The following is a 72,089-nucleotide window of genomic DNA, read 5'->3' as shown; positions in this document are numbered from 1 at the left end:
GAGAGTGGTGGTAGATGGTAAATATTCAGCCTGGAGCCCAGTTACAAGTGGAGTTCCGCAGGGATCAGTTCTGGGTCCTCTGCTGTTTGTAATTTTTATTAATGACTTGGATGAGGGAGTCAAAGGGTGGGTCAGTAAATTTGCAGATGATACGAAGATTGGTGGAGTTGTGGACAGTGAGGAGGGCTGTTGTCGGCTGCAAAGGGACTTAGATATGATGCAGAGCTGGGCTGAGGAGTGGCAGATGGAGTTCAACCTTGCCAAGTGTGAGGTTGACCATTTTGGAAGAACAAATAAGAATGCGGAATACAGGGTTAACGGTAGGGTTCTTAGTCAGGTGGAGGAACAGAGGGATCTTGGGGTCTATGTACATAGATCTTTGAAAGTTGCCACTCAGGTGGATAGAGCTTGTAAGAAGGCCTATGGTGTATTAGCGTTCATTAGCAGAGGGATTGAATTCAAGAGTCGTGAAGTGATGTTGCAGCTGTACAGGACTTTGGTTAGGCCACATTTGGAGTACTGTGTGCAGTTCTGGTCGCCTCACTTTAGGAAAGATGTGGAAGCTTTGGAGAGGGTGCAGAGAAGATTTACCAGGATGTTGCCTGGAATGGAGAATAGGTCGTACGAGGACAGGTTGAGAGTTCTCGGCCTTTTCTCATTGGAACGGCGAAGGATGAGGGGTGACTTGATAGAGGTTTATAAGATGATCAGAGGAATAGATAGAGTAGACAGTCAGAAACTTTTTCCCCGGGTACAACAGAGTATTACAAGGGGACATAAATTTAAGGTGAAGGGTGGAAGGTATAGGGGAGATGTCAGGGGTGGGTTCTTTACCCAGAGAGTGGTGGGGGCATGGAATGCGCTGCCCGTGGGAGTGGTAGAGTCAGAATCATTGACGACCTTTAAGCGGCAATTGGATAGGTACATGGATGGGTGCTTAATCTAGGATAGATGTTCGGCACAACATCATGGGCCGAAGGGCCTGTTCTGTGCTGTATTGTTCTATGTTCTATGAGAAAGACTCACAATTGATGTATTGCCTCCCAGGTACCAGTGTTCATGATGTCTCTGATCGTGTTTTTGGGATCCTTAATGGGGAGGGGGAGCAGCCCCAAGTTGTGTTCCACATAGGCACCAGCGACCTAGGTAGAAAACGGGATGGGGATTTAAGGCAGAAATTCAGGGAGTTAGGGTGGAAGCCAAGTGCTACAACAAACAGAGATGTTATCTCAGGTTTGTTACCCATGGCACATGCTCGCAAAGCGAGGAATAGAAAGACAGAGCAGTGGCTACAGGGATGTTATAAGGCAGAGGGTTTCAGATAACTGGATCATTGGGGTAGGTGGGACATCTACAAATAGCATGGTCTACACCTGAACCAGAGGGGTTCCAATATCCTTGGGGTGCAATTTGCTTTTGTGCTTCGTGAATGTTTAAGCGAATTCAGTAAGGGATGAGAACCTGAAAGCCCAGAGTGTTAGGTGAAGGGGTAAATGTAGGGGAATGGATCTGAGTGGGTTGCGCATCGGCGGGTCGGTGTGGACTTGTTGGGCCGAAGGACCTGTTTCCACACTGTAAGTAATCTAATCTAATCCCGAAGGGGCCTCATCACTGTCCTGTACACGTTCAACATAATGGTAGAAGTCCTATACTCTAAGGTCTGAGCAATGAAGGCAAGCATGCTAAATACATTCTTAACGACCCTGTCTAACTGGGATGCAAATTTCAAAGAAGTATGTCCCTGAACCCTGAGGTCTCTCTCTGCTCTCCCACACTACCCAGGGCCCTACCGTTAACTCCTGTCCTTGTTTGTATTATCACAATGCAATACCTCGCCTGTATCCAAATGAAAATCCATCTGCCACTTCTCAGCCCTTTAACCCAATTGATCAAGATCTCTTTGTAATTAGATTAGATTAGATTACTTACAGTGTGGAAACAGGCCCTTCGGCCTAACAAGTCCACACCGACCCGCCGAAGCGCAATCCACCCATACCCCTACATATACCCCTTACCTAACACTACGGGCAATTTAGCATGGCCAATTCACCTGACCCGCACATCTTTGGACTGTGGGAGGAAACCGGAGCACCCGGAGGAAACCCACGCAGACACGGGGAGAACATAATCTTGAGTCACATTCTTCACTGTCCGATTTACCAATTTGGTGTCATCCACAAACTTACTAAACATGCCTCCTATATCCTCATCCAAATCCTTTCTATGAAAGACAAACAGAAGTGGAGCCAGTGCCGTTTCCTGTGGGACACCGCTGGTCACAGGCCTCCTTCTGAAAAACAATGATCCACCATCACCTGCTGTCTTCTACCACCAAGCCAATTACATATCCAACTGGCAAGCCCATCCTGAATCCCATGTGATCTAACTTTACTAATCTGTCTCCCATGCAGAATTTTGTCAAAGGCTTTACTAAAGCCCAAGCGAACATCATCTAACATTATGTCCTCATCAATCATTTTGGTGACTTCTAAAAACAAACCCAATCAAGTATGTGAGACATGACTTTCCTCACACTAAACTATACTGACTATCTCTAAACAATCCTTTCCTCTCCACCCGGTGTAAATCCTATCTTTCAGAATCACCTCCAAAAACGTACCCACCACCGACGTCAGACCCTCAGGTCGATAGTTCCCAGGCTTCCCCTCACATCCCTTCTTAAGCAATGACATATTAGCCACACCCCAGTCCTCCAGTGCTTTACCCATGTTTATAGATGATACAAATTTTTCTGTTCAGTGCTGTACAATTTCCTGGGACACATTTGATCAGGTCTTCAAGGTTTATCTATCTTTTGTTTTTTAACATCTCCATCACTTCCTCTTATGGACTGTGAACTGTTTCTAAAATATCAATATTTATTTTCCTGATTTCTCTCACTTCCATTTCTTTCCCAACAATAAAAACTGATTCAAAGTATTCATTCATATCTCTCCCATCTCTTGAGGTTCAATACAAAGGCAATTTAAGGGGTCATACTCTCTCTAGTTGCTCCCTCACGGTTAATGTATTTATAGAATATCTTTGGATTATCTTTACCTTACCTGCCAAGGCTATTTCCTATCCCCTCTTTGCTTTCCTCTTTTCCTTCTCAAGAATGTCCCTACACACTTTATACTCTTCAAAACATTCTGTTGATCCCAATTGTCTCTCTCGTCGATGATTATTTTCGATTCTCGACTTGAACTTCAACATTTTCATTCATCCATTGTTCTGTAATCTTACCAGCCTTGCCTTTCACTCTAACAGGAAACAGAATACTTCTGAGCTCTTGTTATCGCACTTTTGAAGGTCTCTCACTTATCAGTCATCCTTTACCCTGTGATCAGTCTACTCCAATCAACTTTTGAAAGGTTTTGTTTCATACCCTTTCATAACCATTTGCCTTACTCCAATTTAGAACTTTAACTTTTAGAGGAGACGTATCCATTTACATAACTATTTTAAAATTACTGGCATTATGATAATTGGTCCCAAATGTGTTCACAGACTAACACTTCAGTCCCTTGCCCTGCCTTATTTCCCAAGAGAAGGTCAAGTTTTGATCCGTCTCTCATAGGAACATTTATATACTGATAAAGAAAGTTTTCTTGCAATTGAACAAATTCTTCACATCAAAACATTTAACACCATGACAGTCTGAGTCAATGTTTGGAAAATTAAAATCCCCTCCTATTACAACCTTATTATTCGAACACAGCTCTCTACATATTTGTTTCTCAATTGCCCTCTGACTATTGGGGAGCTGATAGTACAATCCCATCAAGGTGATTATCACTTTCTTATTTCTAATTTCAACCCATATATTTTCACAAAATGATCCCTCAGAAATATCTTCTCTAGATACAGGAGTAATGTTTTCCTTAATTAAAAATGCCAGTCCGTCCCCTGCTTTGCCTCTTTCTATCCTTCCTGTACCATCTAAAACCCAGAACACTGAGCTGCCAGTCTTTTCCATTCCTCAGCCATGTTTCTGTAATAGCAATGACATCCCAGGCCCATGTTCCCTTACATGCCCTGAGGTCATCGGCCTTATCCATGAGACCTCTTGCATTGAAATAAATGCAGTTTAAGTGTTCAGTGTTCCTTTGTTCTCTGACTTGTTCTTGACAGTCCTTTCTAAAGAACGTGCTGTTTTCTAATTCAGAATCATTGTCATCTTTCTTTCTACTTTCAATGTTGTTTAGAAAGCCCCTGCCCTACCTCTCTCAAATCTTACAATTTCCTGAAATAGAACGAGCAATTCTCCCCAGCAGGATATTGGTCTAGTTCAGGTGAAACCCATCATTTTAAACATGTCTTTTCTGTCCCAGAAGAGATCCCAATGCTCCAAGAAAGTGAATCCCTGCACATTGCAGCACCTCGTCAACCATTGATTTATCTGGCCTGTCCTTTTATTCCTTCCCTCATTAGAACTTGGCACCAGACGTAAACCAGAGATTATTACTTTTCATATTCTGTTTTTTTAACCTTCTACCTAACCAGTTATTCTCACTCTGTAAAGCTTTAACTCTTTCCCTGACTATGTCATTCCTATCGATGTGTACAACAACTTCCAGCTTCCCACTCTCTGATTCAAACGTTTTCAGAATCTTTTACCCTAGTACCAAAAAAGCAACGTACTCTCCTACATTCACACTCACTACCGCAGAATCTCCTGTCTGTGCCCCTCGCAGGAGGATTCCCGCAAACAATTATTCATTTAAATCTTGACAAACCCATTTCACATAAAATTCATTGTTAGTGCGCAAGATCTGATGACTATTTCTATTTTTCTCATTCAACAATACCCAAAATGGAATATCTGTCTGAGAGAGGAATAGCCACAGGAGATTTCTAAACCACCTTCGTACCCTTCCTGACGGACAGCTATCGATCTGAATGATCACGCTGTGTAATCACTTCACTAAATCTATTTGTCATCACACTCAATATCTCTTACAGGCCATCAGTAACATTAATCCGAAAAAGAAGAAGCTCTCAGTAGCACCTTCAAAATTAAATTAAACTATCTTTCCTTCCCCACAGATTTAATATGACGCATGCAAAGAAAAATTTAAAATGTAAATATTAAAAAGAAATCAAACACTTAACTGAACAAATGAAAAAGTGAATTCCTCGTCAAATAATCCAACATTCAGCTTTCACTGTCCGGATACAAAAACCTCTCCCGAGTCGTCCCGATGTAAGCCTCTCCACAAGCTCTGTGTATAAACAAGCTGTCCTTCATCAAGTACATTTTTAACTTGATTTCTTTCTCAAAACTCACCCACCACTGACAACAGGTTCACCAGTCTCTAGTTCCCTGGCTTTTCCTAATCCCCTTTCTTAAATAATGGCATCATACTAGGAAGGGACCTTTATCCTTTCTCCGTCCTGGACCTTTCCATCTCCATTTCCAGCGACAGACTCAACATGGACATCTATTTTAAACCCACAGACTCCCACCCTACATGGACTACATCTCCTCCCACCCGTACTCCTGAAAAAATGCCATCCCTTATTCCCAACTCCTCCGCCTCGGCCGCATCTGCTCCCAGGAGGACCAATTCTACCATCGAACATCCCAGATGGCCTCCTTCTTCAAGGACCGCAGTTTCCCCTCCCACATGGCTGATGATACCCTCCAGTGCATCTCCTCCACGTCCCACACCTCTGCCCTTGAACTCCACCTCTCCAAACGCACAAAGGACAAACTCCTCCCCCCCATTCCTCACCTTCTACTCCACTAACCTCCGGATACAACACATCAGGGAGGCACAGTGGTTAGCACTGCTGCCTCACAGCGCCTGAGACCCGGGTTCAATTCCTGACTCAGGCGGCTGACTGTGTGGAGTTTGCACGTTCTCCCCGTGTCTGCATGGGTTTCCTCCGTGTGCTCCCGTTTCCTCCCACAGTCCAAAGATGTGTGGGTCAGGTGAATTGGCCATGCTAAATTGTCCGTAATGTTAGGTAAAGGGTAAATGTAGGGGTATGGGTGGGTTGCGCTTTGGCGGGTCGGTGTGGACTTGTTGGGCCGAAGGGCCTGTTTCCACACTGTAAGTAGTCTAATTAGCCTCTGCCCTTTCTGCCACCTACAAACAGACCCCACTACTAGGGATATATTTCCCTTCCCACACCTATTCAAAGTTCTGCAAATATCATTTCATCTGCGACTCCCTGGTTAGGTCCACACCCCCTTGCAACCCATCCTCCACTTCCTGGCACCTTCCCTTGCCACTGCAAGAAGTGCAAAACCGGTGCCCACACCTTCCCCGCTCACCTCCATCCAAGGCCCCAAAGGATCCCTCTACATTGGGCAGAGATTTACCTGTATTTCCACACATATCATCCACTGTGTCCGTTGCTCTCGGTGTGGTCTCCTCTACACTGTCGATTTCACCAGTTTCTTCATTTCCCCTCCCCCACCTTATCCCAGATAATTTCCAACAAAAGAGAATCAAACCATCATCCTTTGATATTCAATGGGGTTACTGTTGCTGAATCCTCTCCTGTCAACATGTTGGGGTTACCATTGACCAGAAACTGAATTGTACTAGCGATATAAATACAGTGACAACGGAGCAGGTCAGAGGCTCGGAATACTGCAGTGAATGATTCACCTCCTGATTCCCCACAGACCGTCCACCATCTACAATACACCAGTCAGGATTGTGATGGAATACTCCCCACAGGCCTGGATGGGGGCAGCTCCAACAGTATTTCAGAAGCTTGGCACCAGCCGGGATAAAAGACCCCACTTGATTGCCACGACATCCACAAGCATCCATGTTATTTTCACCACTGACCTGCAGGAGCAGCAATGTGCACCATTGACAAGGTGCCCTGCAGAAATTCACAGAAGCTCCTTAGACAGTACTTTCCAAACCCACAGCACATTCTCAACAACCACTAGGGATGGGCAATAATTGCTGGCCCAACCAGCGATGCCAGGAATGGATTAGAACTCATTTAAAATGTTACCCAATCACAACCAATGGGGGGCACTGGGTTTTAGGTTTTGTGAGTGTAAGCTGGTTGGGTCCAGGCAGTAACCTGTTTGTTGTGAAGACCTGAAGAAAAATGCTGTCTGGAACCATCTGTCAGTCTTTCAGAGGCATGGCCTACATACATAGCATCACACAGACCCTGACCTTCATATACCAGATTACTCACACGGGAGAGAGGTGGAAGCAATTTAAAATGTATTTGTATCTGGACTGAAGAATATTTGAAAACACATTAAAATATTGTCATGAAAATAATTTGGTAAGGAAGTTAGTATCCACATGAGATATTTTCAAAGTGCTTGAACTTTATAATAATTTGATCTGGGTGTGATAACCAGGCACATTTGTGCACTTTGTGTTCAACAGATTTCAGTCTGAAAATTAAACCAAACAAATGGGTGGACCTGTGTGTATTGGACAATTAAAGTGGACACGGTCAGTATTGAAGAACAGTCACTGGACACGAAAGGTTATCTCTGGTTTCTCTTCACAGATGCTGCTGAGCTTTTCCAGCAAGTTTTGCTTTTGTTTCTGATTTAAAACATCTGCTGACATACACTGGATGTGGTTGATGGGGGAATTCAGTGTGAGACCCCATGTGCTGCAGTATTCCATCACCTTTGTAACACCTTCATTAAGGATCTGGTCCAGGGGGCAGAATTACAGGGTGCCTTTCTTGGTCAGTGTATTGAGTGTAGGAGTGTGGCATTGGTTAGGCCACTTCTGAAATGTTACATTCAGTTCTGGTCTTCCTGCTATAGGAAAGATGTTGTTAAAGTTGAAATGTTGCAGAAAAGATTTATAAGGATGTTACTGGGGTCAAGGGTTTGAGGTATTGGAGGCTGAGGGGTGACCTCATTGAGGTTTGTAAAATCATCAAGGGCATCAAGGGGGTGATTGGCAAGGTCTTTTCTCCAGGGAAGAGGAGTTCAAAACGAGAGTGCACAGGTTTCAGTTGAAATGGGAAAATTTAAGAGGACATAAATGGCAACTTTTCTTGTACAGAAGTTGGTGCGTGCATGGAATGAGCTGCCAGAGGAAGTGGTGGAGGCTGGTACAATGACAGCATTTGCAAAGGATCTGGATGGGAATAGGAATAGGAAGGGTTTGGAGGGATATGGGCCAAATGCTGGCAAATAGGGGTAAATCTGTTCCTAGTGAATGGGTTGAATGAACGGGTCAGTTTCTGTGCTGTACAAGTCTATGACAATTTACCCCTATGTCTTCAGCACAGAGAAAACCGGGAGACATGGTTTTGGCAGATCATTGGTCTAAATGTTGAACAGTGTTTCGATCAGTCCTGGGCCAATGCTCCGTTCACCTGCTCCATGTACTTCCTAGCTTTAATAAAGACACAGTGTCAGAGAGACATAATGTCACAAAAGCACAGAAACAGACCCTTCGGATCAACCCATCCATACTGACCAGATATCCGCAATTAATCTAGTCCCGTTCACCAGCATTTAGCCCACATCCCTCTCAACCCTTCCTTTAAATATACCCATCCAGATGCCATTTAAATGTTAGAATTGTACCTGCTTTTACCACTTCCTCTGGCAGCTCATTCCATACACACATCACTCTCTGCAAGAAGAAAACTGCCCCTGAGGTTCCTTTTAAATCTTTCCCCTCCAAACTTAACCTCTGACCTCTAGTCTTGGACTCCTCTCGCCTGGGAAATAGATATTGGCTATTTACCATATCCCTGCCCCTCATAATTTTATAAATCTCTGTCAGGTCACCCTCAGCCTCCGACGCTCCAGGGAAAATACCCTCAGCCTATTCAGCCCCTCCCAATAGCTCAATCCCTTCAACCCTGGCAACATTTTTGAAAACCTTTTCTGAACCCTATCAAGTTTCACAGCATCCTTCCTGTAGGAGGGGGACCAGAATTGAATGCAGTCTTCCAATAGTGGGCTAACCAACGTCCTTCACAGAAACAACATGATCTCCCAACTCCTATACTCAATGCACTGACCAAGAAAAGCAAGCATTCCCCAGCACTGCAGAGAAGAGAGAGTGGGACCCGATAAGCCAGAGGAGAGAGAGAAACTGAGCAGGAGTGTCAGGGAGAGAGAGAGTGGGACCCAGCAGTGTAAGGGAGAGAGAGACAGTGGGAGCCAGCAGGTGAGGATGAATTGGAAAGTGGGAGCCATTAGTGTGAGGGAGAGAGAGAGTGGGAGCGGGCAGTGTGAGGGAGAGAGAGAGTGGGAGCCGGCAGTTTAGGGGAGAGAGAGAGTGGAAGCGGGCAGTGTGGGGGAGAGAGAGAGTGGGAGCCGGCAGTGTGAGAACGAGAGAGAGAGTGGGAGCCATTAGGGTGAGGGAGAGAGAGAGTGGGAGGCCGTAGTGTGAGGGAGAGAGAGAGTGGGAGCGGGCAGTGTGAGGGAGAGAGATAGTGGGAGCGGGCAGTGTGAGGGAGAGAGATAGTGGGAGCAGACAGTGTGAGGGAGAGAGAGAGAGTGGGAGCGGGCAGTGTGAGGGAGAGAGAGAGTGGAAGCGGGCAGTGTGGGGGAGAGAGAGAGTGGGAGCCAGCAGTGTGAGGGAGAGAGAGTGGGATCGGTCAGTGTGAGGGAGAGAGAGTGGGAGCGGGCAGTGTGAGGGAGAGAGAGTGGGAGTGGGCAGTGTGAGGGAGAGAGAGTGGGAGCGGGCAGTGTGAGAGTGAGAGTGGGAGTGGGCAGTGTGAGGGAGAGAGAGAGTGAGAGCTGGCAATGTGAGGGAGAGTTTGAGCAAGTTATCCAAGATTGTGGAACAGGCACCTTCGGCCCCTCTGGCCATTCGGTGCAGCCATTTTGGCGCGAGCGATTTGGTGCGGCCTGTTTGGTGCAGCCCATTTTGCCGCAGACCCATTCAGGCGCAGAACCGTTTTGGCGCAGAGATGCGGTTTCCAGCAGTTTGTAGTTATTATTAAAATAAAATATAACCCATTAAAGTAGATGGAAAGACATACTGTCATTTCAAAGATAAAAGTATGAGCCGCTGAAATGTAGAGGGAAGTTTACAAGTGATTACCGAGTGCCTAGAATATATGTCGGAAGCTTGCCAAGGAACGATGCCTAACAACAGAGCACTGAAGACAAGGATTAGTTGGACAAGGAAAGAAATTGCTGCTTACCCAGTAATTCCAAGAAATTTAGAAGAACTTGTAATTCCTGAGAGCTTTAAAACATATTCTGTTCATGAATATAATGAAGAACAATTTTTACTATCTTTACAGCAGTAGCACCACCTGCAGAATTCTTATATTTGGAAGAAAAAGGAACGTCGCGTTTCTGAAGCAATCAAAAATGTTCCATGTTGATGGAACATTCAAAATTTCCCCACCTCTGTTTTCACAAGTTTATGTTATTTTAGGGGAAATACATCAAGGTGTGTTCCCATTGTTCTGTGTTTTACTCCCAAATAAGTTACAAACAACAGATGATAAATTATTTGAAATGGTTCTGGAAATACAGCCTGAATGCTACCCTAACATTATCAACTGGGACTTTGAACTTGCAAGTTTCAGATGTTTACAGCAGCATTTTCCTCCTGCAGAAATCCGGGAATGTTTTTTTCACCTGGCTCAAAATATGAGAAAACATCTTGCCAGTTTGGGACCCTTGAATAAGTATAACATTGACTTGGAGTTTTCTTTGAGAGCTAAAATGATAATTGGTCTTGCATTTATTCCGATTGAAAACATTGAACATTTGGCTGATGTGCTTCCAGATGAACTGCAGCTGCTGCTGGGCTGGTTCGAGGATAACTATGGAAGTAGAAGATTACCCAGAGGAAATGGTAGGCGCCCACCACTTTTTCCAGTTGGAATGTGGAATTTATATGAAAGAACTTTAAACAATGTGGACAGAACAAACAATCATGCAGAAGCTGCCCACAGGAGATGACAATGTGAACTTGGAGTGGAACATCCAGTTATTAGGAAATTTATTGACAGTTTGCGAAAAGTTCAGAGTGGAAGCGACATTTACTATGAGCATCACATAACAGGGCACGATATTCTGTTGAAATTAAAGAAATTCAGGGAAGCAGATGCTAGAATACAAACACTCGTAAGAAAATTTAGTGAGAGAAATGATGTCGAGTATTTACGAGGGATTGCCCATAATTTTGTAATAAGTAATTAACTTATTTCTTTTATTTCCTTTTCTTTTTAACATTTTTACTAAAGAGAATAAAGTTATTTTTATTTTTATTGCTTTCATTAATGCTTTAACTAAGCCTGAAGAGGAATAAATATGAGCTGCGCCAAAATAGTTCTGCGCCTAAATGGGTCTGCGGCAAATGTGCAGCGCCAAACAGGCCGCGCCAAATCGCTCGGCGCCAAAATGGCTGCCCCGAATGGTCCTAAACCTGAGCAAGCCTGAAGTGTCGATGAGGGAGATACCCCCCCCCACCCCTACCCCCAGCATCTGCAGCATCGAGAGCAGGGAGATGGGGGTTGCCTAAACAGTGTGCCCAAGCAAAGGGGATCGAGCCTTCACAGGGAGTGCACTTCAGAAACACTGGGCAACTTTTACTGTTATACCTTCATTGTTCCACTTAACACGACGAAGGACTGTAATGTTAACATTTAACTTTATTTCTTGATTTTTCTACTTATACTAAAAAACAGAGTAATGCTTTCCCTCTTAGTTTTTGTATTACTACACGTACCGTGTTTGATGACATTGTACACATTTCACTGTATTCCTGTACCCCTGTACTTGAGAACATATAACAATAAAGTTTACATCTGAATCTGAATACCAAACACCTTCTTCACTCCCCTGTCCACCCATGACTCCACTTTCAAACATCTATGAACCAGCACTCCAAGGTCTCTTTGTTTAGTAACACTCCCCAGGACCTTACCATAAGGTGCATATGTCCCACCCTGAGTTGCCTTCCCAAAATGCAGCACCTCACGTTTATCTAAATCATACTCCATCGGCCACTCCTCAGCCCAGTAACCCATCTGATCAAGGTCCCATGGTATTCTGTGGGAATTTTGCTGTCCACTACATATCCAATTTTGGTGTCATCTGCAAAATTACTGACTCTACCTCCAATGTTCACATTCAAATCGTGTATATAAATGACAAAACGTGATGACCCACACTGCCTTCATCAATCCTGATCTGGAGGTGCCGGTGTTGGACTGGGGTGAACAAAGTTAAAAATCACACAGCACCAGGTGATAGTCCAACAGGTTTATTTGGAAGCACTAGCTTTTGGAGCACTGCCCCTTCAACAGGTGGTTGTGGAATATAAGATCATCAGACACAGAATTTATTGCAAAAATTTACAGTGTGATGCAACTGAAATTATATATTAAAAAAGAGCTGGATTGTTTGTTATGTTTCTCATCTTTTAGAATGACCATGTTGTTTTCAGTTGTTTCATATGTAAATCCCAGAACATTTTTTTCAAGTTACATTCTCAAGTGAACTTTACCAGTAGATGCCATGTCAGCTCAGGTAATGTATCGAAAGTGTGAGGTACCCTGTGTGAGGCTGTCTGTGCCCAGATGTTCAGACTGATTCTTTTTCTGAAAAAAACGGATTTTCAGAATCTCACATAGTTTTTGAGCAAAATCAAATGTAATTCTGCAAGTACAAATTGCCCCCACAAACGTGTGTGTGTGTGTGTGTGTGTGTGTACGCGCGCGCACGGTTGGGGGGGAGGGGGTGTTTGAGCGTTTGTGAGAGAGTGTGCGCATGTGTCTGAGTGTGAGTGTTAAAGCTGTATAAGTCAATGGGAGGGTGTGTGTATGTGAGTATGGGTGTGTATGTATGAGCATATGAGAGAGAGCCTGTGTGTGAGAGAGCGTCTGCATAAGTGTATGGGTCTGTAGGAGTGTGTGTTTGTGAGAGAGTGTGTGTAGTGCAGTGGGGTCACCTGGAATATGAAATGACCCCAAAGTCTCAGGTGAGGCCATCCCCATGAGTACCAAACTTGGCTACCAGCCTCTGCTCGCCCACTTTGTGTTGTAGCCTGTCCCAAAGTCCAACTTGGAGGATGGTCAGCCAAAGGTCTGAGGGTCGAATGTCCTGGACCGCTGAAGTGTTCTCCGACTGGGAGGGAACACTCCTATCTGTTGATTGTTGTGTGGTGTCTATTCATCCATTGCCATAACCTCTGCTCAGTCTTGCCAATGTACCATGCCTCAGGGCATCTTTGCCTGCAGCGGAGGAGATAGACCACATTGGCCGAGTCACATGATAACCTGCCATGTACCTGGTGGGTGGTGTCCCACAGGTAATGGTGGTATCCGTTTCAACACTCTGATACATCTTACAGCGTTCACTGTGACAAGATTGTATGGTGTTGTCCTGAAAGGTGGGCAGTTTGCTGCGAACATTGATTTGTTTGAGGTTTGGTGGTTGTTTAAAGGTGAGAAGTGGAGGTGAAGGGAAGGTCTTGATGAGGTGCTCATCCTCATTGATAATGTGTTGCAGGCTGTGAAGAACATGGTGTAGTCTTTCAGCTCCCGGGAAGTACTGAGGAGGTCATTACGGTTTCTCACTGTGGCACATCAGAACTGACGGGCGATGAGTTGAGCATCATATCCTTTTATGAGGGCATCCTTGAGTACTTCCAAGTGTCCCGTCACGTTCCGCCTCATCTGAACAGATCCTGTGTATGCATAGGGCTTGTCTGAAGGGGATGGCTGTTTTAATATGTTTCAGATGGAAGCTAGAGAACTGTAGCATTTTGAGGTTATCCATGGTTTTGCAGTACAGTGAAGTGTCCAAGAATGAGACAGTTACTAAAGAGTAGTCCGTGGTGAGTTTGATGATGGGATGAAATCATTGATATCACTGTGTAGTTGTTTCAGTGACTCCTCGCCATGGGGGCAGTGGAAGGAAATGTCGGCAATATACTTGCTGTATAGTGTTGGTTGGAGGTCCTGTGTAGAGAAGTCTTGTTCAAACCTGAGCCCAAGGATGCCCTCATAAGAATGGGATATGATGCTCAACTCATCGACCATCAGTTCCAATGTGACGCAGTGAGAAACCATAATGGCCTCCTCAGGAGACAGACACAGGCTCAACCGACAGGGTACCCTCCATTGTCCAGTACTTCCCAGGAGCCAAAAGACTACACCATGTTCTTCACAGCCTGCAACACATTATCAATGAGGATGAGCACCTCGCCAAGACCTTCCCCATATCTCCACTTCACGCCTTTAAACAACCACCAAATCTCCAAAGAGATTCTTTAAGTAAAAAGGAGAAAGAATAACTAGAGACACGTATGTGTAGAACCACAGGAGATGGGTGAGGTTCTCAATGAATATTTCTCCTCTGTGTTTACCGTGGAGGAAAACATGAAGATTGGGGAAGTTAGTGGTGATATCTTGGGGATGGTCTGTTTCACAGTAGAGGAGGTGTTGGTTGTATTAGAATGTACGAAGGTGGATAAATCTCCTGGTCCTGACCAATATTTCCAAGAGCACTGCAAGATGTTAGAGAAGACATTATGGGGGGGCCAGTGAATATAATCCCAGTCTACTCAGTCTCTCCTCAGAAGCCAAACCCTTCAACTCTGAAATCAACCAAGTGAACCTCCTCTGTACCCCCTCCAGTGCCAGTCCATCCTTTCACAAGGAGACCAAAACTGCATGCAGTACGCCAACTGTGCCCTCACCAGCATCCTATACAGCTGCAACATAACCTCTCTGCTTTTAAACTCAATCCCTTTAGCAATGAAGGACAAAGTTCCATTTGCCTTTTTAATAGCCTATCCCACCTGCAGACCAATCTTCTGTGATTCATGTACAAGGACCCCCAGATCCCTCTGCACAGCAACATGCTGAATATTTTAACTATTTAAGTGTGGCGATCTCTCAGCCCGACATGGTGATCTCTCAGCCCGATGTGATGATCTCTCAGTCCAGCATAGTGATCACTTAGCCCAGCATGGTGTTATCTCAGCCCGGCATACCTATCTCTCTGCCCGGTGTGGTGATCTCTCAGCCTGGCCTACTGATCTCTCGACCCAGTGTGACCATCTCTCAGCCAGGTGTGGTTGACCCACAATGCTGGTAGGGAGGGAATTCCAGGATTCTGACCCAATGACTGCAAAGGAACAACAGTATATTTCCAAGTCAGGGTGGTGAATGGCTTGGAGGGGAACTTGCCGGTGATGGTCCCAGGTACTTGCTGCTCATTGTCCTTCTAGATAGAAGCTGTCGCGGGTTTGGGAGGTGCTGCCTAAAGATCTTTGGTGAATTCCTGCAGTGCATCTTGTAGATAGACACACTGCTGCTCCTGAGCACTGGTGGTGGAGGGATTGAATGTTTGTAGATGTGGTGCCAATCAAGCAGGTTGCTTGGCCCTGGATGGAGTCAAGCTTCTTGAGTGTTGTTGGAGCTGCAGCCATCCAGGCAAGTGGGAAGGATTCGATCACACTCCTGACATCATATATTTTATGCAGCACTATTATTATTGTAAAAACAAAAAAAGTTTTATTTTTAAGTTTATTCTTTCTTTCTACCTTCTTCTTAAGATTCTATGACCAAGTATTTGTCCTTAAGATGGTGCATTGTGTGGTGTCATTATACACTTCTCACTGTATTCCTGTACCTTTGTACTGAGTACACGTGACAATAAAATCAAAATCAAATTACAGACAAAAGAAAGAAGAGTTGGAATAACTATTGGAAAACTTAGCAGGATAATGTGATATTTATCTCATAAACAGCAACTGCTGCAATAGAGTAACATCCCATAAACACATCCTTGGCACAGGCAAATTCAGTAAAATTGATTGTCTCACATGCAATTCTGGACAAGGATTGTAATAGAGTTGTTCAAGATTACATTCACTTTCAGTGTTCTGGAAACAGTACAATATTTATTTATCCCTTCAAATTTTTCCTATTCATGTCCCTGTCCAAATGTCTCCGAAATGTTGTAATTGTACCTGCCTGGACCACTTTCTCTGGCAGCCCATTCCATACACATACCCCCTCTGCATGAAAATGTTACCCCTCAGGTCCCTTTTAAATCTTTCCCCTCTTACCTTAAACCTGTACCATCTGGTTTTGGACTCCCCTGCTCTGGGGAAAAGGCCTTGGCTATTCAGCTTGACTCTGGCCCCTCATGATCTTATAAAGCTCTGTACAAGAAGCTGTAAAAGATGCTGCACAAGATATTGTTGCATTTTGCCAGTGATGAAATATAAGCAAGGCAGGAGATGAAAGCCTGATAACCAGGAAACAGAGAATCAGAATAAAGGCTTCAGTTTCAGACTGGTAACTAATGGAGTGTCACAGGGATCAATGCTGAGACCTCAACTATTATAATCACATTAAACTACTGGGTTGAGCAAATGGGAAGGAAAAGGGACTTGGAGTATAATGTGGCTGTGGCATGAAGTTGTTTGATTGACAGGAATAACAGAGAGCAGAACATTATTTAAAAGGAGAGAGATGACAGAATTCTGTAGGAGGGAGATCTGCCTTTTCTTGTACAGAAATCTAAAAGAGTAGCATACAGGTACATCAAAGAATTCGGTAGTCAGAAGGAATATTGACCTTTACTGTAAGGGAGTAATGTATAAAAGGAGGGAGGTCTTACAACCGCACAGTCACTGTTCAGACCACACATTGAGGATTACGTTCAGTTTTGGTTTCCTTTATTAAAAGGATATACTTGTATTGGAAACAGTTCAGAGAAGTCTCAGTTCCTGGGAGGAAGGGATCCTTGTTTCAAATACCCAGTGACACTGGATTAGCAACGTTAACTCTCTTATCCCTCCACAGATGCTGCCTGACCTGCTGCGGTTCTCCAGTGATTTCTTTCTTGTGTTTTCCAACACGTTTCTATATCGAATAGTAAATACCCTGGAGTGAGTTACAGACTGAAATCTAATCAAGAGGTTTGGTATAGTGATCTGACTAGAAAGACACTGGAGTTCTGAAAATATGATTGCACAGATATTTTTATCTCTATAGTATCCAGCGGAGGTGTCTTTTTAAAAGTAAAACTCAATATTCAAGCTTCCATGTGCACTCGTCTGGGAAAGCCACATCTGGGACTGTATCCTCCAAGGTGGGTCTGTATCTCAGTGACCTGGAGTTGTTTCATAGCATCCCTGTTGCAGTGTTTTAAATGCAGGAAGAGCTCACTGAACAGAGAAGAACAAAGAACAATGCAGCACAGGAACAGCCCCTTCGGCCCTCCAAGCCTGTGCTGACACATTTTACCCTTCCATACTAAAACCATCTTCATTTCCAGGATCCGTGTCCCTCTATTCCCTTCCGATTTGTGTATTTGTCCAGGTATTCCCTTGAATGCTGCTGATGTGTCTGCTTCTGTCACCTCCTCTGGCAGTACATTCCAGGCACTCACCACTCTTTATGGGAAAAACGGGCCTTGCACATCTCTTTTAAACTTCCCTCCTTGTGGTTTGAACCTGTGTCCCTCGTAATTGACCTCTCCAACCTGTGAAAAAGCCTCATATTTTCACTTCATCCAATGCCATTCACAAACTCATAAACTTCTACTGGGTCAGCCCTCAATGTCCTGCATTCCAGTGAAAACACATCCAGTCTATCTAACCTTTCTTCAAAACACCCCATACCAAGGTAACACCCTGGGAAACCTATTCTGTACCCCCTCCAAAGCATCAACATCCTTCTAGTAGTGTGGTGATCAGAACTGGACACAATATTCCAAGTGCAGTCTAACTGAAATTCTACAAATCCGTACAAAGCATAACTTTCTGAACATAGAAATCATAGAATGCCTACAGTGTGGAAACAGGCCATTTGGCCCAACAAGTCCACACCGATCCTGTGAAGAGTATCCCACCCTGACCCACTCCCCTCCCCTATAACTCTATATTTCCCCTGACTAATGCATCTAACCTACATATCCCTGAATACCATGGGAAATTTAGCTTGACCACTTCACCTGACCTACACACCTTTGTACTATCCATGTACTCAATGTTCCTTCCAATGAAGGTAAACGTTCCATAGGCTTTTATTTACCCCCTTATCCACCAGCACTGCTCCTTCAGTGATCTGTGGATCTGCACACTCAGATCCCTCTGCATATTAATGCTCCGAAGGGTTCTGCCATTCACTGTATAATTTCCAACTGTACTTGGCCTTCCCAAATGTATCACCTCACATTTGTCTGGATTAAGCCCCATCTGCCATTTTTCTGCCCATGCCTCCAACTGATCTATATACTGTTGTACCCTCTGACAATCCTCCTCAATATCGACAACTCCATCAATCTTTGTATCATCCCAATCTTTTTATCATCTGCAAACTTAGACCAGCCACGTTTTCCTCCAAATTATTTATAAAGGCCATGAACAGTAGAGGCCCCAGCTCTGATCCCTGTGAACACCACTAGTCACAGCCCTCCATTCTGAAAAGCATCCACCACCACTCCCCTCTGTCTCCTATGATTGAGTCAGTTCGAAATAGGAAAATCCATCTTGCCAGCTCACCCCCGATACCATGTGACTTCACCTTTTGTACCAGTCTGCCATGAGGGACCTTGTCAAAGGTTTTACTGAAGTCCATGTGGACAACATTAACTGGTTTTCCCTCATTCATCATCTTCATCATCTCCTTAAAAAACGTGGTCAAGTTAATAAGGCATGAACTCTCCTGCACACAACCATGCTGTCTGTCGCTAATAAATCCATTTTCTTCGAAATGCGGATAGATCTTGTCCATGTGAATCTTTTCCAATCATTTCCCTAACACTGACGTAAGGCTCACAGGTCTGTAATTCCCAGGATTATTCCTGCTACCCTTCTTAAACAATGGGACAACATCAGCTATTATCCTGTCCTCTGGGACCTCACCTGTGGTCAGAGAGAAGACAAAGATGTCTGTCAATGCTGCAGCAATTTGTTCCCTTGTCTCCCTCAATATTCTGGGATCGATCCCATCAGGACCCAGGGACTTATTTACCTTAATACTTTTTAAGACACACAGAATGTTTCTGTGTCCGTGTTTAACCTGATGTCATGAGGCTTCATGGGGTCTGGCATCAATGCTGAGCACTTCCAGAGCACAGCCCGTTTGACTGTACCCCACGGAGCTGTTCCCTCTGCTGGCTCTGTCCTGCCAGTGGGACAGGACCTGCCCTGAGATGGTCATTGTGTTGTCTGGGACATTGTCTGTGAAGTGGGATTCTGTGAGTGTGGCTATGTTCGATTGTTGCTGGATTAGTCTGTGAGGAATATACTGCAGGGCAGCGTTAAGTGTATTACAAGAAAGAGTTAACACCTCTTTATTTCTTTCAATTTTAAAATCAAGCGGAACTAAATTTAGTTCTCGTTTGCTTCAATGATCAGAGTACATACCCGATTATTTCCCAATTCAGTAACTGCAGTAACCAGCTGGGTCACCTTCCCAACACACTGCCCGACCAAATACATTGAAAACGGCTTCGGAAAGGCCTGAATTCAAATAGAGTGCTGCTGCACCTCACTGTCCCTCCAATAAAGAGTGAGTCAATGATGGGATCTGAAATCTGTCCAGAGAGCTTCCAAACTGGGTCCAGGCAGTTATTCAAATATCCCCTCACTCCAGACAATTCCGAACTATCTCAGAGAGGGTGCAGAATATTCCCAAAGGGGAGAGGGACCAGCAGGATGTTGCTGTACACATTGGAACCCATGATACAGGATGGGAAAAGGACCAGGTTCTGAGGAGAGAGAATAGGAATTTAGGCAGGAACTTAAAAAGTCGATCCCCGAGGGTAGTTGTAGGAGGGCGATGAGGGTGTGAGTCCTTTTAGGGTAGAGAGTATGAGAAGGAATATCAGGCTGATATGATTTAACCAAATCAGAAATTATAGATGTACTTAATAAAAGCAGAGGGCTTAGTAAACGGATTCCCGCGGCTGGGTTTTGAGATTTCACTCCCTGTTGCCGGTTTCCTCCCTCATTCATTCCATTTCACGGAAACGCTATTTGACAGTAACTTTCTTAAAGGGGACAGAGACCCCACCCCATTCAATCTGTATCTAACAGGTCCGTGCTGATGGAGACAACTTGTTTGATGTCCTGCAAACTGTTCAAGTCCCGGTAGATGGTTCTGAAGGGGATTAGTATTCTCATCTTTTCATAGTTTCGGGTGAGATAGTGCGCTGGGGAGTGGGGAGACCACAGTTTGATGAATGACTGAATGAAATACGGAAGGAGTAAATACCGAGCGATTGTGAGTGGGTTGGCAAATAAAGCACCTTAATATAAAAATAAAGAAACCTATAGTACTATATCTTACACAACCATAGAATAAGATGTTTGAAGGTGATTGTCTCTCTGCATCAGTAAAGACATGCCAGCTAGCCCACAGAGACATTGTTAATGATGAACTGATATGGGTGAGCAGGGCAGAACCTCAGCAGATCACAGGATATTCAGGGACAAAGGTGACAAGATAAACAAGTGACCACATCAGCGAACAGGCACCGTGTGTTTGAATCTGACTGGTCATTCATCAAACTGTGGTCTCCCCACTCCGAAAATGCTGATGCAAAATACTTGTTTAGTATCTGCCCCATCTCCTGCAGCTCCACACAAAGGCCACCTTGCTGATCTTTGAGGGACCCTATTCTCTCCCCAGTTACCCTTTTGTCCTTCATGTATTTGTAAAAACCCTTTGGATTCTCCTTAACTCTATTTGCCAAAGCTATCACATGTCCCCTTTTTGCCCTCCTGATTTCTCTCTTATGTATACTCTTCTAAGGATTCACTCGATCTATCCTGTCTATACCTGACACGTGCACTCCATCTATCCTGTCTATACCTGACATGTGCACTCGATCTGTCCTGTCTAGACCTGACATGTGCTTCCTTTCTTGCTGGTGGATAAGGGAGTAAAAAGGCCGATGGCATTCTTGCCTTCATTGGAATGGGCATTGAGTGTAACAGTAGTCCAAAGATGGGTGGGTTAAGTGAACTGGCCAAGCTAGATTGCCCATAGCGTTCAGGGATGTGTAAGGTAGGTGCACTATTCAGGGGAAATGTGGAATAATAGTGTAGGGGAATGGGTCTGCGTGGGATATCTTCAGAGGGTCGGTGTGGACTTGTTGGGCCAAATGGCCTGTTTCCACACTGTAGGGATTCTATGATTTCTATGATAGGCAAGTTATGCTTCAGCTTTGTAGAACTTTAGTTAGACTGCACTTGGAATATTGTGTCTAGTTCTGATCACCACACTACTAGAAGGATGTTGATGCTTTAGACAGGGTACAGAAAAGATTTGCCAGGGTGTTGCCTTAGTATGAGTGGTTTTAGCTATGAAGAAAGTTTGGATAGACTGGATTTGTTTACATTGGAATGTAGAAGTTTATAAGCTTGTGAATGGCATTAGATTAAGTGGAAATATGAGGCTATTTCACAGATTGGTGGAGGGTGTCAATTACGAGGGGCACTGGTTCAAACCACAAGGAGGGAAGTTTAAAAGAGATGTTCAAGGCCCATTTTTCCCACAAAGGGCGGTGAGTACCTGGAATGTACTGCCAGAGGAGGTGATAGAAGCAGACACATCAGCAGCATTCAAGGGAATACCTGGAAAAATACACAAATAGGAAGGGAATAGAGGGATACGGATCCTGGAAATGAAGACGGTGTAGTATGGAAGGGTAACATGTGTCAGCGCAGGCTTGGAGGGCCGAAGGGGCTGTTCCTGTGCTGCATTGTTCTTTGTTCCTCTCTGTTCAGTGAGCTCTTCCTGTATTTAAAACACTGCAACAGGGATGCTATGAAACAACTCCAGGTCACTGAGATACAGACCCACCTTGGAGGATACAGTCCCAGATGTGGCTTTCCCAGACGAGTGCACATGGAAGCTTGAATATTGAGTTTTACTTTTAAAAAGACACCTCCGCTGGATACTATTGAGACAAAAATGTCAGTGCAATCACATTTTCAGAATTCCAGTGGCTTTCCAGTCAGATCACTATTTCGAATCCCTTGATTAGATTCCAGTCTGTAACTCACTCCGGGGTATTGATTACTCTCGATATAAACCTCTTGGAACACGCCAAAAAGAAATCACTGGAGAACCGCAGCAGGTCTGGCAACATCTGTGGAGGGATAAGAGAGTTAATGTTTCTTATCAAAGTTAATTGTATTTTTGAAACAAGGATCCCTTCCTCCCAGGAACTGAGACTTCTCTGAACTCCTTCCAATGCAAGTATATCATTTTCATAAAGGAAACCAAAACTGAACGCAATACACGATGTGTGGTCTAAACAGTGACCGTGCAGTTGTAACAAGACCTCCCTCCTTTCATACATTACTCCCTAACGTTAGAGGTCAATATTCCATCTAACTACTTACTTCTTTGATGTACCTGTGTGTTACTCTTTTGTGATTCCTCTCCAAGAACAGGCAGATCCTCCTCCTCCAGAATTCTGTTATCTCTCTCCTTTTAAATAATGTTCTGCTCTCTGTTATTCCTGTCTATCAAACAACCTCATGCCACAGCCACATTATACTCCAGGCTCCTTTTCCTTCCCATTTACTCAACCGAACCCAGTAGTTTAATGTGATTATAATAGTTGAGGTCACAGCATTGATTCCTGCGACACTCCATTAGTGACCAGTTTGAAACTGAAGCCTTTATTCTGACTCTGTGTTTCCTGACATTCAGCCTTTCATCTTCTACCCTGCTTCTCTATCATCGCTGGCAAAATTTATAAAATCATGAGGGGGGCACAGACAAGCTGAATAGCCAAGGCCTTTTCCCCAGGACAGGGGAGCCCAAAACCAGATGGCACAGGTTTAAGGTGAGAGGGGAAAGATTTAAAAGGGAGCTGAGGGGTAACATTTTCATGCAGAGGGGGTGTGTGTATGGAATGGGCTGCCAGAGAAAGTGGTCCAGGCAGGTACAATTACAACATTTTGGAGACATTTGGACAGGGACATGAATAGGAAAGATTTAAACGGATAAATAAATATTGTACTGTTTCCAGAACACTGAAAGTGAATGTAATCTTGAACAACTCTATTACAATCCTTGTCCAGAATTACATGTGAGATGTAATTCTATTTTACTGAATTTGCCTGTGCCAAGGATGTGTTTATGGGATGTTACTCTATTGGAGCAGTTGCTGTTTATGAGATAAATAACCCATTATCCTGCTAAGTTTTCCAATAGTTATTCCAACTCTTCTTTCTTTTGTCTGTAATTTGATTTTGATTTTATTGTCATGTGTACTCAGTACAAAGGTCCAGGAATACAGTGAGAAGTGTATAATGTCACCACACAATGCACCATCTTAGGGACAAATACCTCGACACAGAATCTTAAGAAGAAGGTATGAAGAAAGAACAATATTAAAGATTCAACACTTCTTATTTTTAAAGTAAATATAGTATAACATAAAACACACGATGTAAGGTTAAAAGTTACATGTTGCAGACATTCTTACTTTTAAGTGGAAAATAAAGGAATAAAGATGCAGGTTGAAACATTACAGTCTTTCTTAAGTGTTTAATCTCAGTTGGACCGCACTTCGAAGAATCACCTTGAGATCAGAGGTCCGTGCTAAGGCGACAGCCGGCCAAGAGACTGCACGTGGTGGGCCGAGAGATCACCACACCAGGCCGAGAGATCATCAGACTTGGCCGAGAGATCATCAGACTGGGCTGAGAGATCACCATGCCAGGCTGAGAGATCACCATGCCGGGCTAAGAGATCACATGCCAGGCTGGGAGATCATCATGCCAGGCTGAGAGAAAACCATGCCAGGCTGAGAGATCACCATCCCTCCAGCTGACAGTTGACAATGCCGGGCTGAGAGATCTCCAAACTGGGCTGAGAAATCATCACGCTGGGCAGAGAGATTACCATGGCAGGCTGCGAGATCCCCACACCCGGCCGAGAGATTACCACAGCCAGCCAAGAGATCACCACGTCAGGCAGAGAGATCAGCACACCTGGCCAAGAGACTGCACATGCTCAGCCATTGAGAGAGCAGCACCTTGGGTCACTGAGAGTTTGCTCAGCTGGGCCGAGAGACTGTCAGGCTGGGTTTGTACTCCCTCAGCACTGCCCGTCCAACAGCACTCCCTCAGTCCTGCCCCTCCAACAGCACAGCACTCCCTCAGCACTGTCCCTTCAATAGCACTCTCTCAGCACTGTCCCTCCAACAGCACTCCCTCAGCACTGCCCCACAAACAGCACTCCCTCAACACTGTCCCTCCAACAGCACTCCCTCACTCCCTCAGTACTGTCCCTCCAACAGCACTCCCTCAACACTGTCCCTCCAACAGCACTCCCTCACTCCCTCAGTACTGTCCCTCCAACAGCACTCCCTCAGTACTGCCACTCCAACAGCACTCCCTCAACACTGTCCCTCCAACAGCACTCCCTCACTCCCTCAGTACTGTCCCTCCAACAGCACTTCCACAGCACTGTCCCTCCAACAGTACTCCCTCAGCACTGTCCCTCCAACAGTACTCCCTCAGCACTGTCCCTCCAACAACACTGCCTCACTCCCTCAGTACTGCACATCCAATAGCACTCCCCCAATACTGCTCGTCCAACAGCACAGCACTCCCTCAGAACTGTCCCTCCAACAGCACTCCCTCAAACAGCACTCCCTCAGAACTGTCCATCCAACAGCACTCCCTCAGTACTGTCCCTCCAACAGCACTCCCTCAGCACTGTCCCTCCAACAACACTCCCTCACTCCCTCAGTACTGCCCCTCCAACAGCACTCACCCAGTACTGCTCCTCCAACAACACAGCACTCCCTCAGTTCTGTCCCTTCAACAGCACTCCCTCAGCACTGTCCCTTCAACAGCACTCCCTCAGCACTGTCCCTTCAACAGCACTCCCTCAGCACTGTCCCTCCAACAGCCCTCCCTCAGTACTGTCCATCCAACAGCACTCCCTCAGTACTGTCCATCCAACAGCACTCCCTCAGCACTGCCCCTCCAACAGCACACCCTCAGCACTGTCCCTCCAACAGCACTCCCTCAGCACTGTCCCTCCAACAGCACTCCCTCAGCACTGTCCCTCCAACAGCACTCCCTCAGTACTGTCCATCCAACAGCACTCCCTCAGCACTGCCCCTCCAACAGCACACCCTCAGCACTGTCCCTCCAACAGCACTCCCTCAGCACTGCCCTTCCAAAAACACTGCCTCACTCCCTCAGTACTGCCCCTCCAACAGCACTCCCCCAGTACTGCTCCTCCAACAGCACAGCACTCCCTCAGTACTGTCCCTTCAACAGCACTCCCTCAGCACTGTCCCTTCAACAGCACTCCCTCAGCACTGTCCCTTCAACAGCACTCCCTCAGCACTGTCCCTCCAACAGCCCTCCCTCAGTACTGTCCATCCAACAGCACTCCCTCAGCACTGCCCCTTCAACAGCACTCCCTCAGTACTGTCCCTCCAAGAACACAGCACTCCCTCAGCACAGTCCCTCCAACAGCACTCCCTCAGTACTGTCCCTCCAACAGCACTCCCTCAGCACTGTCCCTCCAACAACACTCCCTCACTCCCTCAGCACTGTCCCTCAAACAGCACTCCCTCAGAACGGTCCATCCAACAGCACTCCCTCAGTACTGTCCCTCCAACAGCACTCCCTCAGCACTGTCCCTCCAACAACACTCCCTCACTCCCTCAGTACTGCCCCTCCAACAGCACTCACCCAGTACTGCTCCTCCAACAACACAGCACTCCCTCAGTTCTGTCCCTTCAACAGCACTCCCTCAGCACTGTCCCTTCAACAGCACTCCCTCAGCACTGTCCCTCCAACAGCCCTCCCTCAGTACTGTCCATCCAACAGCACTCCCTCAGCACTGCCCCTCCAACAGCACACCCTCAGCACTGTCCCTCCAACAGCACTCCCTCAGCACTGTCCCTCCAACAGCCCTCCCTCAGTACTGTCCATCCAACAGCACTCCCTCAGCACTGCCCCTCCAACAGCACTCCCTCAGCACTGTCCCTCCAACAGCACTCCCTCAGCACTGCCCTTCCAAAAACACTGCCTCACTCCCTCAGTACTGCCCCTCCAACAGCACTCCCCCAGTACTGCTCCTCCAACAGCACAGCACTCCCTCAGTACTGTCCCTTCAACAGCACTCCCTCAGTACTGTCCCTCCAAGAACACAGCACTCTCTCAGCACTGTCCCTCCAACAGTGCTCCCTCAGCACTGCCCCTCCAATAGCACTCCCTCAGCACTGTCCCTTCAATAGCACTCTATTAGTACTGCCCCTCCAACAGCACTCCCTCAGCACTGTCCCTCCAATAGCACTTCCACAGCACTGTCCGTCTAACAGCACTCCCTCAGCACTGTCCCTCCAACAGCACTTCCACAGCACTGTCCGTCTAACAGCACTCCCTCAGCACTGTCCCTCCAACAACACTCCCTCACTCCCTCAGTACTGCCCCTCCAACAGCACTCCCCCAGTACTGCTCCTCCAACAGCACAGCACTCCCTCAGTACTGTCCCTTCAACAGCACTCCCTCAGTACTGTCCCTCCAAGAACACAGCACTCTCTCAGCACTGTCCCTCCAACAGTGCTCCCTCAGCACTGCCCCTCCAATAGCACTCCCTCAGCACTGTCCCTTCAATAGCACTCTATTAGTACTGCCCCTCCAACAGCACTCCCTCAGAACTGTCCCTCCAAGAGCACAGCACTCTCTCAGCACTGTCCCTCCAACAGCACTCCCTCAGTACTGCCCCTCCAACAGCACTCCCCCAGTACTGCTCCTCTAGCACCATAGCACTCCCTCAGCACGGTCCCTCCAACAGCACTCCCTCAGCACAGCCCCACAAACAGCACTTCCTCAGTACTGACCTTCCAACAGCACTCCCTCAGTACTGTCCCTCCAACAGCACTCCCTCAGCACTGTCCCTCCAACTACACTGCCTCACTCCCTCAGTACTGCACATCCAACAGCAGTCCCCCAATACTGCTCCACCAACAGCACAGCACTCCCTCAGAACTGTCCCTCCAACAGAACTGTCCCTCCAACAGCACTCCCTCAAACAGCACTCCCTCGGAACTGTCCATCCAACAGCACTCCCTCAGCACTGTCCCTTCAACAACACTCCCTCAAACAGCACTCCCTCGGAACTGTCCATCCAACAGCACTCCCTCAGTACTGCCCCTCCAACAGCACTCACCCAGTACTGCTCCTCCAACAGCACAGCACTCCCTCAGTTCTGTACATTCAACAGCACTCCCTCAGTACTGTCCCTCAAAGAGCACATCACTCCCTCAGCACTGTCCCTCCAACAGCCCTCCCTCAGTACTGTCCATCCAACAGCACTCCCTCAGCACTGCCCCTCCAACAGCCCTCCCTCAGCACTGTCCATCCAACAGCCCTCCCTCAGCACTGCCCCTCCAACAGCACGCCCTCAGCACTGTGCATCCAATAGCACTCCCTCAGCACTGTCCTTCCAACAACACTGCCTCACTCCCTCAGTACTGCTCCTCCAACAGCAGTCCCCCAATACTGCTCCACCAACAGCACAGCACTCCCTCAGTACTGTCCCTCTAACAGCGCTCCCTCAGCACTGCCCCTCCAACAGCACTCCCTCAGCACTGTCCATCCAACAACACACCCTCAGTAGTGCATGTCCAACAGCACTCCCCCAATACTGCTCCTCCAACAGCACAGCACTCCCTCAGAACTGTCCCTCCAACAGCACTCCCTCAAACAGCAATCCCTCAGAACTGTCCATCCAACAACACTCCCTCAGCACAGTCCCTCCAACAACACTGCCTCACTCCCCCAGTACTGCCCCTCCAACAGCACAGCACTCCATCAGTAATACCCCTCCAACAGCACCCCCCAGTACTGCTCCTCCAACAGCACAGCACTCCCTCAGTACTGCCACTCCAACAGCGCCCCTTAGTACTGCCCCTCCAACAGCACCTCCACAGTACTGTCCCTCCAAGAGCACAGCACTCCCTCAGCATTGCCCCTCCAACAGCACACCCTCAGCACTGTCCATCCAACAACACTCCCTCAATACTGCACGTCCCACAGCACTCGCCCAATACTGCTCCTCCAACAGCACAGCACTCCCTCAGCACTGTCCCTCCAACAGCACTCCCTCAGCACAGTCCCTCCAACAGCACTCCCTCAGTACTGTCCCTCCAACAGCACTCCCTCAGCACTGTCCCTCCAACAACACTCCCTCACTCCCTCAGTACTGCCCCTCCAACAGCAATCCCTCAAACAGCACTCCCTCAGAACGGTCCATCCAACAGCACTCCCTCAGTACTGTCCCTCCAACAGCACTCCCTCAGCACTGACCCTCCAACAACACTCCCTCACTCCCTCAGTACTGCCCCTCCAACAGCACTCACCCCGTACAGCTCCTCCAACAACACAGCACTCCCTCAGTTCTGTCCCTTCAACAGCACTCCCTCAGCACTGTCCCTTCAACAGCACTCCCTCAGCACTGTCCCTCCAACAGCCCTCCCTCAGTACTGTCCATCCAACAGCACTCCCTCAGCACTGCCCCTCCAACAGCACACCCTCAGCACTGTCCCTCCAACAGCACTCCCTCAGCACTGTCCCTCCAACAGCCCTCCCTCAGTACTGTCCATCCAACAGCACTCCCTCAGCACTGCCCCTCCAACAGCACACCCTCAGCACTGTCCCTCCAACAGCACTCCCTCAGTACTGCCCTTCCAAAAACACTGCCTCACTCCCTCAGTACTGCCCCTCCAACAGCACTCCCCCAGTACTGCTCCTCCAACAGCACAGCACTCCCTCAGTACTGTCCCTTCAACAGCACTCCCTCAGTACGGTCCCTCCAAGAACACAGCACTCTCTCAGCACTGTCCCTCCAACAGTGCTCCCTCAGCACTGCCCCTCCAATAGCACTCCCTCAGCACTGTCCCTTCAATAGCACTCTATTAGTACTGCCCCTCCAACAGCACTCCCTCAGCACTGTCCCTCCAATAGCACTTCCACAGCACTGTCCGTCTAACAGCACTCCCTCAGCACTGTCCCTCCAACAGCACTTCCACAGCACTGTCCGTCTAACAGCACTCCCTCAGCACTGTCCCTCCAACAACACTCCCTCACTCCCTCAGTACTGCCCCTCCAACAGCACTCCCCCAGTACTGCTCCTCCAACAGCACAGCACTCCCTCAGTACTGTCCCTTCAACAGCACTCCCTCAGTACTGTCCCTCCAAGAACACAGCACTCTCTCAGCACTGTCCCTCCAACAGTGCTCCCTCAGCACTGCCCCTCCAATAGCACTCCCTCAGCACTGTCCCTTCAATAGCACTCTATTAGTACTGCCCCTCCAACAGCACTCCCTCAGAACTGTCCCTCCAAGAGCACAGCACTCTCTCAGCACTGCCCCTTCAACAGCACTCCTTCAGTACTGCCCATCCAACAGCACTCTCTCAATACTGTCCCTTCAACAGCACTCCCTCAGTACTGTCCCTCCAAGAGCACAGCACTCTCTCACCACTGTCCCTCCAACAGCACTCCCTCAGTACTGCCCCTCCAACAGCACTCCCCCAGTACTGCTCCTCCAGCACCATAGCACTCCCTCAGCACGGTCCCTCCAACAGCACTCCCTCAGCACAGCCCCACAAACAGCACTTCCTCAGTACTGACCTTCCAACAGCACTCCCTCAGCACTGTCCCTCCAACAGCACTCCCTCAGCACTGTCCCTCCAACTACACTGCCTCACTCCCTCAGTACTGCACATCCAACAGCAGTCCCCCAATACTGCTCCACCAACAGCACAGCACTCCCTCAGAACTGTCCCTCCAACAGAACTGTCCGTCCAACAGCACTCCCTCAAACAGCACTCCCTCAAACAGCACTCCCTCAAACAGCACTCCCTCGGAACTGTCCCTCCAACAACACTCCCTCAAACAGCACTCCCTCGGAACTGTCCATCCAACAGCACTCCCTCAGTACTGCCCCTCCAACAGCACTCACCCAGTACTGCTCCTCCAACAGCACAGCACTCCCTCAGTTCTGTACATTCAACAGCACTCCCTCAGTACTGTCCCTCAAAGAGCACATCACTCCCTCAGCACTGTCCCTCCAACAGCACTCCCTCAGCACTGCCCCTCCAACAGCCCTCCCTCAGTACTGTCCATCCAACAGCCCTCCCTCAGCACTGCCCCTCCAACAGCACGCCCTCAGCACTGTGCATCCAACAGCCCTCCCTCAGCACTGCCCCTCCAACAGCACGCCCTCAGCACTGTGCATCCAATAGCACTCCCTCAGCACTGTCCTTCCAACAAAACTGCCTCACTCCCTCAGTACTGCTCCTCCAACAGCACTCCACCAGTACTGCTTCTCCAACAGCACAGCACTCCCTCAGCACTGTCCCTCCAACTACACTGCCTCACTCCCTCAGTACTGCACATCCAACAGCAGTCCCCCAATACTGCTCCACCAACAGCACAGCACTCCCTCAGAACTGTCCCTCCAACAGCACTCCCTCAAACAGCACTCCCTCGGAACTGTCCATCCAACAGCACTCCCTCAGCACTGTCCTTCCAACAACACTGCCTCACTCCCTCAGTACTGCTCCTCCAACAGCACTCCACCAGTACTGCTTCTCCAACAGCACAGCACTCCCTCAGCACTGTCCCTTCAACAGCACCCCCGCAGTACTGTCCCTCCAAGAGCACAGCACTCCCTCAGTACTGTCCCTCTAACAGCGCTCCCTCAGCACTGCCCCTCCAATAGCACTCCCTCAGCACTGTCCATCCAACAACACACCCTCAGTAGTGCATGTCCAACAGCACTCCCCCAATACTGCTCCTCCAACAGCACAGCACTCCCTCAGAACTGTCCCTCCAACAGCACTCCCTCAAACAACACTCCCTCAGCACAGTCCCTCCAACAACACTGCCTCACTCCCCCAGTACTGCCCCTCCAACAGCACAGCACTCCATCAGTAATACCCCTCCAACAGCACCCCCCAGTACTGCTCCTCCAACAGCACAGCACTCCCTCAGTACTGCCACTCCAACAGCGCCCCTTAGTACTGCCCCTCCAACAGCACCTCCACAGTACTGTCCCTCCAAGAGCACAGCACTCCCTCAGCATTGCCCCTCCAACAGCACACCCTCAGCACTGTCCATCCAACAACACTCCCTCAATACTGCACGTCCCACAGCACTCGCCCAATACTGCTCCTCCAACAGCACAGCACTCCCTCAGCACTGTCCCTCCAACAGCACTCCCTCAGCACAGTCCCTCCAACAGCACTCCCTCAGTACTGCCCCTCCAACAGCACTCCTCCAGTACTGCCCCTCCAACAGCACTCCCTCAGTACTGCACGAACAACAGCACTCCCTCAGTACTGCACGAACAACAGCACTCCCTCAGTACTGTCCCTCCAACAGCATTCCCTCAGCATCACTCCAACAGCACAGCACTCCCTCAGCACTGCCCCCTAACAGCACTCCCTCAGTACTGTCCCTCCAACAGCACAGCACTCCCTCAGCACTGCCCCCTAACAGCACTCCCTCAGTACTGCCCCTCCAATAGCACTCCCTCAGCACTGTCCCTCAACAGCACTCCCTCAGTACTGCCCGTCCAATAGCACTCCCTCAGCACTGTCCCTCCAACAGCACTCCCTCACTACTACTGCCTTCCAACAGCACTCCCTCAGCACTGTCCCTCCAACAGCACTCCCCCTCCAACTGTACTCCCTCAGCACTGTCCCTCCAACAGTACTCCCTCAGTACTGTCCCTCCAACAGCACTCTCTCAGCACTGTCCCTCCAACACCACTCCCTCAGCACTGCCCATCCTACAGCACTCCCTCAGTACTGACCCTCCAACAGCACTCTCTCAGCACTGTCCCTCCAACAGCAATCCCTCAGCACTGTCCCTCCAACAGCACTCCCTCTGTACTGTCCCTCCAACAGCAATCCCTCAGCACTGTCCCTCCAACAGCACTCCCTCAGTACTGTCCCTCCAACAGCACTCCCTCAGTACTGTCCCTCCAACAGCACTCTCTCAGCACTGTCCCTCAATAGCACTCCCTCAGCACTGCCCCTCGAACACCAGTCCCTCAGCACTGCCCTTTGAACAGCAGTCCCTCAGTACTGTCCCTCCAACAGCACTCCCTCAGTACTGTCCCTCCAACAGCACTCTCTCAGCACTGTCCCTCAATAGCACTCCCTCAGCACTGCCCCTCGAACACCAGTCCCTCAGCACTGCCCTTTGAACAGCAGTCCCTCAGTACTACCCCTCCAACAGCACTCCCTCAGCACTGTCCCTCCAACAGCACTTCCTTAGTATTGCCCGCCAACAGCACTCCCTCAGCACAGTCGCTCAACAGCACTCCGTCAGCACTGTCCCTCAACAGCACTCCCTCAGTTCTGCCCCTCCAACAGCACTCCCTCAGCACTGTGCCTCAACAGTACTCCCACAGCATTGTCCCTCCAACAGCACTCCCCCAGTACTGCCCCTCCAACAGCACAGCACTCCCTCAGTACTGTCCCTCCAACAGCACAGCATCCTCCAATGCTGCCCCTCTGACAACATTCGACTCTGCACTTCTAACTGAACTGCACGCTGTCTCTTTTAACAATACATTTTCTGTCTAATGTTCCTCTACAGCACAACACCCCAAGTGCCGCACTGACAGTATCAACCTACATTCCAAGCTCAGGTCTCTGGAGTTGGATTTGAATGTGTCCCCTGCACACAGAGGAAAGCGCTGCTGCTAGCAGAGCTGATAATGAACTGAATCAAATACCAACCTCAAGGTTTGGAACTCCATCTCCATCTGCATCATCATCACAGGCATCTCCAACACCATCTCCATCAGCATCTTCCTGCCCAGAGTTTGGCACTGTCATACAGTTATCCTGGCAGAGGAACAGCATATCCATCAACAAACACTTATTATCTTTCCATCAGTTTCCTCTTTCTCCTTTATTTCTTCCTCCTCTCTCTCTCTTTCCAACTTTTTTCCCCCTTCATTACATTCCAACCGTACCTTGCGGCAGTTTCTTTCAGGACACTCAAGTGTCACGTCCGGAAACCCATCGATATCTGTGTCCTTTGCACATCTGTAGCCATTTCCAGCCCATCTGACTGCACACTGTGGCAAAAATTAAAGACCGTCTTAATTAATACCATGATTAAACATGAAATATAAAAAGTACTCCAACTGATGTGTGCTGGGAGTCTATTGAGAAATAATTTGCTGGATTGAGCCTCTGTACACATCTGGGGCACACCTGGATTTGGATCATTACTCCTCCCCATTAACACTTGGAAACAAATCAATTAAAACACTTCCTTTCTCAAATCCCTTATCCACATTCCTCACAGGTGTTCTCTTTCATTTCCAGTTTGCTGTTTATCAATAGTTAGTATGTACGTCTATTCATTTTTGTCTATACCGTATATTTGTCTCTATATAGAATTGTAGGTGAGTGTGTGGGTGAGTGTGGGTGTGTGCGAGAGAGTGGATGGGTGCATGTATGGGTGTGTGTATGGGTGAGTGTGGATGGGTGTGTTTGTGGTGAGTGTGTGTGTGGATGGGTGAGTGTGAGAGTGTGGATGGGTGAGTGTGAGAGTGTGGATGGGTGTGTGTGAAATTGTGGGTGTGTGTGAGAGTGTGGATGGGTGTGTGTGTGGGTGAGTGTGGGTGTGTGTGAGAGTGTGGATGGGTGTGTGTGGGGGTGAGTGTGGGTGTGTGTGAGAGTGTGGATGGGTGTGTGTGGGGGTGAGTGTGTATGTGTAAGAGTGTGGGTGAGTGTGCATGTGTGAAAGTGTGGATGAATGTGGGTGAGTGGGTGAGTGAGTGTGGGTGGGTGTGTATGAGTGTGGGGGGGTGTGTATGAGTGTGGGTGGGTGTGTGGCTGAGTGTGAGTGGGTGTGTATGAGTGTGGGTGTATGTGAGAGTGTGGATGAGTGTGGGTGTGTGAGAGTGTGGATGGGTGTGTGTGTGGATGAGTGTGTATGTGTGTGTGGGTGAGTCTGTGTGTGAGAGTGTGGATGAGTGTGGGTGAGTGTGTGTGTGTGTGTGTATGAGTGTGGGTGGGTGAGTGAGTGTGGGTGGGTGTGTATGAGTGTGGGTGGGTGTGTGTGTGGCTGAGTGTGGTTGTGTGGCTGAGTGTGGATAGGTGTGTGTGTGGGTGAATGTGTATGTGTGTGTGAGAGAATGTGTGAGAGTGTGTGTGTGTATGAGTGTGGGTGGGTATGTGTGTGAGAGTGTGGGTGAGTGGGTGTAGTTGAGATTAGAGAGATTGTGTTTGTGTTCTCTGCAGTTCTAAACAATGAACAATCTCACTGAAACATATGGACATCCTTTTGAGTTTGTCAGGTAGATGCATGGAGGATATTTTCCTTGGCTGGGAGTTTAAAGCTACAGGTACGGTCTCAAAGTAAGGTGGGTCACAAATTTCGGATTATGGGGAGGGATTCTCAATGAGGTGAGAATGATAGCGCTTGACAACTAAGTCACGTGGCATCAAGGAGCCTGAGTATCACTGCAGTCAGTGGGATTCAGGGGAAAACTTTCCACTGGTGTCATACCTGGCACATAGGAAGATTGTTCAGCCAGCTAGAGATCAGTCACCTCAGCTCTAAGACATCTCTGTAGCAGATCCTCAGGCCTCTGAGCAAGTCAGACTTGAACCCAAGGCCTCCTGAGCCAGAGGTAGAAATTCGACCACTGTACCACAAGAGGGCTCAGGAGTTCCACAGGATAATATCCTTGGCCCAATCATCTTCAGCTGCTTCGTCAATGACATTCAGTCCATCAGAAGGTCAGAATTGGGGATGTTCGCTAATGATTGCACAATGTTCAGCACCATTCACCACTCCTCAGGTACTGACGTAGTCCATATCCAAATGCAGCAAGACCTGGACAGTACAGGCTGAAAATTGGCATGTATACAAGTGCCAAACAGTGACCATATCTAATAAGAGAGAATCTAACCACTGCCCTTTAACATTCAATAATGTTCAATAATCACTGAATTCACCACTATCAACATCCTGGGGGTTACCATTAACTGGAAACTAAACTGGGCTATAATACAGCGGCCACAACAGCAAGCCAGAGGCCAAGAATTATATTATTGAATAATTCACCTCCTGACTCCCCATAGCCTGTGCACCATCTACAAGGCACAAGTCAGGAATGTGTTGGAATACTCCTCACTTGCCTGGATGGGTGCGGCTCCAACAACACACAAGAAGCTTAACACTGTCAGGACAAAACAGCCTGCTTGATTGGTACCACATCCACAAACATCTACCCTTTCCATCACTGACGCTCAATAGCAGCAGTATGTACCACCTACAAGATGCAATGCAGAAATTCACCAAAGCTCCTTAGACAGCACCTTTCAAAACCCACAACCACTTCCATCTAGAAGGACAAAGGCAACAATACATGGAAGTATCACTTCCCTGCAAGATCCCCTTCAAACTGCTCACCATCCTGACTTGGAAATATATCAGGGCTGAAAATGTGTTGCTGGAAAAGCGCAGCAGGTCAGGCAGCATCCAAGGAGCAGGAGATTCGACGTTTCGGGCATAAGCCCGACGATTCCTGAAGAAGGGTTTATGCCCGAAACATCAAATCTCCTGCTCCTTGGATGCTGCCTGACCTGCTGTGCTTTTCCAAAAACACATTTTCAGCCCTGATCTCCAGCATCTGCAGTCCTCACTTACTCCTTGGAAATATATCACCATTCCTTCAGCATTACTGGGTCAAAATCCTGAAATTCCCTCCCTAAGAGCATTGCGAGTCAACCCTCAGCACATGGGCTGCAGCGGTTTAAGAAGGCAGCTCACCCCCACATTCTCAAGGGGCAACTAGGGACAGGCAATAAATGCTGGACAGCCAGAGACATTGTGTCCCATGAGTGAATTTTTAAAACAGTTGTAAATGGGCAATTATTGAATATTTTATATATTAAATATTTTATGGCTGAGATAGACAGGAATTAAGGAAAATGGGAATACTGTGACGAGATAAGTATCTAGAGTTGTACTGAGTGGTGCAGCAGACTCAAGGGTTTGAATTGTGTCCTCTTGCATGTTGTTTTTATTATTATTGTACTGAAGTGTCCCTTTCTCCTGCCCCCCTCTGTCATACACAGTCCTTATTCCTCACTCCACCCTGGGACCACTTATCCTATTCCTTCCATCATGATGAAGAGCATCCCCAACCCATCTCTCTCCCTATGTCCCTTGCTCCACTTATTTATCCATGTTGCACTCATCCCTTCATTCCTCTCTTCCCCGTCCCTTGCTCCCCATCCTTCTCTCTCTGTCTCATTTTGTCTAAGCCCTCTCAATTCCCTTCCCTTTATCTTTCTCCTGCTGCTTTTGTCTCTCCCCTTCCTGCTCTTTCTCCCTCCACTTCTCTCTCTGTCCCCATCTATCTTTGACACTTTAACTGCACATCTCTCTGTCACTCCCTCTCTGTTGTTTTCCCTCTGTTTCTCTCTGCTGTTTGACCTTCACTTTCCCATGACTCTCAGTTACTTTCTTCCTGTCCTGCTCTCCTTCTGTGTTCCCTCTCTCCTCCTCTCTTCTCTCTTGCTCTCCCCTCAGAGATTGATGGGTTACATTATGTTCCTTACAACACAAGTAATCTTGTTGTTATGGCTGACAATGCACTCTGCTCTCTCATGGCAGGGGTTTCTCACTCCATTGGGGCAGCTCCTCTCCAAACGACAGCCCCGGTTCTGATCTCGGACATAGCCAGCCTTACATGGGCCACACCGAAATGATCCCGAGACAAATACAAGGATGGTTGTTGTTAACATCAGAAAACAAACATTCGAGATTTTCTTGCTGAGCTGTTGGTCAGAATTCCAATGTAAGGATAGTTCAACACTTTTTTTTGACACTTTATTATATAGCATCAAGCTCCTCATTTCGTCCCCTCATTCACTCAGTCCCCTCATTCAATCTTTTGCTCACTCAGTCCCTCACTCACAGTCACTTCACTCACTCCCTCTCCAGTTTCATTGCTGTTTCTCTCTCAGTGATGTCCAGGCTGTTTCTCTCTGGGAAAGGAGGTATTGCCTCACTGAAGTGTCTGGTGGGGGGTGGGGGGTGGGGGTGGTGGGGGTGGGGAGGCGGGGGGGGGTTGTAATTCTTACCGGAGTGTTGATGCAATCTGAATTTGGGTCACAGCCACCATTGAGACTATTCTCACACTCATTGATGTCGCGGCAAATCTGAAAAACAAAAAAATGTAAAGAAATCAGGTCCACACATAAACCCCAAACCTCAAACCACCACCTTCTAATGTCCACTCACAGTCCAATGGAAGTGCAGCCCATCTCCATGACATTAGGTCCTGGTCCTATCATAGAGATGCCACCACATGACGATCAGCCATTGCCAGAGCCGGATCCAGGCCCCCTCCCTCGTAGCACACCTTTCTCTCAGCAACCCTCAACCTCTAGCCCCCCAGCACAGCCAAGTACACCTCCAGACACTGCCGGGTTTGGAGAAGTTGCCATATGTTCAGCAGGTCAGACAGCCTTTACTGTCAGTGGGACTGAGACACTTACAGTGATTGCTAAAGGTCAATAGACACAGAGGGAACTGAGAGGAATTTTTGGAATGTTCCTTACCTGCCTGTGTGTTCTGGCAAATGTCTCTCCAACTCCCTGGATTCTTGGGCCAGTGTAGCCATCTGGGCAGGGGTCACATTGAAAACCAGGAGACATGTTAATGCATCGGACCCCAGGGTAGCAGGGATGTGTCTGGCACTGGGAAGAAGAAAAAGATTGATTCAGCTGTCTGGTATTCACTGGCAAAATCCAGTACAGTAACTCTGTTTCGATGCATGTATCTGTACTTCCTGGGTCAGGACTGTCACTCAACTCTAGCATTATTTATTTGCTGTTTGAGGAGATTGAGCAAATTAACACAGCATCATCCTGATCTCAAGGCTACATCTCTCCATGTTCTGTTCATTTGTTATCACATTAATTAATCTGGCATCAGTTTTGACAATTTTGAAAAGGAAGCTCAGATCAGAATCACTTCCCATCCCACTTTGCTGCTCCCCTTGCCCCACGCTCTCCTGCCATGCTCACCTCGTCCACATCAGTACAGTGTGTTCCATTCCCTGTGAAGCCACTAGGGCAGGGCCCACAGCGAAATCCATTGAATGTTGTTGAGCATTGAACCCCAGGGAAGCATGGATTGGGATCACACCTCCCAAATGGGTAAACAGTGATTGTCTCGTGCTGCCATTCACTTTGGAGACCTGGGATGAGAAGGAAGAATTGGGACTGGATTGTGAAATGTAGCAAAGTCTTTTCCCCCAGAAACAAAGCAACAAAACATTCAAAACAGATAATGACCTGGCTCAGAGAGAGGGGCCTGGGTCAGAAAGAGGGTGCAGCTCCAGGGGAGGGGTCTGGGTCAATGAGAGGGTCCAGCTCGGGGGAGAGGTTTTGGGTTAGGGAGAGGGTTCAAGGTCAGGAAGAGGGTCTGGCACAGTGGGGAGGGGTCTGGTTCCTGGGAGCAGATGCTGCACCATGTTTTTCTGAATTGCAGTAATAACAGTGTGCTGTCATTCAATGTGGAATCCTGACTGTTTTAAAGAACCATCCACAATGTTTATCTTTGCTGTAACCTGGTCAATTCCCCATTGATTTACTCACCACAGAAATTACATTCTGCCAACGTATTCTTCAGAAAGATGATCTCCTTTATCTGTGAGGCAGTAAAGTAAGGTTAGAAAAACAAAGACACACAACATCAAACTACCTCTGTATCTAACCCATGATGTCCCTGTCCTGGGAATTTTGACGGAGGGACAGTAGAGAGGTAGCTTTATTTGTCACACACGGTAGATGGACCATAAATGTAAGAGAAAGACATTTTAGTCTCTCCCTTGACATTAGAATGTTCTGAGTCATGACCATAGAACATAGAACATAGAAGGATACAGCGCAGTACAGGCCCTTCGGCCCTCGATGTTGCGCCGACCGAATCCTACCTAACCTATACTAGCCCAATAACTTCCAAATGCCTATCCAATGCCCGCTTAAATGACCATAAAGAAGGAGAGTTCACCACTGATACGGGCAGGGCATTCCATGAACTCACAACCCGCTGTGTGAAGAATCTACCCCTAACATCTGTCCTATACCTACCACCCCTTAATTTAAAGCTATGTCCCCTAGTAACACCTGACTCCATTAGCGGTAAAAGGTTCTTAGTATCTACCCTATCTAAACCCCTAATCATCTTATACACTTCTATCAGATCTCCCCTAAACCTTCTCTTCTCCAATGAGAACAGCCCCAAGTGCCTCAGCCTTTCCTCATAAGATTTTCCTACCATTCCAGGCAACATCCTGGTAAACCTCCTCTGCACTCGTTCTAAAGCTTCCACATCCTTCCTATAGTATGGCGACCAAAACTGCACACAATACTCCAGATGAGGCCTCACCAGAGTCTTATACAACTGCAACATGACCTCAGGACTCCGGAACTCAATTCCTCTGCCAATAAAGCCCAGTACACCATATGCCTTCCTCACAGCACTATTTACCTGGGTGGCAACTTTCAGAGATCTGTGTACATAGACACCAAGATCCCTCTGCTCATCCACACTACCAAGTAGCCTACCATTAGCCCAGTAATCCATCATCTTGTTATTCCTACCAAAGTGAACGACTTCGCACTTAGCTACATTGAATTCCATTTGCCACATTTCCGCCCAGCTCTGCAACTTATCTATATCCCGCTGTAACCTACCACTTCCTTCCTCACTATCCACAACTCCACCGACTTTTGTGTCATCCGCAAACTTGCTTACCCAGCTTTCAAGTCCTTCCTCTAGATCATTTATAAAGATAACAAAAAGCAATGGTCCCAAAACAGATCCTTGTGGTACACCGCTAGTAACTGCGCTCCAAGATGAACATAATCCATCAACTACTACCCTCTGTCTCCTTCCAGCCAGCCAATTCCTAATCCAAACCTCTAATGTATCCTCAATGCCATACCTCCGAAGTTTTAGCATTAGCCTACCATGGGGAACCTTATCGAACGCCTTACTAAAATCCATATACACAACATCTACTGCTTTACCCTCATCCACTTCCTTAGTCACCTTCTCAAAGAACTCAATAAGGTTTGTGAGGCACGACCTGCCCTTCACAAAACCATGCTGGCTATCCCTGATCACGTTATTCCTACCCAGATGTTCATAAATCTTATCCCTTACCATTCTCTCTAAGACTTTGCCCACCACTGAAGTCAGACTCACTGGCCTATAGTTACTAGGGCTATCCCTACTCCCTTTCTTGAACAATGGGACCACATTCGCTATCCTCCAGTCCTCTGGTACTATTCCCGTTGACAATGACGACATAAAAATCCAGGCCAATGGCTCTGCTATCTCCTCCCTAGCTTCCCATAGGATCCTGGGGTAAATGCCATCAGGCCCAGGAGACTTATCTATATTCATCCTTTCCAATATTCCCAAAACCTCTTCCCTGCATATTTCCAGGGCATCCATTCTAATTATTTGTGATTCCATATTCACATCAGCAACAGTGTCCTGTTCCTGAGTGAATACTGATGAAAAGTACTGATTTAATGTCTCTCCAATCTCCTCCGCCTCCACACACAACTTCCCACTACTATCCTTGACTGGACCGATACCTACCCTAGTCATCCTTTTATTCTTGACATACCTATAGAAAGCCTTTGGGTTTTCCCTAATCCTACCAGCTAAAGACTTTTCATGTCCCCTTCTCGCTTCTCTTAGCTCCCTCTTTAGCTCCTTCCTGGCTACCTTATAACTCTCAATCGCCCCTACTGAACCTTCACGCCTCATCTTTACATTTGCCGCCTTCTTCCCTTTCACAAGGGACTCCAATTCCTTACTAAACCACGGCTGCCTCACAAGGCCCTTTACACCATGCCTGACTGGTACATACCTATCGAGGACACGCAGTAGCTGCTCCTTGAACAATCCCCACATCTCATTAGTGTTTAGATTAGATTAGATTAGATTAGATTAGACTTACAGTGTGGAAACAGGCCCTTCGGCCCAACAAGTCCACACCGACCCGCCGAAGCGCAACCCACCCATACCTCTACATTTATCCCTTACCTAACACTACGGGCAATTTAGCTTGGCCAATTCACCTGACCCGCACATCTTTGGACTGTGGGAGGAAACCGGAGCACCCGGAGGAAACCCACGCAGACACGGGGAGAACGTGCAAACTCCACACAGTCAGTCGCCTGAGTCGGGAATTGAACCCGGGTCTACAGGCGCTGTGAGGCAGCAGTGCTAACCACTGTGCCACCGTGCCGCCCACGTGTTCTTCTCTTGAAGCCTGTTTTTCCAATCCACACATCCTAAGTCATGCCTCACTGCATCATAATTTCCCTGCCCCCAGCTATAGCTCTTGCCCTGCGGCGCACGATTATCCCTCTCCATCACTAAAGTAAAAGTCACCGAGTTGTGGTCACTGTCCCCGAAGTGCTCACCTACCTCCAAGTCTAACACCTGGCCTGGTTCATTACCTAGAACCAAATCCAATATAGCCTCCCCTCTTGTTGGCCTGTCGACATATTGTGTCAGGAAACCCTCCTGCACACATTGTACAAACACCGACCCATCTAATGAACTCGAGCTATAGCTCTCCCAGTCAATATCTGGGAAGTTAAAGTCCCCCATAACAACCACCCTGCTACCTTCACTCTTTTCCTGAATCATCCTCGCAATATTATCCTCTACTTCTCTAGGACTATTAGGAGGCCTGTAGAAAACACCTAACAGGGTGACCTCACCTTTCCTATTTCTAACCTCAGCCCAAACTACCTCAGATGGCAAGTCCTCTTCCATCGTCCATTCCACTGCTGTGATACTGTCTTACCAGTTTGAAAGAAAATTTTGAACAAAGGTTCCAGACTCTAACATTCAAAAAGAATAATTCATAGGCAATAAAAATATAAAAACCTTTCTGAGATTCTTGGGTGCTAACTGAAAAAGGTCATGGGCAATGAGTCAGGGTAAAGTTCAGCTCGGGGATTTCAGGGTCAGGCTGAGTAAGCAGTAGGCTGATTGGTTAACTCCTGCATCCAATGACCTGTTTGTGATGACAAGTTCCCAGCCACATCGGCTCTGCATCAGTAAGTAAAAAGCAAAAACAGAAATTACTGGAGAAACTCAGCAGGTTCAGCAGCTTAATTACTGCAGATGCTGGAATCTGTGCTGAAAGCACCTCGGATAAAGAGTCATCTAGATGCAAAACGTTAGCTTGCTGCCTGACCCACTACAATCTCCAGCGTTTGTTGTTTTCAGGTCGAACAGAATGCGTGGAGATAAGGCAGAATTAACTGGTGCTGGAAAAGCACAGCAGGTCAGTGACCCTTCTTCAGAGCTGATAGTAGCTGGGAAATGATTGATGTAAGTGTTAAAGAAGGGAGGCAGAAAGGGGGGAGGAGTAATCAATAGGTGGAGAAGAAGCCCCAGACAGAGAGAAACAGTCAGGCAGTCAATGGAGTGGGTAAAAATCACCCTGGGGGAATGAATCTGGAGCTCCCCCTACTCCCACATCCAACACTGAAGTAGGGTTATACCCAAAACATTGACTTCTGCACCTCCTGATGCTGCCGGGTTTGCTGTTTGTCTACTGGGGGCATAAGTCGCTGCTAATGGGGACCATTAGTGACTAACAATGGGATGGTTGTGGTAACAGCCCATGTGATAACAAGACCTGGTGTGTGGGGGTTGGGGTAAGGACGTGGGAGAAGGTGCTCAGGCCCAAAAATGATCAAACCCAGTACTGAGAGCTGAAGCTTGCAGGATTCCCAAGGAGAAAATGAGTTACTGTATGAGCAAATGAGTATGTGAGTAAACCAAGTGGAGTTGCATTATTGATCTCAGTACCTGCTGTTTTAGGAGATGCTTGATTTCTGCCAGTTCCTGGTTTGTTTCCCTCATCTGAGTAAGCATTCGTCGCCCAACTTCTTCTCAAGTTTCAGACGAAAGACACAATATCAGGTTACATCAACCAATGGCACATGTACACATAGTCCCTAATGTTAATCCAGCTCTCTCACACCCCTCTCCGACCTATCACCTTCATCCCGACCTCCATCCATCTATTGCACTCTCAGCTACCTTCTCCCCAGCCCCACCCCACCTCTCATTTATCTCTCCATCCCGGAGTCTCCCTGCCTCATTCCTGATGAAGGGCTTTTGGCCAAAAAATCAATTTTCCCGCTAATCGGATGCTGCCTGACCTGCTGTGCTTTTCCAACACCACTCTAATCTTGACTGTATCTCAACTGATGTTAATTCAGCTCCCTCACACTGTCACTCAGTAACCCCTATCCCCCTCAGGGCCCTGTGTTACTGACAGTATCTCTGCTGATTGAAAGTGAGGACTGCAAATGCTGGAGATCAGAGTGCTGCTGGAAAAGCACAGCAGGTCAGGCAGCATCTGAGGAACTGGAAAATTGATGTTTTGGGCAAAAACCCTTCAGGGTGGAGAGATAAATGGGATGGGGATTGGGGCTGGGGAGGAGGTAGCCAAGAGTACCATAGGTGGATGGAGGTGGATGAAGGTGATAGGTCGGAGAGGAGGATGGAGCGGATAGGTGGGAAGGGAGATTGACAGGTGGGACAGGTCATGAGGAAGGTGCTGAGCTGGCAGGTTGGAACTGGGGTAAGGTGGGGGGAGGGGAAATGAGGAAACTGGTGAAGTCCACATTGGTGCTCTGGGGTTGAAGTGTTCCGAGGCGGAAGATGAAGCGTTCTTCCTCCAGGCGTCAGGTGGTGAGGGAGCAGAAATGGAGGAGACCCAGGACCTGCATGTCCTCAGAGAGCGTTTTAGGGAACATCTCCGGGACACCCGCACCAATCAGCCACCGTCCCGTGGCCAAACGTTTCAAGTCCCCCTCTCATTCTACCGAGGATGTGCAGATCCTGGGCCTCCTCCATCGCCGCTCCCTCACCTCCCGATGCCTCAAGGAAGAACACCTCATCTTCCGCTTCAGAACACTTCAACTCCAGGGCATCAATGTGGACTTCACCAGTTTCCTCATTTCCCCTCCCCCCACCTTACCCCAGTTCCAACCTGCCAGCTCAGCACCTTCCTCCTGACCTGGCCTACCTGCCAATCTCCCTTCCCACCTATCCGCTCCACCCTCCTCTCCGACCTATCACCTTCATCCTCACCTCCATCCATCTATTACATTCTCAGCTACCTTCTCCCCAGCCCCACCCCACCTCCCATTTATCTCTCCACCCGGAGTCTCCCTGCCTCATTCCTGATGAAGTGCTTTTGCCCAAAATATCAATTTTCCTGCTCCTCAGAGGTGCCTGACCTGCTGTGCTTTTCCAGCACCATTCTAATCTTGACTGTATCCCTATTGATGTTAATCCAGCTCCCTCCCACTGTCACTCAGTAACCTTTCTCTCCTCCCCCCAGCTTCCTGTTTCATTGACGCAATAATAATTTATAAAGTGAAATCACTTTAACTACACTTATATTCTTACTTCTACGTATTGACAGTAAGTGGAAATTCCAAAGACAAGTCCCAAATTCTCCTCCAGGATTTTAGAAACAGGAAATAAGAACACCTGGAGTAAGAGTGTGATGAATTCAAAAGTGAGAGGCTGTAAGTAAAAAGCAATGGAACCAGGAGTGACCGAATGATAAACTGGGGTCTTCCAAAGGACAAAATGAGGATTGCAGATGCTGGAGAGCCAGAGCGGAAAAGTGTCAAAAACCCTAACGAAGGGAAACATCGACTCTCCTCCTTGGATGCTGCCTGACCTGCTGTACTTTTCCAGTGCCACACTTTTCGACTCGGAGTCTCTCTATGCACAGATGCTCATTTGAAAAAGAAATAGCCAACTTAAGTAAAGTGAAATTTGCTACCAAAAAAACATACCAGGAATTCTTCTGATTATGTTTCATGTGTTTTGGAGAACATTCTCTCACAAATATAAGACAATTAATAAAAATGGAATAGGAGTCTTACCGCCAGTAACCAGTTGCTGACAGGAGCTGTACTGACTCAAAAGGTGCAAAGTTATAATCAATAAAGAAATGGTTGGAATCATTTTTACTTTGAGGCTTTCAGTTAAAGCGATCTCATTCAGCTTGTTCCAGGTCTTAACTGCTAAATCCAGGAGACAGCGATCACCCAGTTTCTGTATCTGCACCACTTCGTGGTCTCCTGATGTAGACAAGGCAGCTCCTGTACTCTCTCTGTTCCAGCTCCCACACTCTCTCCAAGCATTTGCTTTGTGGCTGCTGTACTTTCTCCCGTTCTTTTAAATGATTATTTCTGCCAGAGTGACATCATATGTTGGCACTCTGTCTGAAGTTACTTTCCCAAAACAAAAACAAAAGGAATTTGAAAGCCTCAGGAATTAGAAAAAAACACATGAATTTCCTGTCGTTTTCTCACCAGTTCCCGCCTCCATTTCATTAAAGGTTCTCTTCCTGCTCTTTGCTCAAAATGTGGATCTCAAACCCTGACTCAGTGACTTCATTTCTTTCATCCTTTAAAAACAGCAACTATTTCAGAATGTTTACAATTTCTTTTCTGGTAATAATTCTTGGTTTCAAATCCACCTGTCTGTCCACGTATCTCTGTCTTTGTCTCCCTCTATCTCTGTGTATATCTGTGTCTGTCTGCATCTCTCCCTCTGTCTGCGTCTGTCTGCACCTCTCTCTCTGTCTGTGTCTATCTGCATTTCTCTCTCTGTCTGTGTCTGTCTGCACCTCTCTCTCTGTCTGTGTCTGTCTGTAACTGTCTGTGTCTGTCTGCATCTCTCTGTCTGTCTGTGTCTGTCTGCATCTCTCTCTCTGTCTGTGTCTGTCTGCATCTCTCTGTCTGTGTCTACCTGCATCTCTCCCTCTGTCTGTGTCTGTCTGCACCTCTCTCTCTGTCTGTGTCTGTCTGCATCTCTCCCTCTGTCTGTGTCTGTCTGCACCTCTCTCTCTGTCTGTGTCTGTCTGCATCTCTCCCTCTGTCTGTGTCTGTCTGCACCTCTCTCTCTGTCTGTATCTGTCTGCATCTCTTTCTCTGTCTGTATCTATCTGCATCTCTCCCTCTGTCTGTGTCTGTCTGCACCTCTCTCTCTGTCTGTGTCTGTCTGTAACTCTCTGTCTGTGTCTGTCTGCATCTCTCTGTCTGTCTGTGTCTGTCTGCACCTCTCTCTCTGTCTGTGTCTGTCTGTAACTCTCTGTCTGTGTCTGTCTGCATCTCTCTGTCTGTCTGTGTCTGTCTGTAACTCTCCCTCTGTCTGTGTCTATCTGCACTTCTCTGTCTGTGTCTATCTGCACTTCTCTCTCTGTCTGTGTCTATCTGCATTTCTCTCTCTGTCTGTGTCTGTCTGCATCGCTCCCTCTGTCTGTGTCTGTCTGCATCTCTCTCTCTGTCTGTGTCTATCTGCATCTCTCCCTCTGTCTGTGTCTATCTGCATCTCTCTGTCTGTGTCTGTCTGCACCTCTCTCTCTGTCTGTGTCTGTCTGTAACTCTCCCTCTGTCTGTGTCTATCTGCACTTCTCTCTCTGTCTGTGTCTATCTGCATTTCTCTCTCTGTCTGTGTCTGTCTGCACCTCTCTCTCTGTCTGTGTCTGTCTGTAACTCTCCCTCTGTCTGTGTCTATCTGCACTTCTCTCTCTGTCTGTGTCTGTCTGCATCTCTCCCTCTGTCTGTGTCTGTCTGCACCTCTCTCTCTGTCTGTGTCTGTCTGCATCTACCCCTCTGTCTGTGTCTGTCTGCATCTCTCCCTCTGTCAGTATCTGTCTGCACCTCTATCTCTGCCTGTCTGCCTGTCTCTACATTGGGGAGACAGGACTTCAACTTGTGGAACATTTCAGAGAACATCTCTGGGACACACTCGCTAAACAAACCCACTGCCCTGTGGCCGAACACTTTAACTCACCCTCCTGCTCCACCAAGGTCACACAACTTCTGGGTCTCCTCCACCCGGAGGAAGAATGCCTCATCTTTCGCCTTGGGACCCTCCAATCACACGGAATCAATGCTGATTTCATCAGTTTCCTCATCTCCTCTCCCCCACCTTATCCCAGATCTAACCTTCCATCTTGGCACCATCCTCTTGAACTGTTCTACCTGTCCATCTTTCTTCCCACCTATCCACTCCACCCTCCTCTCCGACTTATCACCATTACCCCACCTTCATCTAACTATCGCATTCCCAGTTACCTTGCCTCCAGTCACATCTCCCCTCCCATTTATCTCTCAGGCCCCTTGGGCCACACCCTCAAACCTGATGAAGAGCTTATGCTCGAAATGTCAACTCTCCTGCTCCTCAGATGCTGCCTAACCTGCTGTGCTTTTCCAGCACCACACTCTTCAACTCCGTCTCTACATTTGCCTGTTGCATCTTTCACTCTGTCACCTGTATTTGCCTTTGTCTGTCTGCATCCCCCTTTCTCTGTCTGCCTGAATCTGTCTCTGTCTGCATTATTGTTCTAGTAATTGGATAAATATTTGAAAAGGAAAACCTGATGAAAGTTACTATTGCATTTGCTTCCTCTAATCATGCACGCAATTTAGTCAAACTAAATTCTCTCATCTCAGATATAATTCTAGTGAATTATCTCTGGATCCTCCCCTAGATATTGACATCTTTCCTAAGGTCCAGGTTTGATCTCAGTACTGGGGCCTGCCGAGGGTTTACACAAGCTTACATTAATTTCCCAAATTTTGGAATCAATCTCTTGATTAGTAAAGTCAATGATTCCATATGCTTTGTGAACAATCTTTTCAATTTATTCTGTAATTTCTGTAAATATACCCCAGATATCTTTATTGAATTTTGTTAATTTTCTCCTCACTCATTCTTCCTGCTAGAATATTTTATATTATATCTATATATTAAATTTTATCTTTGACATACCCTCCCATTTCATTGGAAAGAGTTTTATTGATGAATGAACAGAAATTCTGATGTGGGATTCTGTGGATTATTTACAGCCAGAGAGACGCCTTGAATGGAAAGCTGGAAACATACAAGAAATTAAAAATTGAGAATAAGAAAAACAGGAAGTGCTGGAAATATTGGGCAGGTCTGGCAGTATCTGTTGACAGAGTTAACTTTTCAGGTCAATGGCCTTTCTCAGGATTCTGTCAGTTCAGCTGAATATTTCCAGCACTATCTGTTTTAATTTTAAATTTCCTATGTTCAATATTTTACTTTTGGTTTTAGTGTGTTCCAACTGTGCAGTGCCCAGGTCGGGCAGTACGCAATATCCTCACTCTGGGGTCAATAATCCAGGATTTCTTTCTGATAGTAACTAGAGCAAGGTGTTTGCTGGGTTTGGACTATTCCAGTTCAGTGTTTTTGAAACTAAAGGACAGATCTGAAAGGGATCTGGTCTTCCTCTTTAGTTGGAAGATACTGAAGACCATTATAGCACTGGTTGAGAGGAGTGTTCACAGCACAGGGCAATGCCTGAGCCAAGACCCAGTGTGGCTCAGCTGAGGAGTGAGTCAGACTGAAGGGGAAGTGGGATTGACAAGCCGGGACCAAGGGACTGAAGGTTATAGCGGGAAAATAATTCTGGGTGGGTTGGAGTAGGCAGGGTCTTGAGAAAGCCAATACAAGTCAGTACAGGACCAGGGTCAGTTGTATGGAGGAGGAGCTGAATGACATAGGACAGGATGAGTGAATGGGTAAGAGCTGATGGAATACAATGTAACAAAAATGTGAGTTTATCCACTTTCATTGTAGAAACAGATGTCCAGATTATTTTATTAAAATGTAAGAGATTAGAAAGTGTGGATGTTCTTGTCGTTAAATCCCTGAAGGTTCAGGCAGGTACAGGAAACTTTAAGAAAGCTAATGGATATTAGTCTTCATTGCAAGAGGATTCGAGTGCAGGAGGGAAGTCTTGTTTGAGTGGTACAGGAGGGAAGCCTTGTTTGAGTGGTACAGGAGCTTAGTTAGACTGCACCTCGAGTATTGCAATGGAAAGAGATTATCGCTAGAGAGAATACAGAGAAGGCTCACTTGACTGGTTTCTGGGATGGTGGGACTGTCCTATGAAGAGAGTTTGGACAAACTGAGTCTGTATTCTCCAGAGTTTTGAAGAATAAGAAGTGACCTCACTGAAACGTACAAAATACTGAAAGGGATAGACAGGGTAGATACGGGCGAGATGTTACGCCAACTTGGGGAATCTCAAACCAGAGAGCACAATTTAAAAAGAAAGGGGCTGCCACGTGTGTCCAAGAATGGGAGAATTGTTTTTACTAAAGGGTTGTGAATTTTTGGGATTCTTTACAACAGAGGGCTGTGGTTGCTCAATCTTTGAATATGTTTAAGGCAGAGATTTATAGATTTATGATTCCCAGTGGGGTATGGGAATATGATTAAAGCATTACAGAATGATCATATTGAATGACATATTTAATAGCCTGTTCCTATTGAGAGGGTAATGAGGGAGGGAGGCAGAGAGGGAAAGGCTTAACAAAGGCGAGAGTCGGTAAGCAGTATGTGAACTGGGAGAGGATGCAAATAGAATAGATTGCTATGATAAAGGTAAAGCAGATTTCCCAGGGCTGAACAATTGAGGGCAAGGAAAGGAAGAGGCCTACCTGACTACACACACCGTTCCCAAATTTCCTCCATGTCATTAGTCTTCGGAAATCTATCAAGTTTCATTTTGAACATGTACAATGAGTCAGCATGTGGGGCAGGGAATTTCAAACATTATCTCAGTGAAGAAATTCCTCCTCATTTCTGTCTTCTAAAGCCTGTCTCTTACTCTGAGATTGTCACCTGGTTCTAGATTCACTAGCCAGGGGAAACAGTAGACTAGATTGTGAGAAGTGCAGGTAAAATGCTGCTTCACTAGGAAGGCCCATCCCCAAGCGCCCAAACATATCTTCCAGGTGAAGCAGCACTTTACCTGCACTTCTCACAATTTAGTCAACTGCATTCGCTGCTCATAATATAGTCTTCTTTACATTGTGAAAACTAAGCTTCAAAGAATACCTACATTCTGCCCACAAAAACGACCCTGAGCTTCCAGTTGCCTGTCAGTTTAACACACCACCCTGTTAACCGGTCAACATCTCTGTCTCAGGTTGACTACAGTGCTCCAGTGAAGCTCAGCACAAGCTGGAAGAACAACACCGCACTTTCTGTTCAGGGTTGCAGAAGTCCTCCAGACTCAATACTGAGTTCAATGATTTTGGGGCCTGATCTCTCCCATGTCCTAGCCCCCTACCCCACACACCAGGCCTTGTTATCACATAGTCTGCCATTATACACTAGCTATTGTTAGCCACTAACAGTCTCCATTAACAGCTATTCACCCTCCCAGCCAGATCATGATCTACTCCTATGTCTGTTCAACTATTTTTCTCTCTCTTTGGACTCTATCCCTTGCTATCATTTACTTCTTAACACCCCCACCTCCCCCACACCCTATCTCATGCCTATAAGCCAACATTTTCCTAGCTACCATCAGTTCTGAGGCAGGGTCACTAGACCTAAAACATTAACTTTGATTTCTGTTCACAAACGCTACCAGATCTGCTGAGTTTTTCCAGCAACTTCTGTTTTTGACCCTTTATTTACACATTAACCATCATCAGCTCTGGCACAGCCTCATCAGAGTCAGCACCCAGACTGAATAGCCCTTGAGTAAGTCAGTTACGCAGCACAGGGACAAAGAGAGTCAATATTTCACAAGTTTACAGGTGGACAACAGACTTATTAACTGTTAGTCTCTGTCTCATAGTGATTGACAATTTGAACATTTTATATTGGACAAATGCTGAGCATTCGGGTCCTTGATAATCAAATAAAATGGAAGGAACTGCAGATACTGTAAATCAAAAACAAAAACAGAAATTGCTGGAAAAGCTCAGCAGGTCTGGCAGCATATGTGAAGAGAATTCAGAGTTAACGTTTTGAATCCAGTGACCAGAAACCAAACTTTGGTCTCAAGAATTCTTGTTGGAAATCCATTGAATGTGACAATTCTGTCTCTGACCCGGAGTTCTGATCTCTGAAACTCTCCACAGCAACTTGATGGAATGTGACTGTGACAGATTCATCGCACATAATCATGGAACTCTGTTGCTTAGCTGATACAGAGCTGCAATCTTCACAGAAGATTTTTGTCAAATTTGTGTTTCCTGAGTCACATCCTTCCTTCACATTTCAGAGGATGGTTTTGAAATGGTTAAATAAACAAAGATTAGATAATGCAGATTGCTGAGCTAGTACAAGGATGAGCTGGTCATTCTGCCTTGAGTGTATTCAGATAGTTGGAAAAAGGGACAGTATAATCGGGCCTGACTCTATTGTGTCAATGCATTTCAATGGGGATAATTGTGTCTGTTTGGGGGCAAAAGCTGGATAGTTGAGGTTGAATTGCAAAGTCCAGTTGGTGGGAGTAATTAGAATGTGTGGGTGATGGTGTTTTCTGGTCAGTTCTGGTTTGGAGGATGGTTCTAACAGTCAAGGTGTTTGACAGGTCAGATGAGGGGAGGGTAGGGGTTGGGGCTGAAATTGGATGATCCATGATGTATGTTTATAATTTCAACTGACAGGGTTCAGAGGGTCTGGAAGTTTGTGGGGCTGGATCTGGAGGTTAGCTTACTCACCCGGTCACTGGGTATTCAGAAGGTAATGTGTAGGTTTGGATAGTAATCACATGGACAAAGGAATAGAATGATAGATGGGAAAGGGGACTCAGTGTGTGTGATGGTGCTATCAGGAGTTTAGTTACCCAAGAGGTGGTTGAAGCCCAGATTTATCAAATGGCTACCAGGAAACTAATGAGGACTTTGCAATGTCTGTGACTGAAACTCACTGCAGAAGGCAGAGGATTGCTTTGAAATGTCTAAATAAACCAAGGTAGGATATCACAGGCAGGGAGGGGAGCTGGGTGTTCAGCCTTGGGTGTACTTGATGATCAGGGAGAAGAATCGACAGAGTGTCATGGGAATTTGAAACGTGCAAGTCATATCATCAGGATTTCCATATGTATCTTACTTTAGATATCTAATCTTTAGTGATCCAGCGACCATGATCGTTCCAAAATATCCCATATCACTTCCATCTGTGTCAGCACAGAGAAAATATTCACTGTCATGTGTCCTCAGCAAGATTTTATTGCTCATTGTACAAAGTATTTATTTTTGAAATAAAACAAATCCTAGAAACAGGTGCATTGTTCATTGCAGTTTTATTATGTTCAAAGGGAAGGGTAGACTAAACTCAATGATGAAACATTCTTGCAATCAATTTATTTTGTTTGTTTGCCTCCTTCTAAGCCAATGAAAATGCATTATTTTCAATTGTAGCTTGATTTGGCTTGGTAGCTGGGCTTTAATTGCAAAACCCTCATTAATTCCCAAAATTTACACAGGCTTTAACTGCTTAAACTGTAGCCATTTGAGTAGGATCTGGCCCTTGTACAAAACTTGAACATGAACATCAGTCCTGAGCCACCAGAACAGAACTAGAGGGAGGTTCTGTCATTCAGAGGGGACCTTAAATTGTCATGAAAACTGAACATTGAACTCAAAACTCTGTCTGTCTGTCTGTCTGTCTCTCTTTCCACAGACGCTGCAAACTTGCTGCATTCCCTCAGCACTTACTCTTTTTCCTTGTTTTAAATTCTCTCCCACCTGCACTCTCAAATGTCTTTATTGATTAATGAATCAGCCATGGATTACTTGCAAACAGTGTCCCCTAAGACACAGATATGAACGGTTTTATCTTCAGATCTGACTAAAGGCAAAAATTGTGGAGGTTGCAAATCAAAACAAACATCGAAAATGCTGGAGAAATTCAACAGGTCTGACAGCATTCGTGGAAAGAGAAACAGAGTTCTGAGAAACAGTCACACGAGACTCAGTGTTAACTCTGTTTCTCTTCCCACAGATGTTACCAGAGCCTCTGAATTTCTCAGGCATGTTTTGAATTTGGTTCTTTCAGATCTCCAGTTCCATCTGCAGTTCTTTGTTTTCCTTTCTACTGGCAAATATTTCAAAACACAAAATAAAGTCCCATTTCCTATTCAAAAGCTGCAGTCATTCCAAAAACAAAAAAACTCAGCAGGTCTGGCAGCATTTGTGGAGAGAAATCAGGAGTTAATGTTTTGGGTCCAGTGATCCTTGCTCAGAACAAAATCTGTCAATGATTTTTCTTACAAATGAGCACAATATAACAAATAACCATTAATATTCCAGGAGGCACATTCCACCTTTAATTCAGATTCCAGAAAGACATACCTAGATAATTAAGTGCTTTCAAATAATTAGGACAAAATATATTTGTCATTAGTTCGAAGTCCCATACACTTTACACACAATATATTTTACATCGGGTCTTTTGCAGCATCTCCTAGTTGAGGCGACCTACAAATGCATCCAAGCTGTCACTGATGCCTCTTTCTCCAGATTACACTTGTTTACATCATTCACCCATAACAAGGAGAGCCAAGCAACCTGGGCAGTGGGATTCTCTGCCATCACTTCCTTCCCCCAGCTGTAGGATGCCATAGCCTGTACCCATATTGCTTTCAGACTGCCCTATCACAAACCTGCAGAGCTGGAGAGTGGAAAGGTTTTGTCACTTCAATAATGTTTAACTTATATGGAACCATTGATGCCAGAGTTTGGAGGATTGTTTCAGACCGTCTTGGAGCTGCCATGATGTTGATGTAGTAGACAAGTCCCGAGATCCTGCCTCCTTCCAAAGACCTTGGGCCACAGAAGAAGAGCTGCAGGGAATTAAATGAAAAATTCTCTAAATTTGGTTCATAACATATTTTTCTTTTCTTTTGTTATTCTTTCCTGGGATGTGACTTTTTTCATAAGGCTGCCATTTGTTTTCCATCCATTATTACCTTTGAACTGAGTGTCTTACTTGACTATTTCAGATGTCAGTTAAGAGCCAACGCAATTGCCATGGATCTGAAGTTTCACTAATAAACCTGTAATCTGAGAATCAACAATGGTTATTTGGTCATCATAGGCTAGTTTTTAAATCTAGATTTTATTGAATTCATATTTCACCATCAGTTGTGGTAGTATTCGACACCATGATTTCCAGAACAGTTGGTTAGAGCTCAGGATGACCACATGACAATAGTGCCATAAGAAACAGGAACAGGAGTAAGCCCTTAAGCTCTTGATCCTGCTCCACCATTCAATAGGATTGTGACTGATCCAACATTCCTCACTTTCACCTTTCTGTGCTTTCCTTGGAAGCCTTGATTCCCAGACTGATCACGAATCTATCCATCTCAGCCTTAAATATACACAAGGACTCTGCCCCCATAGGGGACACTGTGACAAGGACTTCCAAAGACTCAAAGAGAAGAAATTCTTCCTCATTTCAGTCTGAAACTGGCACCCCTTGATTCTGAGACCATGCTTTCTGGTCCTAGACTCCCCCATGACGAGAAACCTCCTCTCAACATTTTCCCTGTAAAATCCCTTAATAATCCCATATTTTTCAGTTAGATCATTCTTCTAAGTTCCAGTGAGTAGAGTCCCAACCTGTTTAGCATTTGCTATTTAGACAATCCCTGCTCACTGGGGATTAGCCTAGTAGACCTTCTCTCAACGTCCTCCAATGAAATTTCCCCAAACAAGGGGACCAAAAACTGATCACATTCCTCGAGACTGATAGAAGTTTATAAAAGAATGATGGGTATGGATAGAGTTAATGCTCGTTGTCTTTTCCCAAGGGTGGGCATTTCAAGGCTAGGGGGCACATTTTTCAAGTGAGAGGAAAGAGATTTTAAAAAGATGAGGAACTTTCTTTGTGCATAGGGTGGTTCGCATGTGGAATGAACTTCCTGAGAAAAGGGAGGATGTGGGTACAATTATAAGGTTTAAAAGACATTTGGATCAGTACATGAGTGGGAAAGGCTTGGAGGGCTATGGGCCAGGAGCGGGCAGGTGGAACTAGTTTAGTTTGGGATAATGTTCGGCAAGGCTTTGTTGGACCTGAGGGTCTGTTTCTGTGTTGTATGACTCTGTGGTCTCATCAGTACCTTTGTCAGTTGCAGTAAGTCTTCCCTACTCTTACACTCCAATCTCCTTGAAATAAGGTCTATGAATGTTATCAAGATGCTAGTGCGTCCCTGAGGAAATGGCAAAATGAAGATATGACACTGCCCATGCTTCCACCAGGGCCATAGTTGAACAATCATAACTCAACCACTTCAAGGTGAGTTGGAAGCTCCAGTGGGGCATTGCAGTATAGATCAGAAATGGTGCACTATGCCTTTCTCAAGTGCAGTTGACAAACAGGGTGTGGACTGTTGGCAGAGGAAATAGGGGATCAGCAGTAATCTTCTGAGAGTGAAGATGAAGATAAAGACAAGGACATTGAACAGGGTGAACAGAGATGAGAGCAGACATACCTATGTTAGAGGGTAATACATTGTCAAAGACAAGAAAACAGAAAGAACTGAATTGCAACACATGTCTAGGATGAATAAACTGGGTTTAGACGTCCTCATGTATAATTGCTTTTGGTTATATGGTAGCAACCATGGTTCGGGCAAAATATATGTGGACCAAGTTATTTTTGTAATCATCCAGCATTCCTGTTGTTGAGTAAATGTGTTCTTAATCATATTAATGTATGCTTGGTGAAGGTAAAGGTAAAGTCCACATAGTCTGAGTAGACCGTGGGTTGTTCTCATTGCAGAGAGATGTGTATGCTCAGTTTGTACTGTCTAGTATCTCCACATCATAGACCCTTCAAACTATTGAGGAGATAGCAACAGTCAGTGAGAAAGGGACACTAACATAGCTTGCTGCTAAAGTTCGGTGGTTTTATAGCCTGCAGTCAAAATATGTAATTCAGTGTAATGTCATCTCTCACAATAGTAAGTTAAGAGCATTCCTGAGGCATTTTATAAGAATTATCCCAGGAATGAAAGGCTTGTCACATGAGGAGCGGTTGAGGACTTTGGGTCTAGATGCAATGGAGTTCAGAAGAGTGAGGGAGATCTGATTGAAACTTACAGAATACTGAGACCCCGTGGTAGACTGGATATGGAAAGGTGTTTCCACAAGCAGGAGAGATGAGAACCAGAGGACATAGCCTCAGAATTTTTCAAGCTGAGAGAAGCTACAGACCGGTAAGACTGACATTGGTGGCGGGCGAGTTGTTAGAGGGAATCCTGACGTTCAGGATTTATATGTATTTGGAAAGGTGAGGGCTGAGTAGGAATAGTCAACATGGCTTTGTGTGTGGGAAATCATGTCTCACTAACTTGACTGTGTTTGTTCAGAGAAGTAAAAGAGGATTGATGAGGGCAGAACGGAAGACGCATTCCATGTGGACTTCAGTAAGGATTTCGACAAGGATCCCCATGGTAGACTGGTTAGCAAGGTTAGATCTCATGGAGTACAAGCAGAACTAGCCAATTGGACACAGAACTGACTTTGAAGGTAAAAGACAGAGGGCGGTGGCGGAGAGTTGCTTTTCAGACTCGAGGCCTGTGACAGTGGTGTGCCACAAGGATCGGTGCTGGGTCCACTGCTTTTCATCATTTATATAATGATTTGGATGTGAACATAGGGGATACAGTTAGTAAGTTTACAGATGACACCAAAACTAGAGGTGTAGTGGATGGCAAAGAAGGTTATCTCAGAGTACAACAGGATCTTGATGAGATGGGCCAATGGGCTGAGGAGTGTTGCGTGTATGGAATGAGCTGCCAGAGGAAGTGGTGGAGGCTGGTACAATTACAGCATTTTAAAGGGCATCTAGTTTGGTATATGATGAGGAAAGGTGCAGAGGGATTTGGGCCAAGTGCGGGCAATTGAGTCAACATTAGGTTAGGAGAACTGGTCAGCACAGACGAGTTGGATTGATGGGACTGTTTCTGCGTTGTACATCTCTATGACTCTGTAACCCCCTCCACCCAGTACACTCCTTCCTATCTCTGTAACTTCATCCAGCCCTGACACTTTCCCTATCTCCTGAACCTCCTCCACCCCCTCCACCCCACCCTATCTCTGAAACCTCCCCCAGTCCCAATAACCCTCTCTTAGCTGTCACATCAATGTTCTTTATCACTCCATGATGTCAGCCCTCCTACAATTCCAGCCTCTTGACCATCCCTGATTCCATCACTCCACCGGCCTTCAGCTGCTTGGGCCCTCCATGTTATCATCTCATAACACTTTGAGCAATTTGCATTTCCCTTCTCTGATGAATCCTGTCCATTTTTTCCTGGAAACAATGTTATACCTGTTGCGGATTTACTAGAGTAATTCAGGAAGGGTCCCTCAACAGCACCTTGGAAACCCAATATCAATATCACCTTGAAGACAAGGCCAGCAATATGACGCAACACTACTCCTTCTGCAGTTACTCTCCACTTCACCCTTAATCCCAACTTTGAAATTAATCATCCTTCCTTCAGTTTTTCTGGGACAGAATCCTGGAACTCTCTCCCATGTGACTTTGCATTTGTGGTCAGGGTTCTTAAAACACAGTGGGGTTAAAGAGGAGAGTTCCTTATCATTTATGCTGGAGAGATTAGGGAGATGGGTAACAAGGCTGTCCCAGTCAGTGATGCCCACTTCATGTGAATCCACAAACAAGTCTGTCATTGTGATGTTGCCATGGGAATGCACATTATATTCCTGTTCTGAGGGATACACAGGAACAGTAGGAAATGAGACTTGGTCGAATCAGTCAAAGAGCCAAGATGTTTCCCATCAGTGTCCCAGCGAGATGTGGACAGTTACAGGGGGAGTCAGGGTGAAACAATACCTGCTGGAGTGTGATAACCTTCATTGTTCAGCTCTCTGAATATTGGAGTTGGGAGGGCGTGCTGAGGTTGGACAGGAAGTTGGTAAGGCCAGTTCTGGAAGACTGTGTCCTGTTCTGCTCACACTGCTGTAGGAAGGATATTATTAAACTGGAGATGGTTCAGAAAAGATTTACCAGGATGTTGCCAGGAGTGCAGGGTTTGAGATATAAAAGTAGACTGGAGAGGTTGGGGACATTTTACAAAGAACATTACAGCACAGGAACAGGCCCTTCAACTCTCCAAGCCTGCACTGACACATTTTGCCTTCCATATTAAAACTGTCTTCACTTACAGGATCCGTTTTCCCCTGTTCTCTTCCTATTCATGCCTGTTATTGGATGCTTCTTGAAAACTACAATTGTCTGCTTCCATTGTCTGTTCTGGCAGTGTGTTCCATGAACTCACCACCCTTTCCATGATAAACATGCCTCACATATCTCTTTTAAACACCCCCCGACCCCTGCACCTTGAACCTGTGACCCCGAGTAACTGACTCTTCCACCCTGAGAAAAGACCTCATACTTTCCACCCTATCCATGCCATTCACAATCTTATAAACTTCAATAAGGTCACCCCTCAACCTCCTGCATTCTAGTGAAAACAAACCCAGTCTATCCAATCTTTCTTCACAGGTAAAATCCTCCATTCCAGGCAACATCCTGGTAAACATTTTCTGTCCCCTCTCTAAAGGATCCACATCAGAACTGTATGTGTTTTTCACTGCAGCATAGGAAATTGAGGGGTGACCTTGTTGAGGTTTATAAAATCATGACAGTGATTAATAAGGTGAATGACAAGGGTCTTTTCCCTAGTGTGGGGGAGTTCAGACTCAGGGCCATGTTTGTAAGGTCAGAGGAAAAAGATTTAAAGATTGAGGAGCAACTCTTTTCCCCAGAGTGGCTTGTGATGGAATGAGCTTCCAGATGAAGTAATGTATGTGGGCACAGTTACAATGTTTAAAAGATGCCAGCTCTTGATGCCAGTCGTTCTTTTTTCTCCATGCTGTGCTACTGAATGTCCAAATTTCTGTGACATGCATTTCTGGAGGACTAACATGGCAAGGGAGTACATGTTAAATAGGAGGACCCTGGCAAGCACAGAAGATTAGATGGATCCTGCTTTGTGTGTCCAGCCATCCGTGAAGGCAGTAGGATAGGCAGGTAAGGGAATTAAGAAGGGTCAAAGCCACTGAATACATGAGCAGGGAGGGGTCATGTTGAAGCTTTACAGGATTTTGGTGAGACCACAGCTGGAGCACTGTGTGCAGTTCTGGTCACCGCACTATAGGCCATCCCTAATTGCCCAGAGGGTAGTTAAGAGTCACAATACAACAGGTAACCATCTTCCCGTCTCCTGACCCTCTCTTCACCCAAGGGTTACCCCTCCCACATTGTTGTGGGCTCGATGGCAGGTTCCTTCCTGAAAGAGCAGCCCAGGCTGGGGCAGGTTTATTGGGCTTGGCTGGCTCTGTGTTCTCTCTGGTAGTCGGTTCTCCGATCCAGACTGCTCACCATCGCGATCCTCTCGTTTACTTCACCCGGGCAACACCGGTCCAGGAACAGCCGGAGAGAAGCAGAGACCGGGGAAGGCAATGCCTGTAGCCAAGCAGGCAGACAGCAATGAGAGGAGCCTGGACTCCGAGAGAGAAACAACGGAACATTGGTAAGGTTTCATCCAGAGGAGGGCGGGAGGGGTTACTGAGAGAGACAGAAAGAGAGGGAGAGGAGTTACCGAGAGAGAGAGTTACAGAGGGAGAGGGAGGAGAGGATTTACTGAGGGAGAGGGATGAGTTAGTGGAGGAGAGGGATTACAAAGGGAGAGGGGTTATTGAGGGAGCGGGGTTACAAAGAGGTAACGGCAAGAGGAAGAGGTGTTAAAGTGGGAGAGGAATTCCAGAGGGAAAGCAGTTCCGGGGGGAGAGGGAGTGAAAGTCGGAGTCATTCGTTGAATCTACGGGAAAAGGGAAGATAAGAATCTCACAAGGAGAGAGGACTGGATGGGGCGACCTCTCCAGCAAATTGCAAACACTCCTTCCCCAAGGCCTGGTGGAGGCAGTGCTGCCCAGCACAGAGCATCCATTCTGCATTTACCTATCGCCTATAGGCTGGGGACACTGCCCTCTGGAAAGTGCCATGCCCAAGCTGAGCCAGCATTGTGCCCACTGGTCGTGCCTCAGATCAGCGCTGTGTGTGCTCAGTGTGGTCTTCTTGTGCCAATGGCTGCTGGTCCAGAGAGGAGGGGGCCGGCTGACCCTCAGGCGAAACCAGGTGCCAGTCCAATGCAGGAACACCTCTTGCTGGTTGAGGAGAACTCCACCTGCTGGCAGATCATCCAGGGGGACAGGCAGGAGGTGGAAAGGGCCCTCCTCAACTCTATTACTGTCTCTCTCAAGCACCAAGCCGTCACTGAGGGAGATCACCTGAACATGACCCGAAATTGCAGATTGTTTGTGAGGGCCCGCAAGTATATCACTGTCCCCCGAGCCCTGAGGAGGAACACTTCCCCTTGGCATACTCCATGGTCATCCACCAGAGCATTGAGATGTTTGAGAGGCTTCTACGGAGCATTTACGCCCCACAGAATGTCTACTGTATCCACGTGGACCGCAAAGCCCCGAGTCAATTTCATGCGGCCATTCGGGCCATCGCTTCGTGTTTCCACAATGTCTTTGTCGCAGCCGAGCTGGAGTGGGTTACCTATGCTGGCTGGAGCAGAGTTCAGGCGGATCTCAACTGCATGAAGGAGCTGCTGGAGAGCCCTGTCCCCTGGAGGTACTTCATCAATGTGAGTGGGCAAGACCTCCCCCGAAGAACAACCGGGAGATAGTCCGCAGCCTCAGAGCTCTGAACGGCTCCACCGTGATTGAGTCGGATCCTGCACCAGGGTTCAAAAAGGTAACCACCTTCCTGTCTGCTGGGCCTCTCTTCATCCAAGTGTTTTCCATCCTCCCTCCCTCCATCATTTCTCTCTCCCCTCCAGTCCTTCACTGGAGGACCTGACGTTTCAGGCCCCTATGTGCCTTCTGGCTCTTGGCTGCTCTGAGAAACCTTCCGAAAACCTCTAGGACAGCCCATCCAGATTACCCTTTCTCAGGACGACAGCGCTCAGAATGGCTCTAGGGGCAACTGTCATCAGGGTGACCTACCCACCCTCTGGTTCTCAGGGTGACAGCTTTCAGGATGACCCATGAACGTCCCAGCTCACAGTAAGGCCTGCCACACCCAGGGACACATGACACACAAGATGGTCTACCCACCATCTAGCTCTCGGTGAGACTGTCATCAGAGTGGTCTACCCACCCTCCGGCTTTCAGGACAGCCTACCAACCTTCAGGTTCACAGGATGGCCTACCTGACCTCCAGCTGTCGAGATAACAGCTTTCAGGATGACCCATGAGCCTCCCAGCTCACAGTAAGATCTGCCAGACCCAGGGACATGCAAGACAGTGCAGGTGATATGCCCAACAAACCATATGACAGTTAATTACCAACAAGCAGAGTCCTTTCTAGTCCAGAGTCCATTAGTACAGGCATTTCTCTTCAAAATGTAGAGTCCATTTCCAGGCCTGAGGGGTGGAGAGAGTGCCATACAAGGCCTTGATGACACCACATCAGAATCAATCTGTACATTTTTCTCTCATTTAAAACATAAAACAAATTACATTGACAGTAAGTTTCACCTGCCTTTTTCATGGGACGAAGGCTTTGTCTTATGAAGGAAGGTTGAACAAGTTGGCTTTTACATATTTAAGTTTGAAAATCTGAGAAATCGTTTTGAAATGTATAAATTTCTCTGAGGGAACATGATAAGGTGGTTGATGGGACATGGCTTTCTGTTGTAGGTTTGACAAGATGTTCTGTAGAATAAGATATTGTCAGACTCCTACAGCACCGAAAAATACCCTTTCGTCCAACTCATCCATGCCAACCAGGTATCCTGATTGAAACTAGTCCCATTATCTTGTGTTTGGTCCATGTCCCTCTACACTTGTCCTATTTATGTCATCTGTTAAATCTTGTAATTGTACCCACTACAACAATTCTTTTTGGCAACTTGCTCCGTATTTGCACCACCCTCAGGTCTCACCTTAAACCTATGCCCTCTGGGTTTGGACTCCCCCATCCTGGGGCTATTCACTTTTATTGATTTTCCACACAATTTTATAAACATCCAATACTCCAGTGAGAAAAGTCCTAGCCTATCTAACCTCTCCTTATAACTAAAACCCTGCAGTCCTGGCAACATCTTTGGAAATCTATTCTGCATCCTTTGCAGTTTAACAACACCCTTCCAATAGCAGGGCGATCACAAATTTACCCAGTACTCCAAAAGTAACCTCACCAATGCCTTGCAGAATTATTTTCCCCTGAGAGGGCTGTTGCACTGTGTAAATCTCTTCTGTACGAAGTTGTGAAGGCTGAGTTGATGAAGTTATGAAAGAGTGAGCAAGCTGACCTTTTTTTAAAAAAAAGATAAGGACCCCGGGGCAACCGATAGAAATGTGGAATTGAAATTGTAACCAGAAGAGCAGTGACCTTCTTGAATGGTGGAGCAGACTTGAAGGGACGAATGGCTGACTTTTGCTATGATACTGGTGGAGACAGGTTATGCCTTAGTTCAAGTAAAGAGTAGGAAGTTTTCTGACCACTCAGCTGAGGAAAGGGCTTTGGTGTCCCTCCTGATAACATGAACCTTGAAGTTAATCTCCCTCTGCGCCAGTCACAGAATTAAAGAATACTTGCCGAAGGATGCCATTCAGGCCATCGTGTCTGTAATTTTCCACATCTAGTACCAATCTCCTGCATTTCCACACACAACTCTGGTAACATTGTTGTAAATCTTTTCTGAACCTTTTCAAGTTTCACAACATCCTTTCCATAGCAGGGAGACCATAATTGCATGCTGTATTCCAGAAGTTGCCAAACCAATGTCCTGTTCAGCCACAGCATGACCTCCCAACTCCTACACACAATGCACTCACCAATAATGGCAAGTGTAGCAAACACCTTCTTCACTACCCTGTCTATCTGCGAACTCACTTTTCAAGAAACTATGAAACTGCACTCCACGATCTCTGGTTTCATCATCACTCCCCAGACTTCACCATGAAGTGTATTATTCCTGCCCTGATTTGCCTTTCCAAAATGCAACACCTCACATTTATATTGACTTGAAATATTACTCTGGATGTAGGTTTGCTGGAAGGTTCATTTTCAGATGTTTCGTCGCCATACTAGGCAACATCTTCAGTGAACTTTCCAACTCAGCGAGCAAACCTACATCTAGAGCCTCAACCTGAACTACAAACCTTCTCAAACCTTGCTGATATATTACTGTCATGTATATCGAGTTACAGTAAAAAATGTTGTCTTATGTGCTTTACAGACAGATATTGATAGGTTATGTTAGCAAATGGAGTGCAATGTTGGGAAAATGTGAAGTTGTTCATTTGGAAGGGAAATCAAAAGAATAGAATATTATTTAAATGGAGAAAGCTTCAGAAAGCTGCAACACAAAGGGACTTGGGGGAACTAGTGAATGAAATATGGAAAGCTTGCACATGGGGCAGCAGGTAATTGGGAAGACTAATGGAATATTGGATGAAGACAGAAATTTTTGGAGAGACTCAGCAGGTCGGGTAGCATTCGTGGAGAGAAAACAGAGTCAATGTTTTGAGTCTGGTGATCTTTCTTCAGAACTGAAGTGGAATGTTTGCCCTTATTTGAAGGGTGATGGAGTATAAAAGTCAGGAAATCTTACTGCAACTGTGCAAGGTGCTTGTGTGAGCACATCCGGAGTACTGTGAGCACTTCTGGTCACCTTATTTAAGAAAACATGTTGTTTCATTGGAGGAAGTTAAGAAAATGTTCAGTGGGATGGCCCCCATTATGGAGGGATTGTCTTAAAAACAAAAGGCTAAACAGGATTCTACTCACTGGAGTTTAGAAGAATGAGAGGCGACCTCATTGAAATGGACAGGATTAAGGGGCTTGACAGGATAAATGCTGAAAGGACGTTTCTCCTCATGGGAGAGTCCAGGACCAGGGGGTGTATTGTCTCAGAATAAAGGGGCACCAGTTTAAGATTGAGATGAGGTGGAATTTCCTCTCTCAGAAGGCTGTGAATCTTTGGAATTCCTTGCCACAGAGAGCTGTCCTTTTATATATTTAAGGCTCAGATGGATAGATTCTTGGTCAGTGAGAAACTAAGGGGTTACGGGGATAGGGCAAGAACATGGACTTGAGGAATGGTGAATCAGCCATGATCCTAGTGGAGCTGGCTTGAGGGACCAAATGGCCGACCCCGTCCCGACTTGTTAATGGTCTTACATTTACTGATGAACCTGTTCAAAGATGTTATCGCACAACTCTGGAGCAGAAGCGACTTAAACCTGGGTCTCCGAGGCTCACACCGCATGGATCCCAGTTTACTTTATATCATGCACTTGACATTGATACTGGTAGTTATGGCTGCAATTCGCACCAACCTGCCTTAGATCAAATTAATGAAGTGAAGCCAGTGCAGGTTTTCAAAAGGTAAGTCTCCAACCTCGCATCATGCATTGATGAAGTAGCTGAGAATCTAAATGCAGAGAATGTTGTCTGAACTAGATTCAATGAAGTGTTTCACTAGGCACTAGATTAAAAACGGCTGGACAACAAAATTGACAACACAAGGCCTGATTCATGGATATTGTTTTGGATGAGAGGTTGGTTGGTTGGTAGGTGGGAATGATCCACACAGCTGGGACATATAAACATTAAGACCCGGAGCAGGAGAAGATGATTTGGCCCTACCTGAGGCCCACCATACTATATGATCATGGCTAATCCTCTATCTCACAGCCATACTCCCACTTTCTCCCAATGCCTTTGATGCTTTTGAAACCTAAATATTTGTTAATCACGTTCTTGGATATGTTCAATGACTCAAACTCCACTGCTTTCTGTGGTACAGGATTCCATAACTTCACTATCCTGTAAGTTAAGAAATGTTTCCGCATCTCAGCCCTAAATAGACGACTGCTTTTATTCAATATGTCAGTGATATCAATCTTGGAGTATGTGGCAAAATGCCCATATTCGGGGCAATGATAAGCCTGGAGGATTGGCAAATGGTGAGGATGATGTGAATTGTCCAGAGTCACCACAATGAACAGACAGCATCCAGTCAGAGGTGAATACAGAAGAGTGTAAGGTGATATGTTTTGGGAGAAGGATGTGGAGAGGTAATAGAAATGTAATGGCACAATCGTAAAGAGTGCACAGGATTAGAGGGATCTGGCGATAAACATTCATCAACATTAGAAGATGGAGGAGGCTGTAAGAGGGTAGAAAAACAGAAGGCTTCATAAATAGAGGCATTGATGCCAATAAATGGTTGAGTTCTGCTGCATGTCGAATTGGTTTAGCCCCAGTTGGATTGTTGTGGTCATTTCTGGTAACTTCAAAACGATGTGAGGGCCCTCAGGACAGGGAGAAGAGGAGATTTCACAGAATGGTGCCAGTGTTTAAGTTGGATGGCTCAGTTGGAAAGGCCAACAATGCTCCCATTGGAACAAAGGAGATTGGGGTGAGGTTTATTCAATGGGTACAGGGTGAGCACTCGGTAATGAAGTCCAGGAAATATACTTCACTGTTCACCCATTGTACAAGTGCAATGGAATGCAGATGTAAGATTTTGGGTTAGAGGCATGGTGGGGAGATCTGAGGAATTGAAACGTAAATGAAGCCTAAACTCCATTTGTAAAATTTGGCAAGTTCCGATGTAAGTTGGATAAAAAAAAGAGATCTGCTCCCATACATGCAAGGAACAAGAGTAGGCCATTGGCCCTTTTGATCCTGTTCCACCAACCACATTCCTGCATACCATCGATAATCTATCCTCCCCTTGGTAACCAAGGATCCATATCTCCCATGCATGATGGCACAAGGACCAAGGATAAAAGATATCTTTTGACACAATGTGAATAAAGTGTCTTGTGTCTTGCAGAACGGGTGGCACGGTGTCTCAGTGGTTAGCACTGTTGCCTCACAGCGTCAAAGACCTGGGTTCGATTCCAGCCTTGGGCGACTGTCTGTGTGGAGTTTGCACATTCTCCCAGTGTCTGCGTGGGTTTCCTCCGGGTGCTCTGGTTTCCTGCCACAATCCACAAAGATGTGCAGGCCAGGTAGATTTGTCATGCTAAATTGCCCATCGTGTTTGGGTGCATTAGTCAGAGGTAAATATCAGGTCGGGTAGTGGGTGTGGATGGGTTGCTCTTCAGAGGATTGATGTGGACTCTTTGGGCCAAATAGCCTGTTTCCATTTTTTTTTCTTCTTTTTTTACCCCTTATTTTTTTCCCCCAGCACCCATGGTGTGTGTGTGCATGTGTGAGACTCAGTGAAAGACACAAAGTGTATAAATCTCTATTCAATTTCCACCACCAGGGAGGTAGGAAAACACCCGGGTGGCCAGTGACAAGCAGTGCCCTTCTCCAGTTTATTTTTTTTCTTTTTTTTTGTGTGTGTGCAGTTGTGAGACACAGTGAGAGACACAAAGTGCACAAATCTTTATTTAAATTTCCACCACCAGGAAGAAAGGAAACACCCGAGTGGCCTGTGGCAAGCAGTGCCCTTCACATCAAAGGGCAATGCTGTGTGATCAAAACAGTGAAGGGGAGGGCAGGGACTAAATCAAAATAGAGGTGGAGGGGGAAATGATGCACTCCTCTCCCTGCGCTGCCCACCTCTCCTTGAACAACTCCAGGGTGTTGGTGAACACCGTGTGCTCCTTCTCCAAGGACACCCGGGCTCTACCTTAACCGCGGAAGAGGGGCAGGCAGTCGGCCCTAATGACCCCCTCCACGGCCCGCTGCCTGGACCTGTTTATGGCCAGTTTGGCCAGGCCCAAGAGCAGACCCATGAGGAGGTCTTCAGACCTGCCCTCCCTCCTCCATACCGGGTGCCCAAAGATCTGGAGCGTGGGACTGAAGTGCAACCAAAAGCAGAGGAGAAGGTTTTTCAGAAAATCAAAGAGGGAGTGCAAACGCCCACACCCAATATACACGTGGTCCACGGACTCCACAATGCCACAGAACAAGCAGTTGGGCTGGGAGTCCGTGAATCACCGCAATCTGCGGTTGCAGGGGACTGCTGCGTGCAGCACCCTCCACCCCAAAAACCCGAGAGAAAGGGGGAGGACTCCCGCATCGAGAGCCCTCCACTAGGGATCCCCACCGCCCGTGGCAAATAGGCACGCCAAGGTGTGTCTGGACGGTGAATGAGGGAGAAGAGGTGGATGGTGTGCAGCAGCAGTCCACACAGGGCCTGCCTTTTTACGTACTTGAAAGAAACAAAATTAAAATTCCAGAGGCGGCTCAGGTTGTGGGGCACAGGCTCCCGCGGGAAGTACGGGACCTTGGGGCCAATGTGAAATTCTGTCCGGGCTGGAATGAGCGCGGACGGGATCCCACCGCGCACCTCAGCGTCCTCCAACTGGTGCACTATGTCGGGTCCGAGCACCGCCGTTTTAAGGCGTCGGATGGCGGTGGCCACGTACCGGACGTCTACCGCTGCCCTGCTCGCTACATCTTGCAGCAACGTCCATCCCAGGCCCCCGGCACCCAGCAAGTCCTCGACCCTGGTCGCCCTCGGCGCCACGGCCCTCCCCTCCGACAGCCACTCGAACCCGCGAGCATGGAGGTGCGGATTCCTGAGCAACGGCTCCCTGACGACAGCCGCTACTCCGGCCGGAGGGTAGGTACGGCGCGATTCGACCATGTTCCAGACAGTGATCAGGTCCTGGTAAAAGACAGACAGCACCTTTTGAGGGCGACCTCCAAACCGTCACGGTCGACGAACAGGAGCTGTGTGTCGTAGTTGAGGTTACGCACCTGACGGAAAAAAGTTGATAGGGCAGACATTCGAATGAGTCGTCACCGTCACGAGGACGTGCGATCTGCCCGAGGTTATCTAGAGTCACTAAAGCTGCCAGGCGAGCCTGGATTGGTTTTGCTCTGATAAATGCACGCATCCCCGCATGAGTCAGCGCTCGTTTGCATGTATTAGCTCTAGAATTACCACAGTTATCCAAGTAACAGTTGGAGCGATCAAAGGAACCATAACTGATTTAATGAGCCATTCGAAGTTTCACTGTACCGTCCGTGAGTATTTAAACATGCATGGCTTAATTTTTGAGGCAAGCATATGCTCCGGGCAGGATCAACCAGGTAAATGGCCTGTTTCCATACTGTAGAGAATCTATTGTGTGGTGTTCTTCACTCTGAGGGAGGAGCTTTGGATTCAAGTCCTACTCCAGGAGCTGATGGCCAGAGGAAGGTGTCTTCATTGCTATTGTGAGACACTCAAGGGTATGGGCCAAGTGCAGCAAAATGGGATGAGAATAGCTCAGAGCTTATCTTTTTGACCAGTACAGACACGATGGGGTGAAGGGCAACTTATTATTTTGGTGCTCTAAACCTCAATAACCAGAGAGCGTGGAGTCATAGCATCATACAGTATGGAACTGACCCTTCAGTTCAACCTGTCTGCACTGACCAGTCATCCCAATCTGAACTAGTCCCATTTGCCAGCCTTTGGCACATATCTCTCTAACCTATTCCTATTCATGTCCACATCTAGATGCCTTTTAAATATTGTCATTGTACCAGCCGCCTCCACCACCTCTTGGTAGCTCATTCCAGGCACACACCACCCACTGTGTGAAAAACTAACCCCTCAGGTCTTTCCCCTCTCACCTTAAACCTATGCTTCTAGTTTTGGACTCCCCCACCCTTGGGAATAAGGGGGTTGAGAGATAAATAGAGTGAGGGTAGGGCTTCTGGGGAAGGTAGCTGGGAAGGTGCTCAGTAAATCCAGCTGTAGTGGGATGGAGGGTGATTGTGATTGGTTGGTGGGGAAGGTCAAACATATAGTTAGGAAGGAAGATGGACAGGTCAAGAGGGGAGAGCCGACTTGGAGGGGTGGATCTGGGATGAGGTGGGGGGAGAGGAGAAATTAGGAAACTAGTGACGTCAATGTTGATGCCATGTGGTTGAGGATCCCAAGGCAGAAGATAAGGTGTTCTTCCTCCAGTCATCAGATAGCTTGGATTTGGTGGTGCAGGAAGTGTCATTGTGGAGTGGGAGGGGGAGTTGAAGTAGTTGGCCACAGGTCGATGGGGCTATTTGTGTCCAGTCTCTCAGGGACACATCCACCAATAATACTCAACACTGCCCAACTGGGCACTGCATTACTGGAACACTGCACGAGTGGGCACAGTACAGCTCGGCACCAAGACCACTGTTGTGACCATCACTTTTTTAAAATTTTTCTCATTTTGGTTTGGAACTGAGTCCAAATTGAGAATTTAACTTTGAACAGTGGCTAGTTCTTCTTTAAAAAAAACTGGAGAGACAAAAGACTGATGTTTGCTGTTAGGATTTGGCCAGGAAAGATAATGCAGGTGAATTACTGCTCTCTGAACACAGCAGATGTTTCAGCACCGAGATGTAGTTCTGCTCAGCGACTGATATTGAATGGGTCAGTCAGTAAGAGGAATACTGCCTGGCAGGTAACCACAGAGAATGGTGAGAGAGAACGCAAAAACCATGAGTGACCTCACTGCGACTGGATTTTGGGCTTGGAGGAAGTGCTTCTTTGAAAGTTGCTGGACTAGTCTGGTCTTCTTTTTTGGTTTGACTTTGTCTAGTTATTTCCCTAGTTGTTAACTTGTTAAAAGGTCTGAGATGAGAATGTGAGTCTTCAGGAATGAGTATTAGTCTCCACAGGTCTTCAGAATTTGTTTGCATTGACTGGTGAATTTAAGTTCAAACATGGTGTACAGTTCTCATGCCTGTAATGCAACCCAGCATCAAAGGATTTCATGGTGGCCTAGTTTTTATCATTGAAACTCTTATCTACTGGCAAATTAAAATTTTAAACAAGTTTATCTCTTAACTGTCTGCTGGTGTGCGAATTGGGGGGTGCATGGGTTTAAGATCATGGTTAGGAACAATTGAACGATTTTGAGGGTCATTGAATGGTTGAACATCACTGTGTTGCAAATCCAGTGATCGGAAGGCTGGTTTTGGTTGAGCTTCATTCTCCTGTGGTACTCCGGACACCGTACCTCCGGGCACAATAACTCTGGACGTTGTCACTCCGGACCCCGTACCTCCGGGCACAATAACTCTGGATATTGTCACTCCCTGTATGACACTGCCAGTCTGGACACTCCAACACTTGACACTGTCACTCCGGTTACAACACTGTCCCTCTGGACACTATCACTAGATACTGTGAGATCAGACTGTGACGCTGGACAGTGTAATGCTGGACATTGCGATGTCAGATGTTTTAACTATAGACACTAACACCGGAAATAGTGACACTGGATATCATTTGGATGCAGATATAAATGAAAATAGTCAAAAAGAAAACAAATGAGATAGAATCTACTTGTAGAAATGGGAACTAAATGGGACTGAGTGAGAATGATTATGGCTGTTTAATGAACAGAAATCAGAACACCACAATGATGTCCACATCTAATTGAGGGTCTCGGGGTGGTTTGTAGAAAGAATAACAGATATGCGGGAGTGAGTTTCAGACTGGAATCTAATCGAGGGGTTCAGGGTGGTTTCTGTACAAATGCCGGAAGCTGACCTATGTGTGTGAATGGCCCGTGTTAGTCTAACATCCAGGGATTGTTTCATGGAGCTTGCTTCATACTTCAAGGACTCAGACATCTCCATTTTATCCGTCTCCCACCAAAATTGACAGGGCAATCACAGAAGAAGCTGTACAAAGAGAAATGTTGCCTCTGCAATGCCACATGTAATGCCATCTGTATACATCCAGGGCAGGAACAATCCTGGGACTGATAAGAGTAAATCTCCCTCCACTCCATCCTCATCAAACACTCCCAGGACAGGGACAGAATGGTGTTAGGTGCAGAGGAAGAACTCACCTTGACATTGTTCCCATCATTGTTCCTTCGGCCATAGGTTTGAAATGCCAACTCCACACTGTCATTGACTATAGATCTGTCTCTGAATTTTGTTTCATCATTTAGGGACGTATTCAGCCCAGTGAGCCCTCACAGCTCTCTCTCCCTCATAGGCATAGACATTGTGTCTGTCTCTCCACTTCTGTCTCCCTATTTTTCTCCCTGTGTGTGTCTCTCTCTCTCTCTCTCTCTGCCTCTCACTTTTCTGCCACCCTCCCTCATCTCTGCTTTCTGTGGGTTTTCTGTGGGTTTGTGACACCATTGCGATGTTAAGAGAAAGTGTACCATGAATGTCACGGTGTTTGCTGTGCCCTGGCGGTTGGAGGATTAGCTGGTGGGCAGTAAAGAAGGTCATTTCCAGCTTGGTGAGCTAGTACCACCCCAGCCTCAAATTTACCTGGACCGTCTCAGACTCCTCCCTCCCCTTCCTGGACCTCTCCATTTCTATCTCGGGTGACCGACGCAACACAGACAATTACTACAAACCGACTGACTCCCACAGCTCCCTAGATTACACCTCCTCCCACACTGCCCCCTGTAAAAATGCCATCCCATATTCCCAATTCCTTTGCCTCTGCCGCATCTGCTCACAGGAGGACCAACTCCACTATCGAACTGCCCAAATGGCCTCCTTCTTCAAAGACCGCAATTTCTCCTCTGACATGGTCGACGATGCTCTCCACCGCATCTCCTCCACTTCCCGCACCTCCACCCTTGAAACCTGCCTCTTCAATCGCCACCAGGACAGAACCCCACTGGTCCTCACCTTCCACCCCACCAACCTCCGGATATATCGTATCATCCTCCGTTATTTCCGCCACCTCCAATCAGACCCCACCACCAGGGATACATTTCCCTCCCCACCCCTATCAGCATTCCAGAGAGACCACTCCCTCGTCAGGTCCACACCCCTCACCAGCCCAACCTCCACTCCCAGCACCTTCCCCCGCAACCGCAAGAAGTGCAAAACTGCGCCCTCACCTCCCTCCAAGGCCACAATGGATCCTTCCATATCCTTTGCAAATTCACCTGCACCTCCACACACATCATTTACTGTATCCACTGCACCCGATGTGGTCTTCTCTACATGGAGGAGACAGGCCGCCTACTTGCGTTTCATGGAACACCTCTGGGACACCCGCAGCAACCAACCTAACCACCCCATGACTGAACGCTTTAACTCCCCCTCCCACTCTGCCAAGGACATCCAGGTCCTTGGCCTCCTCCATTGCCAGAATTGGCCACATGACACCTGGAGGAAGAGCGTCTCATCTTCCGCCTAGGAACCCTCCAACCACAAGGGATGAATGTAGATTTCTCCAGCTT

General features: G+C 46.8%; 1 protein-coding gene across 1 annotated transcript; it reads right to left on the bottom strand.

Moving 5' to 3' along the window:
- Positions 1–21,951: 21,951 nt before the first annotated feature.
- Positions 21,952–45,242, bottom strand: LOC132836747 (cartilage oligomeric matrix protein-like). The gene is made up of 9 exons (XM_060856178.1): positions 44,961–45,242; positions 42,859–42,938; positions 38,604–38,655; positions 38,031–38,203; positions 37,563–37,700; positions 37,083–37,160; positions 32,948–33,052; positions 32,709–32,816; positions 21,952–22,060 (listed from the first exon to the last, which is right to left on the bottom strand). The coding sequence occupies exons 1-9, from the start codon at positions 45,040–45,042 to the stop codon at positions 21,971–21,973; spliced, it is 906 nt and encodes a 301-aa protein (XP_060712161.1). The 5' UTR covers positions 45,043–45,242; the 3' UTR covers positions 21,952–21,970.
- Between the last annotated feature and the right edge of the window lie 26,847 nt (positions 45,243–72,089).

This window comes from Hemiscyllium ocellatum, chromosome 47, assembly GCF_020745735.1.
Source record: "Hemiscyllium ocellatum isolate sHemOce1 chromosome 47, sHemOce1.pat.X.cur, whole genome shotgun sequence".
NCBI lineage: Eukaryota > Metazoa > Chordata > Chondrichthyes > Orectolobiformes > Hemiscylliidae > Hemiscyllium > Hemiscyllium ocellatum.
Note: the sequence above shows the minus strand (reverse complement) of the source record. Positions and strands in the feature narration are given on the sequence as shown.

Bases quoted from the DNA above. Each gene is read 5' to 3' on its own strand.
- LOC132836747 (XM_060856178.1), bottom strand. From the start codon at position 45,042: ATGATTCCAACCATTTCTTTATTGATTATAACTTTGCACCTTTTGAGT. The intron at 33,053-37,082 runs GTAAGAATTACA...TTTTTGCCACAG, and splicing joins CAGATTGCATCAACACTCCG to TGTGCAGTCAGATGGGCTGG. The intron at 22,061-32,708 runs GTTGGTATTTGA...ATCCCTCCACAG, and splicing joins ATGGAGTTCCAAACCTTGAG to ATGTTGCCAGACCTGCTGCG.